The 72,089-nt window shown below is 40.2% G+C and overlaps 1 protein-coding gene across 1 annotated transcript; it reads right to left on the reverse strand.

Annotated features, from left to right (window-relative positions):
* Positions 1 to 10,997: 10,997 nt before the first annotated feature.
* On the reverse strand, positions 10,998 to 38,471 carry LOC133562281 (basic helix-loop-helix transcription factor scleraxis-like). Its single transcript, XM_061916306.1, has 3 exons — positions 37,719 to 38,471; positions 37,417 to 37,633; positions 10,998 to 11,601 (listed from the first exon to the last, which is right to left on the reverse strand). Exons 1-3 carry the CDS (start codon positions 38,087 to 38,089, stop codon positions 11,563 to 11,565), a joined length of 627 nt encoding a protein of 208 aa, XP_061772290.1. The 5' UTR covers positions 38,090 to 38,471; the 3' UTR covers positions 10,998 to 11,562.
* Positions 38,472 to 72,089: the final 33,618 nt, after the last annotated feature.

Raw genomic sequence — 72,089 nt, forward strand, 5'->3', positions numbered from 1 at the left:
TATTTATGTATTTATTTTTAATACATTTTGGCCAAAGGGGGCGCATTTCAATTTCTCACACACTTGTTTTTACACATGTTGGCCAGAGGGGGAGCACTCCTAATTTTTACACACACTTGTCATTTCATATGTTTTAAAACCGACACACAGTCAATTTGAACAATCCCTCCTTTTTGGGACCACCCTAATGTTAGTAGATTTCACCACCAGGGGAGTAAATGGGACAATGTCTAGTAGATGCAATGGTGTCTCAGGAAGGGTAGAAATACAAAAACACACACACACACACTTGCTCTTATTACAAAATCATTGTTTTGGCCATAATTGTTTACAAAGTATATCTTGGATAAAGGAAAGCTTTGAGGGCAAAACCCAAATAATTTACAGTAAAAGGCTAAAATGCTAATAGGAGTTATTGCTTTTGTTTCGTTATTGTGCTATAGCCACTTTATTTTGTTAAAAAAAAATTGTATGCAGCATTTAACACCACACATTTATTACATGATCTGATTTACAACAATGCTAGCAAATACTTAAATCTAACAAGGTATTTGTCAGGAACACATCTGCAGGTAAAACATTATTATATTTTCTAAAGCAGTAGCAAAGCAGGCGCGAAATAAAACACTTGTGCACATTCAAAAACAGAAACCCACTAAGTTGTGCACACAACAATGCACCAGCCCAGCTGGCGTATAACGCACTCCTGATGGTGATTGTCAACATGTGTGTCCGAATCACCAAACGAAGGCAGGTGTGACAATCAACGCTCTACACCAGGGTTGCCCACACTTCTTCTGCAGGCGAGCTACTTTTCAATTGACCAAGTCGAGGGGATCTACCTCATTCATATATATCATTTATTTGTTTTTATTTATAAAATATACGTTTTTGTTAACAGATTAAAGGTGTTTATTGATAATGCAATTATGTTTAACACATACAGATACCTGTCTTTCATAAAGACAAGAATATATGTAAGTTCGAGTATTACCTGATTCGGAGGACTTGCATTGATTGGAATCAGACAGATGTGCGGATAACGTCAGCATTTTCAAATGGAGGAGAACAAAAGCCCTCCTTTCTGTCCAATACCACATGAAAGTGGTTGGTTTTTGGCATCTTATTTGTCCAGCTTCCATACTCGTTTTCATACACTTTACAAGAAATCCATTAGCTCCGTAGCTTGTTAGCTTGTGCACGCCAGCTTTCTGAGACTCTTATTTTGTTAGCGCAGGCAATAGGAAGCAACGCTTTTATTGTGAAGATAGGAACTTTGCAATCGGTTTTGACAGCAGGTACGGCGCGAATTTGTTGAAATAAAAAGTGTTTCTTGCCTTCCTGTCTATTGCTTTTTCTTAATAATGAGCTCGCAGCAGCCAAGGTCATCTCACAAGACCCTCAGGTGTCGTGAATGTCAATCAAGTGACGAAAGTGACGTCTTGGTGAAGACTGATGATCGCTAATTTTTAGGTCTTTTTTTTTTAAATGCTTGGCTGGCGATTGACTAACACACCCTCCGCGATCGACGGGTAGCTCGCGATCGACGTAATGGGCACCCCTGCTCTACACTGTCAGTGACCAGGCAGGTGAAGTGCGCAGGAATTAAAAAAAACAAATTTGGCTCCAAGCAAGACATTATTTAAAAAATATATTTAAAAGATGAAATCATGGCACAGCGGTTGGAAATCACTGCATTAAACATAAATGCATATTTTGGTACACTACATCGTGACTTAGCCTTTTGTTTCTTCCGCTCTCTGGCAACCGAGGTTACAGTAACAGGGAATTTCAAGCATAATATGCTTTAACTCCTTTTTTTTTGTTGACTTTCCCAAGAGGATTCTACAACTGTCTGTAGTTTCTTTTCGCGCCACAACTCTCCCACTTTTACTGGACTTCTAAACTACTTTTTAACATAGTGTTATACTTTTATCTAAAATGGAACATGTCCATGTTTCTCCTTTAGTCACCGTTTAGTTGTGATGTTGTGTGCGTGTGCATGTGTGTGTGTGTGTGTACCTAAGTATGTGCTGATGTGTGTGTCTTTCCCGTTGCGTTCAGATTTTCTTTGGTGGTTAACCCATTTCTACACAAGCAATTTATGTTTTGATGCATTGCTTGACGGCAAACATTGGAATTCATTTCAATGTTCTGTTCCGCACTACAGATTGTCCTAATGAGCTTTTCCTTTGTTGAAAGTAATGATGATTTTGCCCTAAAATGTGCAAAGACTTAAAGTTGCTTTGTTGTGGGGACTATGTAACTCCACAATCATCACATGGTTGCCATTTGGATCATATACTTTGATGTTGTTTGGTTTACAACAGCAATACTTAGGTGACCCTGAATAATAACGATATGATACGTGCTGCTCTAGATGAGCTCAGGGTTGAATTGGAACAAATCTAAGCAAAATAATGAGCCTTGCGCCTTACAATCCGACTTCTATAATCATATATTGAGACACGCAGTATAACTTCAATCACAGTCTTTATTAGCTATTCAGTATACAGTAATCCCTCGTTTATCGTTGTTAATTGGTTCCGGACTTGACCTTGGGAAATTATTTTCCACAAAGTAGAATATTTTACTAGCTTGAGCATAAAAAAACCTGTTTACGTCCTTCTAAATAATTTTTTTTAGACATAATGAGAGCCATCTAAACATTAAATAGCACATTTTAGTCCCATTTACACTTGTTTACTCTAATACAGTAATGCTGCCTGAGGCCCCTTCTACACTAAACCGGCTAAGGTTATCCAGGGTAAATCCTTGTTCCTGTTTGCGGATGACTCGGCCCTGCTGGTATCCGGCAAGGACAAGTCACAGGTGGAACAAATCCTCAGTGCTGAACTCCTTAATATTTGCACCTGGCTCGCTGACAACAAGCTATCCATACACTTAGGTAAAACGGAATCCATCCTATTTGGGTCCCATATCAAACTTAAGAAGGTCAGTGACTTCACTATAAAAGTGGGTGACATTGTTATCACCAGGAAGGATGAGATCACCTACCTAGGTTCCATTCTAGAGGCTAATCTTTCCTGTGATAAAATGGCAACCAAGGTGATCAAAAAGGTCAACCAAAGAACGAGATTCCTCTACAGAATCTTCTCTCTGGTCAATAAAAGCACCTTGAGGATTCTAGCGGGAACTCTCATTCAACCCTTCTTCGATTACGCTTGCACCTCCTGGTACCCCAGCACCTCCAAAACCCTCAAATCTAGACTCCAAACATCCCAGAATAATCTAGTCCGGTTACTTTTAGACCTCCACCCCAGATCACACCTCAATCCAACCCACTTCTCCAAAGTGGGCTGGCTCAGGGTGGAGGACAGAGTAAAACAACTTGCACTGAGCCTAGTCTATAAAATCCGCTACACCTCCTTGATACCGAAGTACTTGTCAAACTACTTCCTTAACGTAAATGACCGCCATAACCACAACACCAGGGGGAGCTCCTCAATCCACGTTAAACCCAGATTCCGATCTAACAAAGGTCTTAACTCATTCTCTTTCTATGCCACATTATTGTGGAATGCACTCCCAACAGGTATAAAAGTAAGTGCATCTCTATCCTCCTTCAAAACCGCTCTAAAACAACACCTCCAGGCAACTTCAACACTTTACTAATACCCTCCTCCATTCACATCCCATCTCCCCGGATTATAAACAACTCAAATGTACTTCTAATGTATACACTTGTTCTTATGCTATCTGAACTCACTATGTCCTCTGCTGGCTGTACATATCCTACTAAATAAGACCTACACTGTTTCAATGTCCACATTTCTCTGTTGATGCAATTGTTGATGACTGAAGTACTGATATCAACCAAAGCTCCTCATCCCACCCCCCGGATTGTAAATAATGTAAATAATTCAATGTAAATGTACATACCATGATGAGTAACTTGTGTGATGACTGTATTATGTTGATAGTATATATTTGTACCATGAATTGATTAACGTGGACCCCGACTTAAACAAGTTGAAAAACTTATTCGGGTGTTACCATTTAGTGGTGAATTGTACGGAATATGTACTGAACTGTGCAATCTACTAATAAAAGTATCAATCAATTAATCAATCAATCCCACCTAACCTTATCCTTGTCCACACACACACACACAGTGGTCATTTCAGACCCCCCCCCCCCTTTAGTCACTTCCAGTGTTGCCTCGAGTGCAAGTTCTTAAAATTGATTGATTTATTTATTTTTTATTTTTCTTAAATTTAAATGTATCTTGTCTGAACAATATCCAATGTTGTGGTATTTCAATTAACTGGACTAGAGTGTGTTGTGGGGCCCTATTAGAGTGAATTATACCTGAGTCATCATAAATTAATCAAATCTTTATTGGACGTTTGGAAGTAAACAATGTGATAAAGAACATTTGACAACAATCAATCTAGGGATCTAGATATCTGGTCAGGACACTCCTCACTCTTTTGCCTTCACCTTTATTGTCCATTCGTTTTATGTGACTTGATATACTCTGGACCTAGACGTTGATGCAGTCTGCTTTGCCAGTCCAAATGCATTCAATGTTTTCCGGAGTCTTCCCTTGACGGCCAGGTAATACAAAGCACACTTTACCTTTTTTATCACATCCGTGGGAGCCTGCATCCTCCTTGTCTCTCCTTCAACAAATGGACAAAGTTTTTCGCTAAGTAAAATCACAGCTGACCTGAACATTCGAAAGTTCTCTTGCCGTCTGAGATGTGTTGTATCCAAAATAGCTGCAATCGCACGTTTCCTCAGCATAAGGTATTCATGTATGATTTCCACAAGCGTCTGAACATGTAGAAGAATGAGAAACACAGGCATGTCTGGATGACTCGCCTCCATCTTTCCAATCGTTAGCTCCGGTTGTTATGAAGCTGGCTGTGGCGTGTTCTTTCTGACGCCACTTCCAATGTGGGGCGCAGTCTTTCTGACTTCACTTCCTCTCCGAACTCAGTTTGTAAACGATCAATGAGTCCATATAAAGCTAAAAGCCAGAGATTAAAGTAATGCACGGCGTACTTACCCATGTAAAAAATATCCAAGGAGGGTTACCTTAAACAATGGTTTAGTGGGGCTGCCATGATGCTTAGGCTAAATAATTATTCATTTAAGGGGTTATCTGGCTTAGTGTAGACATAACCTGAAGCTGAGTCAATCAGTGGCCGCGAAACTGAAGCCTGTGATCTGGTTGGTTCGGTCTCATTTAGTGGCCAATTCATATTGACTTGATATTGTTTATTTAGACGTTTTAAATGCTCAACTCATGCCAAAATACATAGAGGATGCTTAAAATAAAACAGGACAATCCGCAATAAAGTAAAGTCAAAAACTAGGAAGTGTAATGCAGAGAGAAACGACTGTAATATTTCTTCCTTGGCCGTGCGCAACCTGAGGGTCCCTGGTTCATTCCCCACCTGGTACCAACCTCGTCACGTCCGTTGTGTCCTGAGCAAGACACTTCACCCTTGCTCCTGATGGGTGCTGGTTAGTGCCTTGCATGGCAGCTCCCTCCATCAGTGTATGAATGTGTGTGTGAATGGGTAAATGTGGAAGTAGTGTTAAAGCGCTTTGAGTACCTCGAAGGTAGAAAAGCGCTCTACAAGTACAACCCATTTATAATTTATTTATTTATAACATCACTCAAACATATTGTTGTGACATATTTACAGCATTTATTTATTCAACGTAATTATTTGGAAATAGAAATTAAAGGTTTTGTTGTTATTGTTGTTGCTTGTGTTGTTGACAGAAGGATATGGATTTTGTTGTTGATTAATTGTTTTGATTAATTGTGTTATTGGGCCCAATTTACAGTAGTACACAACTTGGCTGTAACCAGCTGATTTTGACTTAGTTTTTCTCAGTTGCTCACATCATATGAGTGATAACATTTGAGCAACACTTAGTGCATTTTTGCAAAACAATTTGTACAAATTCCAAAATCTTGTAGATAACCTGCGAAAACATGTCACCTGCTAAAAATGGATAGATCCTCCCTAAAAAAAGCCAATGTCATCAAGATGAAAAGTAATCACATTATGGTTTATGAACAAGATAGTCCAATGTTTTTGTCAAGTTTTCTTTTTCATCAATAACACATTTTAGGAGACATTTTCAGGATAAAAGATATTTTCCTGGTACCAAAACTGGTTCAACATGTTTGTATGTAATAAATAAATGATAAATGGGTTGTACTTGTATAGCGCTTTTCTACCTTCAAGGTACTCAAAGCGCTTTGACACTACTTCCACATTTACCCATTCACACACACATTCACACACTGATGGAGGGAGCTGCCATGCAAGGCGCTAACCAGCACCCATCAGGAGCAAGGGTGAAGTGTCTTCTTCAGGACACAACGGACGTGACGAGGTTGGTTCTAGGTGGGGATTGAACCAGGGACCCTCGGGTTGCGCACGGCCACTCTCCCACTGCCCCATAGCGCAAGTATTAGTTTTATAAGGACTGACTATTCAGCATTCATAAATATACTGCAGTTGATTTCGACTGACGTGACATAATCAAACTTTAATGTTGAAACAGTAAAGAATTGTATGCAGATAATTGATGCATTTCCTACATTTTTTTTTTGAAAGAAATGAGAAGCTGTTTCCATGATATGCACATTTGAGTGAATGTTATGGAGATTGACAATTTTAATTCTGATCAGAGAAATGCACCAACAACACTGAGAATAACTACAACTACGTCGCAGTTTAAACGCAAAGTTAGCTAAAGCTCAAGAGACACACAGACAGAGAAACAGAAATTAATAATCCAATTCAAATTGAACAAATTTAAATTCCATATTTTTGGTTTCTTCCAGAATCATACTTTATAGTACCTTCCATACATTACTGTTCTACACATTTAAGAGAAATTACTATAAACCTCATGTACGTGTTCTATGTTGAGTTTCATTTCCTTTGACAAGCTTTACATATGTTTGATGGGGTGTTTTACCTCATGTACACATTATATTGTATTTACAACACATGTTTTTTTTTTATATCAACTATTACGAATTAAAACATCTTTTATAAAAATTTAATTCAATGTATGCTATAATGATGACTTTTAAATTTTGGAAAATGGTAAAAAAAATATACATATATATCTATTTCCAAAATGCTTTATAATATCAAAGTATTTTAAAAGGATGGAATTTGCGTTTAATCTTCCATCCATCCATCCATTTTTTGCGGCTTATTCCCTTTGGGGTTGCGGGGGGCGCTAGTGCCTATCTAAGCTAAAATCGGGCGGAAGGCGGTGTACACCCTGAACAAGTCGCCATCTCATTGCAGGGCCAACACAGATAGACAGACAACATTCACACTCACATTCACACACTAGGGCCAATTTAGTGTTGCCAATCAACCTATCCCCAGGTGCATGTCTTTGGAGGGGGGAGGAAGCCGAAGTACATGCAAATTCCACACAGAAAGATCCCGAGCCCGGGATTGAACCCAGCACTACACAGGACCTTCGTATTGTGAGGCAGACGCACTAACCAGTCTTCCACCGTGAAGCCCGTGTTTAATCTTAGATTGAGAATAATTGTTTAGTAGGGGTGCTAAAAATCAAATCACATCTGAATTGTGATTGTTATTCATCACTATTCTTAGCAATTTATTAAAATTTATTAAAAAACAAAACAAGCGTCTTTTCGTGTTGTCCTCGCCAGTTTCTGGTCTTGATGGCTGTCAAAGTGTACCAACTTGTCGGAATACCTACTCAGATGTCTTCTGTCCAGGTGAAATGCATGATTTATGATCTAGAATACTCTTACTGGGAGCAGCTTGATGATGGAAACACAGCGACACACGGAAGTGACCACGGCGCCGCTATCAAAAGTTTGTCTGAGTTAGCGCTTATAACAACAATATCACTAATACTTGGTTAATATTCAAGTCACAAAATATAAATGGTGTATTTTTGGTGCTTTTAAATGGTTCTATATTGGATTTGATGTGCGAAATATAGGAGCTCCCATTGGCAAGTTAGAATGGATTAAAAAAAAAAGTCATTGTGTCTTTCATAATGATCGTGAAAGATAGGTAAAAAAAAAAAAAAAAGTGCAGTTCCCCTTTAAGACGTCTCAGTGTGTCGTACGTTAGCAGCCAAAGGGAGATTTTGTGTTTTGTAAAGATTTCATTGTTATTTTTATAACAAACAATACCAGCAAAAATCGGTTTGAATGGAAAACTGTGTTGAATCTATTCTGAATCGAATCGTCACCCTAATAATCGAAATCAAATTGTGAGTTGTTAAATGAACATTTTTACTTGGCTTGAAAGAATTTTTTTGAATTTCAATGAATTTAATTTCACGTTATATGACAAAGATAGATAGATGGATAGATAGATAAAGAAGGTAACAAGTACTGCGAGGCTACACACACCCTGGAAAGTCATCACCAACCCTAGGCTTGTGGCACTCCAGGGAAAAGAGAGGAAGAGCCAAAGAGGAGAGAGAAAGAGAGAAAGAGCATGTGTGGAGGTAAAGAAGAGGACACTGAGGGGACACAAGCAGATGTCCAAGTAGCTATACCTGCAATTTCAATTCCACCTCATCCATCCCAACTTTTTTTTTCTTCTGTACACATTCCTCTTATCCGTCCCATCCTGTATCCTTCTGTCTCCCTCAGCTCTGATCTTGCTGCCCCCAAAGAGGAGAAAAAAAAGAGAAAGGGGGAGGCAGGAAGAGTAAAACAAGAGAGAAAGCAGGTGTGGGACCAAAAGAGGCATCCAAAAGTGTTACCTAGTGCTACCTCGCTCGCGTTACCATATTGGAGTTACTGTGTAGAAATATGGGGAAACTACTACAAATATGCGCTTTTTCCACTAACTGTGTTCCAAAGAAGATCAATTAGAGTAACACATAATGTTGGATATAGAGAACATACAAACCCTTTATTTATCAAAGGCCTACTGAAACCCACTACTACCGACCAAGCAGTCTGATAGTTTATATATCAATGATGAAATATTAACATTGCAACACATGCCAATACAGCCGGTTTAGTTTACTAAATTAAAGTTTTAAATTTCCCGCGGAGATTCCTGTTGAAAACGTTGCGGAATGATGACGCGTGTTTGTGACATTATTGGTTGGAGGGGACATATTAGCCAGCACCACTTGCGGCTAAAAGTCGTCTATATTCATCGCGCAATTACACAGTATTTTGGACATCTGTGTTGCTGAATCTTTTGCAATTTGTTTAATTAATAATGGAGAAGTCAAAGTAGAAAGATGGAGGTGGGAAGCTTTAGCCTTTAGCCACACAAACACACAGTGTTTCCTTGTTTAAAATTCCCGGAGGTGAAGCTTTACTATGGATCAGAGCGGTCAAGCGAACATGGTTCCTGACCACTTGTCAACCGGCAGGTTTCGGTGAGAAAATTGTGGTGAAAAGTCGCCTTTTACTGGAGATCAGCAGAGCTGGCGCCGTCCATGCAGCTGCCGTGAATTCCCTCAGAGACTGGCGTCAACACACCCGTGGACACACCCCTCCGACTATCAGGAACTATTTAACTCACTAAAACACTAGCAACACAATTGAAAGATAAGGGATTTCCCAGAATTGTCCTAGTAAATGTGTCTAAAAACATCTGAATCGCTCCCAATGCAATCGCCTTATTATAACTTAATTTTTTTTCTAGTCCTTCACTATCATTATCCTCATTCACAAATCTTTCATCCTCGCTCAAATTAATGGGGAAATTGTCGCTTTCTCGGTCCGAATAGCTCTTGATGCTGGAGGCTCACATTATAAATAATGTGAGGACATGAGGAGCCCTCACACCGGTGACGTCATCGTCTGCTACTTCTGGTACAGGCAAGGCTTTTTTATTAACAACCAAAAGTTGCGAACTTTATCTTTGATGTTCTCTACTAAATCCGCTCAGCAAAAATATGGCAGTATGGCGAAATGATCAAGTATGACACATAGAATGGACCTGCTATCCCCGTTTAAATAAGAAAATTTCATTTCAGTAGGCCTTTAAATCATAATTATTGAAATTCAACAATTTGGTGCATTTCGCAAAGAGCTAAATTTATGTACAAAGCAAACTGTAACCTGCTACCCAAGAATGTGCAACAATTCTTCTCAACAAGAAGAGAAATTTGTATGCTCTTACAACACTTAAAACGTTTAGCATATCTGTATGTGGAATTGAATTATGGAATGGATTAACCCAAAAAAATCAAACAAAGCACCAATATGCTTTAGTTTAAGAGAATGCTCAAACTACAAGTGTTCACAAAGTACACAGAACAAGAATTGAGATGAACATCTTGAACCTCCCCTCCCCCTTTTTTTTAATTGAGACCAACATTACTTACGTATTCAATATTTGTTTGCTTAATTTGGTAAATTATTCATTTATTATTTATGTGTTCACTGTGATAGGCGCCAGCGCCCCCCGCGACCCCGAAAGGGAATAAGCGGTAGGAAATGGATGGATGGATGTTCTCTCCCCAGGTTGATTAGCAACACTAAATTGGCCCTAGTGTGTGAAAGTGAGTGTGAATGTTGTCTGTCTATCTGTGTTGGCCCTGTGATGAGGGGCGACTTGTCCAGGGTGTACCCCGCCTTCCGCCCGATTGTAGCTGAGATAGGCGCCAGCGCCCCCCGCGACCCCAAAAGGGAATAAGCGGTAGAAAATGGATGGATGGATGGATGTTCTGTTACAGAGAACAAGGAAATTGGATAAACTTGTTATGGTATGAAAAGAAGTAAGATTAAATAAACTCTGCTTCTTCCTACTCCTTTTCGGACGTGCTGTAATGAAACAACTGGAAACGTGTGATTCATTACATTGTATGCCATGCATGTTCGAAATAAACTGAAACTGAACTAAAAGTAAAAGTAGAAATGAGGTACTGAGTTGCAACTGTGATTAGTTTCTTCTGTCACATTAATGGCAACACGCTGCCTTGCACAAACTATTTACAGTGAAACTGCAAACATGACATGTAGGTGTGAGTACAAAACAATTTATTGACCATCTTTCATTATTTTCCAACACAACACAAAATATATTCTCATATAAAAAAAAAAAACGTCCCGCATGTAACTGCCAGATAATGCCATAAACTTGTGAGTAGTGGCAACACTTTGCACGCAGGCCACTCTTCATTATTATTTTCCAAGACTGTGATATGCCTGTTAAATAACATAGTTTCATTATATAATGTTATGTCACATAAATATCAATCTATATTACAGTTTACACAATAATAACACAGCTTTTGATGAAAACACATTTGTCTTGTTCCTGTGACCATGTGCCAAAAGCTCTTTACACCGCAGTCCTGAAGTCCCACAATTAAACGGTTTTATATGCGTGTCAAAGACAAGCTCTCTTTTCCAAGGTGAACAACTCAAAGGGTACCTTAAGGGCGCTGTAGAAAGAGGTATACAAAGAAAGTTTCTGTACAAAGTCCGGGAAGTGCTGTAGTACTTGCTGAAAAGTCTCAGAAATGCACCATTGCACGTCTGACGAGTCCTAAAAAAAAAAAAAATGCCCAGGTGCTGCATGGTTGTTAACTTCTGATGGCTGTCTTCCTGTCTCTGTCTTTGTTCTGGAAGAGAGAAAACAACTTCACTTAAATACGGAGGGAGTTAAACGTCAATTGTTCCACAATTTTATACATGTCACCTTCATTTAAAACTTTCTGTTGCTAAGTGGAGTTCTTTTTTTAATAAACATATTGAAAACAGCTTTCAGGTATTTTTAATGTTGGTGTTACTATTTGCACGCGCAAAAAAAAGTTTATGAATGTATCCCCTTTCATATACCGGCTTATTAATTGAAGGGAGCTGAACATGTTGAAAAAAGAAAACAAAAATCAAATATGAATAATATGATGAAAATACAACACACTACATAGCAGTAATATGTAAAGTGTTAATATTGATCCATAGAGGCACATGGAGAGAAAGTAGATGATCAATTTCACATTTCTGATAGTCAGTGTTTATATCTGGCAGCAGTTTTTAATTTAGATTAACTAATAATCATAAATGTTTGTATTAAAATGTGTTTAATTTTCCTTTAGTTACCTGTCCCCTCTCATAGGTAGCTGGTTACAGTATTGTGTATTAGTTTATTACGAACATGCATACAATTACAATATTGTACATCACAAATTTCTAGTTTCTCATTGCAACATGTCCGAAAGGGAGTAGGAAAAAGCAGAGTTTATTTAATCCGACCCCTCCTCCGTTTCAAAACACATTTGTTATGTTCACTTCCTGTGCTCAATCTGTAACACAAACAAACAATTTAAAAATAGTTCAATAAATCACAAATTAAAAATATTTTTTTTAAATACGGTATGGCCGTGATTGGAAACATTCCTAACTTGTCCAAATCGTCTTGGTTTAATTTGTGTCAAATTGTTCGCTTTGTTATTTTATTATTTGACAATTTTTTTGTCAGGGGAAAAATGTTGTTGATGATAACTACAGTAGGGTTTGGGATTTGTATGGCCCCATTCCTGGGTGGATAGTGCGTGAGAGGAATGTAGGGGGTTAATCATTTTTACAAGGCCTGCATTTTCTGCTGAAAATGATGGAAAGTGCCACTCTACATAGCAACTGATGCTGTGGTCAAAGTTGAGATCACGACACAACCCATTTTAAGATATTAAATGCTTTACTGCCATCTGGTGGCTAAAGTGGATAGTGACCCCCCCCCCACCCAAATGCCCAATTCGTCATGTTTTATGTATCAGGTGAACCGCGACGAAAGGGGCCATATGAATCCCCGTCCTACTGTATATGACGCATATCAGTCGTGAATTAAATTAATCAACACTGCTACTACATTGGTGAGATACATTTGCTAGGTTACATTTATTTTTTGTATTTCATAGCTCATTTTCATAGGTCAGTAGTCTAGAATGAGGTGAAACATATTTTTAAAACATCAGTGTCACTACTATATTATTAGTTTTGACTGACCCCGAGAGGGACAAGCAACAGAAAATAGATTACCCCCTTCTCTACCCTTTTAAGACTCATATAGGTAATTGCAGTAGCAAGATAGGCTTTCAAAGTTGGGTATTCTTTTGTCCTTTTTGACTGTTTCCTGGCCTGACCTGTAGTGTAACAATACGCCATAATCATTGTCACGGTTTTGTTCATTTTAATTACAGTAAGGGAAGAAAAAACAAAAAATAAAACCGCTTAGCTCAACTATTTTAAAAAGAAACAGAGAAAATCACAAACTTTCCAACAAATACAAATCTCAAAATAAAAGATGTCAATATATATATATAGAATACAGAACATATTGTGCCTCAGAACCAAAACAAAGGTTTCGTACGGGTACACCCCAAATGCTAGTTTAAAGGAAGTAAACGCAAGACTTCTTACTTCTGCATTCCTGAATAAGCGTAAGAACTAAAGTGGCCCTCAAAGGGATCCTCTAATGCTGAAAACATTGGCACATATTTCATAGTTCTGGATCTAAAATTGGTGTGTACAGGTACAACATGTAAAATTCTCCCCCAAATAGTCACAGTAGTGATTTCAGGCTTGTTTTCTAACAAGTTTCAGCACTTTTCGGAATGCCCAAAATATGGACGGGCTTGCTGACGCCACTTACCAAAGATTGGAGGCAGTTTAATATTGCTAAATGTGTGTTTCGGTAGCGTCTTTATCCTGTAGAACGTTATTTTCATGCGGTATTTGATGGAATGATCAAATATGTCTGCCAGAAGCATTTTTGGAGGTTGTAGCAATACAACTGAAGAAGGGGTCAGCCTGCATACATTTCCAAATGATGGGAATATGAGAAGAGTATGGACCTCTCCAGTCAAATTGACTTGCATAAAATGGGACGAACGAAGCGAGAGGAGAGTAATATGTGATGATTTCGACTTTGAAGACGAATGGTTTTGGTCAGTTTGGATGTAAAACAATGTAAAAGACTCAAGCCAAATGCGATTCTGAAAATCAGTAGCACCCTCGGGGCAGAAAGATTGAGTTAGAACCTGCAGAAAAACAAAATAGAAATGCAAGCAAACCAGTTGCTCAAAAACAAGAGAAGAAATACGTAAACTGTTACTTTTTTTATGGATGTATGGATGAATCTTAACATTTTGTTTTCAGGACAAACCCGCTCAAGATTAGAAAAACAAATATTGTGCAGGGTTACAGAAAAGACACGCTGATTGGTCGTCACTACGGTGCCCCGTAAAAGATGGGAAAAATGTAAAAAGGTAGGCGCTGGGGGAGGATGATTTAAAAAAAAAAGGCAAACTCAGACTGGGCTCCTGAGGGTCCCCAGTCTGGAGTGAGACAAAAAAAATACAAATTGATGTTTTCTACAAGATGCTTGAGGAAATGCTGAAATATCATGAGTCTATGGAAGAGTTAAGTTAAAGTACCAATGATTGTCACACACACACTAGGTGTGGTGAAATTTGACCTCTGCATTTGACCCATCCCCTTGATCACCCCCTGGGAAGTGAGGGGAGCAGTGGGCAGCAGCGGTGCCGCGCCTGGGAATCATTTATAGTGATTTAACCCCCAATTCCAATCCTTGATGCTGAGTGCCAAGCAGGGAGGCAATGAGTCCCTTTTTTTTATAGTCTTTGGTATGACTCGGCCGGGGTTTGAACTCCCAACCTACCAATCTCAGGGCGGACACTCTAACCACTAGGCCACTGAGTAGGTTAGGAGCAGGATGGAAGAGCAGGGAACTACAAAAATGTTTTGCTAATAATCTTAACCATATTTGTTTTTAAGTAATCATGGACCAGTGTAACAGGGTCAATTATGTCTTGTAAATAATGTATTTTTTAATGTTTTATTATTGAAATAATTTCACAAAATATGTGAGTTACACGTAAATACCTGAATATTGTTTGATGTTTTGTCAATGTGTAACCATTGTCTCGTTGTCCCTCCCATTGCAATAATAACTGTGACACTTGTCTTTTTATATGCGTTGGACACGCCTTCCAACTTCCCTTTTTGTCTACGATAACGGGAGAGATAGGCGTCCATGCGACGACAGAAAATGTTTTGTCTTGTTAAGAACTTCAATTCATTTCTTGTTCATTATTATATTTGTGTAGGGGCTCGAGGATGGCAGAAAGTTTTAGATGACAATTGTGTTCTGTATTATCAGTAAAGTGCAGCTGAGAAACCCATGGTGTCAGTCGTCTTCCATAAAAGCCACACAACGCAGAGGAGAAGACCACCGGTTACACCAAGGCCACAAAAACATGCAATTAGGTGATCGAAATAATTGTTTTACATGCCTTCATCAACACTGTGTATGCAGAGAAATGAGCTCCAATTCTGTAGATTGCGTCACACTAAGAGGGAGCAGCATATTGAAGAATAATTGTTCCAACTACAGTTAGATACTGTATCTACAGATTACTCTAAAACTAATTAAAAATAGTTTTAGAGATTTTTTTTTCATGAGCAAAATATACATGAAGAAAACTTGTTTATGAATTTGCTGTCATCTGGACACGATAGGGCCTTTAATATATGAAAAAAACACTGGTGGTCCAAGGGAATACTACAGGTTCACATGTTTTCTGCTGACAACGCTCACCACTTTATTGGATAATTGTAGTCAAATAGTAAAAAGTTAGACAGGAATCACAAAACCATCATTGCTTGTTAAATTTTGATGTCAGTCTTCCGAATGGCATCGTTATAGCCTCAGCGTAACGGTTCACAGATGTGGATCTTTTCAGCATCAAAGTGAAAGTTATGGATGACAATATGTGATGTAAAAAAAAAAAAAAAAGCACGCACTCATTGCGGCATGAACTCTTAGAAAAGGTAGCAGGGGATGTTTCATCTTAATTTCATGTGATTGGTGTCTGACATCATGAGCTGGCATTTGACACGCGAGTATTTATCTGTGGTATCAGAGCAGTGCACTCTTGATTTCCTGGCTGCCGGATGGTTTCTCTATCTGGCCAGGAAAATAACCTCACTTTTTCCCTCCTGCTTCCACCCCCAACTTTGCTTGGCTACCATTAAACTTTCAAGTAGCGCTCGAGGGATTTCATCCAACGGACTACTGAGTGATATGCAACACATCATCCCCGCCTGGTTTATTGTTTTTTCAAGGCCAATGTTTCATAGATCAACTCACAGCTGACAAAAGATATGCAGCCTTTCACAAACAAGAGAACTAATACCCTATAGTTTTGCCAAAGAAAACACGGATCTCATTTAATGTGTCTGCAAATGTATTAGTAAGTAGAAAGGTTAAAATGATTGCCTGAGGTGAGGTCATCAATGAATCAGAGCTCTTTCTCCACGCCCCCCCGTCTGTCCTCTCGTGAATTTCGTGCCGTCTTGCTTCCCTCTCATCAGACCAACACCTGTTCCACATTTCCTCCCAGACCGTGCACAAGGTGTAGGTGTTTGACAGACATCAACAAAAGGTGGGTAGGTGTTTGGAAGGATATCAGGCCGGAATGAGGGGGTGAGATCATTGGACTCTGGGCAGGAACTACAGTAGTCCTCCCACAGACTGAGGTGAGAGGAAGGAGACAATCTTTTATCCAGGCTACTATTAGACTGATATTATCTGGCTGCTGCTTTGTTTACATGTGGATAACACACACTGCAGAATAAAGGAGTTTCTGGACTACATGGATCAGCAGCAAAGACTGTACTGTTCTAAATGGAGTTCTGCCACTAAAGACTGTGGCTTTGTTACGCAATCAAGCATCAGCCAAGTGAACCATAAGAGAATTTCGTAATATTACTGTGATTAATGTGTTAAAGACCTTTTAAACTATGTGATGTTGTTTAAAACCTCAGTGAGTAATAGTAGTAGTGGTACCACGCAGACAAAAATCCACCATCCACTTTGCTGAGTGTTTTTATGTCAATTTTGGTAAACACAAATGAAGTTATTGTTGGATCAACTAAATATTTTAATGTTAAACATCATTTCACATGGTGGAATCCTCCAAGTATATTTGAAAATGTCATTTATAAGACTTACTAAGAGTTTTTGTTGCTCTGGTATTTTTTACTGTTTATGGAGAAGATTAATTTACAGAGCACACACTCGCATTGAGCATTGAACGATTCCTTGTTTTGATTACGGTCCATAACGATCCTTGATTTGGATTCTTTCATAAGCAAGGTCATCAAAAAGATTTGGTTTAAAAGAAGGCGCTAACCACAATTATTTTATTGATAAAATGTTCCCTTTTATAACTAAACAAAAATAACCCCTTCAAAAATAAATGGTGGTGGAAGGCTATTTTTTCTTCGTTATTCGGCGCATGTACGGTGTTATTTCTTTTGGTCGGGCATCAAAATTAGAAATCAAATTTTTTTCATTTTGAACGATTCCGGGAGACTTGAAATGTTAGCCCCGATTCCCATCGATGTTCGATGGCAAGGCCTAGCGCACACATACCCACACTCTAACACAGTGGTTCTCAAATTGGGGTACACGTACCCCTGGGGGTACTTTAAGGTATGCCAAGGGGTACGTGAGATTTTTTTTTAAGTATTCTAAAAATAGCAACAATTCAAAAATTCTTTATAAATATATTTATTGAATAATACTTAAACAAAATATGAATGTAAGTTCATAAACTGTGAAAAAAAAAATACAACAAAGCAATATTCTGTGTTGACAGTCAGAATTTTTGTGGATATGTTCCATCGATATTGATGTTAAAGATTAATTTTTTTTAGAAGAAATGTTGAGAATTAAGTTCATGCATCCAGATGGATCTCTATTACAATTCCCAAAGAGGGCACTTTAAGTTGATGATTACTTCTATGTGTTTTTAGTTATTTTTATATATATTTTTCCAAATAGTTCAAGAAAGACCAATACAAATGAGCAATATTTTGCACTGTTACACAATTGAATAAATCAGAAACTGATGACACAGTGCTGTATATTACTTTTTTTTTTTTTTTTTTTCAACCAAAAATGCTTTGCTCTGATTACGGGGTACTTGAATTGAAAAAATGTTCACTGAAAAAAGGTTCAGAACCACTGCACGCGCACAGTTACAATTTTTTATATGTTATAAATATTTCAACGTGCTGCAACTATTATATACAGACCTCTCTCTCATATCCCCACGTAATACGCAGATGCATGCAGGTATTGAAAAAATACCTGGAAATTAATTTTTTTCAAAAACACCCAAAAAATCCACAATAGTTTTTGTGCCTCTTTTTTGCATTATGATATGTTTTTTAAAGTCAATCTTCAGATTTTTTTTACACAGCATTTTTTTTTAATGTGACAGGTTTTTAACTTTCGTTTTTTTAGATGAACTTCTCTGGCAGGATGGTGGCACAGGGGTTATTGCACATGCCTCACAATACGAAGGTTCTCGCAACCAATCGACATTAGGGGTTCAAATAGTGATTCTTCTCTTGAAGGAATCAATAAAGTACTATCTATCTATCCATCTATCTATCTATCTATCTAATTATATCTTCAAAAATCAATAAACATTATTTTTTAATAAATCTGAAAAATGGAAAATTGAAAATAAAAACCTGTGAGCCTTAAAAACAACAATAATTGTGTAAAATAAGTAAAGGCATTTAAAAACATAACATAAAAAAAATACACAAAAATATTGTTTTTTACATGGTCTTATTGTTTATATGTTTTAATTTTGAATCAAAACATTTTACAATACTATACTGTAGGATTTAATTGTTTTAGTGTCAATACGACTTTTTCTACAATGCCAAGTTTTGTTTTAATATCGAAACTTATGGGCAGTCTTCTGGTTGCATACATAAGTTGCTTCTTTGAACATATATTATTCAATTTAATTTGTAATTGAGAAATATATATACATATATCTTTTACTCTGTTCTTTCAAACCACACATGGTAACATGAACATAAAATAGAGACATAGGCTACCCCGATTCTATCTCATTCATGAATCATAGTATTATTCTTAAAAGTTTGGATTTGAGAATAGGGCAGTTATTAAAATAATTGCCACCCGAGACTGTTACTGGTGTGTGTTTAAATTTTCCATGCACTATATTTAATTACAAACTGCTTCATAGCGAGGTGTGCGGTAACATTTGTAACACCAGATGAGTGATTGTGCCTGATAAAGAATAATTACTTCACCTAATACCATAATGACAATACACCCGCAGCAGACTGTGGGAACGTTGGCACCCAAATTACAGTATATGGCCCGACAATTTGTTCATTTATTCATTTACCGCCGTCACTTGGACACATGCTGCCTCTGCGTGCACCCTGAGTGACGGCGGTACATATGTGAGTGGGGGAGGAGGGCGGTTGGGCTTTGGAGGGGTTGGGGGGGGTGTTAAAGGCCAACTGGGTAGTCAAAACAATTCCTTGAAGACTAACATTGCAGGGTCGCGCCCTCTCTCTCTCTCCAAACACACACAAGCACACACACAAACACGCACACACCTATGCACATACACACGATTTCCCCATGGAGTGATTTGCCCGAGACTAATATGGTTACCTGATGACGTTTTCTTCAGATAGGATGTGATGATATTACCACATTTTATCAGGATAAAAGAAAGTTGTTCAACATTAATGCGCAGACAATAAAAATGTCTTCTTATCGACGGCACAATTTAACTTGGTTATCACGAGAAACTCAATCTGTGTCCTGTGGATTTTCCATGCTCTTGCTCTATTTCCCTGCGTTAATCCATCCTGTCAAACGCAAACATCTAATTTAGCTCCTGGCGGCACGACGACAGGAAAGACTCGGTTGGAAAATATCTTTTCATTTTGGGCACGGCTCTGTAAATCATATAAGGAGATTGGTATTTAAGCGTGAAATGAAAACGGCTCTTTTTTTTTTTTTTGGTTGGAGAGTGAGAATATTTTGGAATAAATGTAAGTCAGCACCTGAAGTGTGTCATACAGAATGGGATTCTGTCCACTAGGCAGCAAATGGTGCAATAAATTACACATCACAAGTTAAGTAATACGCTAACTACGCCACTGTGTGCCATTATGTGGCTTGGACACATCAGGCGTGCAATGTGGTTTGAAAAACACAGGGTTTGTGTTAGCTGGCCTAATCCACCATGGTTTATTACAGTCCCGTAGCATAAACACTATGTTTGTTGTTTAGGGCCACAACCACGAGGAGGGCCACATTGGGCTTTGATGATGTTTTTGCTTTAATTTATTTGAATCAATGCGATATAACATACGACATCATAAAAGTTCAGGTAAGACCATTTTATTGTCAAGGTTAAATAATAAGGTTGTTTAAAGGGGAACATTATCACTAGACATATGTAAGTGTCCATAGTTACCTTGATGTTGCAGAAAAAAGCCATATATTTTTTTAACCGATTTCCAAACTCTAAATGGGTGAATTTTGGCGAATTAAACGCCTTTCTATTATTTGCTCTCGGAGCGATGACGTCACAACGTCACCTAGGTAGTCAACCGCCATTTTCTCAAACACATTATAAACATCGAGTCAAATCAGCTGTTATTTTCCGTTTTTTCTACTGTTTTCCGTACCTTGGAGACATCATGCCTCGTCGGTGTGTTGTCGGAGGGTGTAACAACACGATCAAGGACGGATTCAAGTTGATGTACATAGAATGTGCATCGATCAGCATGGCATGCTAATCGATGCTAACATGCTATTTAGGCTAGCTGTATGTACACTTGTAGCTATATTTGCATCCTGCCTTTCCTTCCACCCACATTTAATGCTAAACAAACACTTACCAATCGACAGATTTAAGTTGCTCCAGTGTCACAAGATGCGAAAGTCCCAATCGTTTGGTCTGCACATTTTACCGGCGATGCTAAGGCAGACATGGCACACGGATGTATGGATATCCTGCAGATGCATTTCCAACGATAAAGTCAACGAAATCACAAAAGTGAGTTTTGTTGATGTTAGTGACTTAAGTGCTAATCAGACATATTTGGTCGCGGCATGACTGCCAGCTAATCGATGCTAACATGCTATTTAGGCTAGCTGTATGTACATTTGTAGCTATATTTGCATCCAGCGTTTCCCTCCACCCACATTTAATGCCAAACAAACACTTACCAATCGACGGATTTAAGTTGCTCCAGTGTCACAAGATGCGAAAGTCCCAATCGTTTGGTCTGCACATTTTACCGGCGATGCTAAGGCAAACATGGCCGAATAGCGTCAATAGCCATTCGCTCAATAGCTTCAGTTTCTTCTTCAATTTTGTTTTCGCTATCTGCCTCCATACTCCAACCATCCGTTTCAATACATGCGTAATCTGTTGAATCGCTTAAGCCGCTGAAATCCGAGTCTGAATCCGAGCTAATGTCGCTATATCTTGCTGTGCTATCCGCCTGGATAGCATGTATATCACTGGATGACGTCACAGGAAAATGGACGGTGGCTTCACAGATAGCGAAAATCAGGCACTCTTAAGCCTTTTTTCGGGATATTCCACGATGGGTAAAATTTTGAAAAAAAATTAGAAAAATAAAATAGGCCACTGAAAAAAGGTTGAGAACCACTGCTCTAACCACTAGGCCACTGAGTAGGCCTAGTGGCCTAACATTGACACTAATAAGCTCACATGCAGGCTGGTATTTAATTTTAAACAATATTCATATGTATTGATTTTAAAAGTGAAAAATATTAAAATGGCCCCTACGTTCTTTTTTTACTTTTTAGTGGAACAAGTTTGGCATCCCCTGTCATAGCACATAACTGTGGTGCGTTCAAGGAACCTTGATTAAAATTTAAAATAGAGAATTGCTTGTTTTTAAAGACAAGGGAGGCTTAACTCCCAGTAGATGCATTAATAATTATAATTATAATGTATCATTATGATAATTATCTTTTGATAAAATCCTACATGAATCATATCTTTAAAAAAAAAATTCCCTACAAAACTTGGAGACATTACAAGCTGTATGCCGCATGCAAAAACCCTATGGTTTTTTTTTTTTTAAAAAGCTATGTTTCAACCTTATTAAGTAAATTGTGCGCATGTAAACATACTAAGTGTGTGTATGTGGCCGCTGACATTAGGTCAAAGGCCTACTGAAACCCACTACTACCGACCACGCAGTCTGATAGTTTATATATCAATATGAAATATTAACATTGCAACACATGTCAATACGGACGGTTTAGTTTACTAAATTACAATTTTAAATTTCCCGCAGAGTTTCTTGTTGAAAACGTTGCGGAATGATGACGCGTGCACGTGACGTCTCGAGTTGGAGGGGACATTATAGCGCAGCAAAACTAGCGGCTAAAAGTCGTCTCTTTTCATCGCATAATTACACAGTAATTTGGACATCTGTGTTGCTGAATCTTTTGCAATTTGTTCAATTAATAATGGAGAAGTCAAAGTAGAAAGATGGAGGTGGGAAGCTTAAGCCTTTAGCCACACAAACACACGGTGTTTCCTTGTTTAAAATTCCCGGAGGTGAAGCTTTACCATGGATCAGAGCGGTCAAGCGAACATGGATCCCGACCACTTGTCAACCGACAGGTTTCAGTGAGAAAATTGTGGTAAAAAGTCGCCTCTTACCGGAGATCAGCGGAACTTCTCTCGTGGTGCTGCTGCCGTGACTAATTCCCTCAGAGACTGGCGTCAAGACACCCGAGGACACACTCCTCCGACTATCAGGTACTTTATACTTATAGGGATGGCGTGGCGCAGTGGGAGAGTGGCCGTGCGCAACCTGAGGGTCACTGGTTCAAATCCCACCTACAACCAACCTCGTCACGTCCGTTGTGTCCTGAGCAAGACACTTCACTCTTGCTCCTGATGGGTGCTGGTTGGCGCCTTGCATGGCAGCTCCCTCCATCAGTGTGTGAATGTGTGTGTGAATGGGTAAATGTGGAAGTCGTGTCAAAGCGCTTTGAGTACCTTGAAGGTAGAAAAGCGCTATACAAGTACAACCCATTTATCATCATTTATTTATAATCTCACTACTAAAACACTAGCAACACAATAGAAAGATATGGGATTTCCCAGAATTATCCTAGTGAATGTGTCTAAAAACATCTGAATCGCTCACAATGCAATCTCCTTTTTTTTTTTTTTACTTTTTTTTTTTTTTTTTTTTTCTAGTCCTTCGCTATCAATATCCTCAGCCACAAATCTTTCATCCTCGCTCAAGTTAATGAGCGAGGATGCGAATAGCTCTTTTTGTTGGAGGCTCCATTTAGAAACAATGTGAGGACGTGAGGAGCCCTCACACGGGTGACGTCATCGTCTGTGACTTCCGGTAAAGGCAAAGCTTTTTTATTAGCGACCAAAAGTTGCGAACTTTATCATGGATGTTTTCTACTAAATCCTTTCAGCAAAAATATGGCAATATCGTGAAATGATCGAGTATGACACATAGAATGGACCTGCTATCCCCGTTTAAATAAGGAAATGTCATTTCAGTAGGCCTTTAAGGTGATTGTTTTATGATAATAATAAATAAGTTCTATTGAATTCTTGTTTAAGGCAACATAAACACTGAACACTGTAATTATTCCACAATTAAGATGTGCACTGTGTGAGGCCATTACTGTATCCACTAACTTTAGTAGGTTTTTTAAAACGCACAATTTCGAAAGCAGTTTAGTTCAAAGCAATAGTGTGAACAAGCCTTTCCCCCTTGAGAGCAAACGACAACAAAATGATATCTTTACTAATAGATTTTGTAAGTTATCTGACCCGACTTCATCTGTTGGTGGTAAATTGGGCTTTAACTGCTTCCATCTGTGCTGAGAACATGCAGACAGGTCCGCGTGTGACGACACAAAGTCACACTCATGCACGATCAAGGCAAACACACACACACACACAAACACCAGACATGGGTGTGAATAAATGTGAAAATGTCCCCTCCTGTAGCCACCTTCAATGCACCTCATTAGCATCGCTTGAAATTAGACGCAAAGTGGCAACAGCGGCAGTATCAGAAAATGAGGGCAATTTACTTTTCATCTATGGCCTCGAAACGTCTACTTTCATGCGCTCAAGTGATGTCATGCTTCTTTCCACCCAAAAACAGACTATTAACCAAATGACTGTAAAAACCACACTCATTAGTGCCCTCCTAAAAGTGCTATCCGTGCAGTTAGGCTCACATGGACCCATGCTCCATTAGATGTCTGTAAAGAAGCAAAAAAGTGGAGTTTCAGGCCCACAACAAAAACTGTCCAACCTGGAGGACAAATGGCAGGCTGATTATCCCACAGAGTCTGCGGCTTTTTCTCTGCCTTGTTTCTCTCCCTCGCCATGCCTGTTTGCACAACTTCCTGCACGCCATAAGTTAGGACGTGTTGAAAGCGCTGTCGTGATCCAGACCTCCTTTACTCAGTAATCATACTGGAGGTTTTTTGGGGGGGATGTCTCGAAAGCAGCATTGTGCACAGCCGTCTGGCTCTCGGAAGAAAAACGAGGAGACTTGGAGCGACATGGTTTTGATCAAGTCTGTGCGCTGCTTGGTGTGTCCAAAGGCTGCCCGGTTAGGAGCGTAGGAGTGTGTGTGTACATGTGAGAGGGTGTGAGGGCATTTTATTAAAGCACTTTCCAGGCTTTTTTTAAACATACCATCAAAGCTTAACGTCAATGTGTTTCTAATAGTGGCGGCTGAATTAAGCACTGGCTGCACAGGCCTCAGCGCAGGATAAATCATTTTCAGAACAATTAGCTCATTTGTTGCTGTGCTCTGCACCGCCAATGACTTCCAGACACAGAGCAAGTGTGTGTGTGTGTGTGTGTGTGTGTGTGTGTGTGTGTGTGCGTGTGTGTGCGCGCGCATACTAAACTTCAATGACGGTGTCACCAAATACACTCTCGAGCACATTTGCTGTCATTCACAATAGTCACTCTGATTCATCCGAACCGTCAGCATTCAAATGTATTCACATTGTCGCGTCACATGCCCGAACCCACAAAAAGAGATAAGTCACTTTCCAGCTGGGCTGACTTTCCAAAGAGACGCCCAAAAAGAGTCATCACATGAAGACTTTTATTGCAAATTAAAAGCGTTTAACTAATTAGGAACATGACTCGCCTTGTTATGAAATGTCAGACCTTAATAGGTTTGGGATTTAAATTGAAAACATCACAAAGAACTACTAGGATGGCTTTTTTTGGGGGCTTTTGGATTTCCAAACATAGATTCTTACTTGAACTTTATGAAAGAAACAGAAATTTGGCGGGGAAATAATTTAGATTTTTATATTTGGATTAGTGCTGTCAAATTATTATTTTTTAATCACATTAATCACATGTTTGAGTCTGGATTAATCATGGTTAATCACAGGTTATTACTTGCTTGCATAATTCAAATTAACTTAAAAATAAATAATAAATATATAAAGTTTTTCTAAGTCTAAAAAAAAAAAAAAAAAAAAATTTACAGAGCCCTACGGAGTCCCTAAAAGGACATGGGGGGATTTTTTAATTTTTTTTTTAAAGATATGTATCTCGTGCGTACGAGAAACTAACTCGTGCTCACGCAAAAGTTTCTTGTGCGCTCATGTTTTCCCGTGAGCACAAGAAACATTTCTAAAAAAATATTTTCCCCATGTCTGGATGTGTTTCTTGTGCTCACGAGAAAATATCTTGTGTGCACGAGGAATTTTTGCATGAGCACGAGATAAATATTTAAAAAAATGTTCGGGTCTCCGCATAATTGAATGCACCACCGGTACAGTTTCGTCTAAAGTTTGGAGTGAAATTTGCCACCAGTCCGTGTCTCCACACTCATAACAACCTTTCAGGTGACCATCCGCGGTTAAGGTAGAAAAGCATGTATGGTTAAAATAAATTGCTTGATTAATCTGTGTATATACAGTCCATGATTAATGCAATAATTTTGGTGATTAATTACAACTCACACACAGCCCTAAATGGAATGTTTTACCAACTGTGATAAATACCTGAGAAACTCTCCTTAGCAAGACTGCACGGCCATCACATTAATATAAATCTGACTAATATTTCATGTAAAAAAAATGTTGTCGACCACAATCCATTCCAAAAAAAACAATGGAAATAGAAATCTTACAAGTTTTGTTATTTTGAGGGAAAAATAGTTAATGACGACTAACAGTAGGATTGTCACGCTACATTAGGCCTGGCCTGATTATCAGTAAGTCATAAACAAATTGCCAAGTTTGTGCATGTTTTGTTTTCTCTGTGTCTTGCTTTCTAACAGGGTGCAGAAGGTTTTCCTCTGTGCAGCGCGCTCAGCACCTGAGCGAGTTTATTGAATAGGAGAATTAAAGGCCTACTGAAACCCACTACTACCGACCACGCAGTCTGATAGTTTATATATCAATGATGAAATATTAACATTGCAACACATGCAAATACGGCCTTTTTAGTTTACTAAATCGCAATTTTAAATTTCCTGCGAGTTTCTTGTTGCAAACGTCGCGGAATGATGGCGTGCGCGTGACGTCACGGATTGTCAGGAAATATTAGCGCTGCACCACTAGCGGCTAGAAATCGTTTGCTTTAATCGCATAATCACACAGTAATTTGGACATCTGTGTTGCTGAATCTTTTGCAATTTGTTCATTTAATAATGGAGACTATAAAAAAGCAATGCTGTTGGTGGAAAGCGGTGGATTGCAGCTGTCTTTAGCACCGAGACACAGCCGGTGTTTCTTTGTTTGTTGTGAAGCAGAGCGGTCAAGCGAACATGTTTTCTCTACGTCAACCAGCATGTTTTTGGATGGGAAAATTGTGATATTTATCTTACCGGAGACATCATTGGATTATTTGTCATCCTGCAGCAGCTGTCAAAAAGGCAGCTGTGAGCTTGGCTCCTCGGCTTCTCTCTGAGACACTTCGTGTTCACCGCAGCCATCCGACCTAGAGGTATGTCTTTACAATCTCACTAAAACACTATTAAAACAATAAGCAGATAAGGGATCTTCCAGAATTATCCTAGTAAATGTGTCTAATTACATCTGAAACGCTCACACTGCCGCCACCCGGAGCTCTCGCTTTTTTTTTTTTTCACTATCAATATCCTAATTCACGAATCTTTCATCCTCGCTCAAATTAATAGGGAAATTGTCGCTTTCTCGGTCCGAATAGCTCTTACTGCTGGTGGCTCCCATTGTAAACAATGTGAATATGTGTGGAGCCCTGCAACTCGTGACGTCACGAGCACATACTTCCGGTAAAGGCAGGGCTTTTTTATCAGCGACCAAAAGTTGCGAACTTTATCGTCTATGTTCTCTACTAAATCCTTTCAGCAAAAATATGGCAATATCGCGAAATAATCAAGTATGACACATAGAATGGACCTGCTATTCCTGTTTAAATAATAAAATCTCATTTCAGTAGGCCTTTTAATGAAGGGACTGAACCCACTTGTTTGTTATCCACAATCTTTGTCTCTGTGGGAGGAGGCGGGACCGCTAGCTTCCAAACAGCATTCGCTGCTGAGAAGCACTGCAAGGTAACACAAACTAAGAGAAAAAAGATGATTCCAGAGCCAAATGTATCGTTGTTGTAATAGTTGGGCTTTAAAACCGATTAGCAAGATTAGCCTATCGACAAGAACGAAGTAGCCCAATTTACCGTGGCCAAGAACAACAAAAAACCTCCTACAACACCCGATGCTGGAGAAAAAAACTGCACTTTAAGATGTTTGATATGCATTGCAGTGCATTTTTAACAGTTATAGAGTAAATTTTATTTTTTATAATTTGTTTGGAAAAAATTCCAATGTTAAATAAGGTCTATTGCGTTTGAAAAGGTTACCTCCATTATTATTATTATTATTATTATTATTATTATATATTTTGATTACTTTAGTGCATAAATTGGTCGTAAAATAATGCGGACAATAATATCCATTTTCATCAAAAAAATTGTTGGACAGTATATCGTGGTGTAAAATGTGTTATCGGCACAAAGCTATTCTACATTATTATGTATAATCCTTCAGTTTTTTATAAAAAAGTATTGATTTATCACACAAAGGACAGGAAGTGCGCCTCATGTCAGGCAGTAGCCTTTGACTAGCAAATAATGCCAAGGAGAAACCAGAGCTTGAAAATCCTCCTTTGTCGTTAAAGCCTCCTGTTGAGGACATTTTGACTTCCCGGGAAAACATGTAAAGGGACTCAGACCAGGTAAACAATGTGTGCTTGCAGCAACCGTGCCTTTTAAGTTTGTTTATCGAGAATCAACCAAAGCAGAACAAATTGAGAAAGTGGTAGGTGCCAAGTGGTGTGACAGCTGCGATGAACCTCAACGACCATACAAATGAACAAAGAGTGCTCTAAGGACACCAGGTCTCCTTTTACCTTCTCAATCGTTTCCGCTCTGTAATCACCCGCTCCGACTCAGCCCTCGAGTCCACTTAAATACACCGTAGAGCCACTTTTCCGGGGAAATGAAAAGGTCTCGGATCCAACCAATCAAATTTAACCCTTCAAATGCCAGACAGGTTAGAGCTTCCATTTTTTTGTTCCGCTCCTTGAAAAAACTGCATGAGCGCTAACTCCATCCTGGCAGCTACGCTTTCAATATTTTCATTGCGGGGACGCGGCTTTACTGTGGAAGCGCGGCTCAGATGCAATTATAAGGTTTTTTCAGCGGTAAATCTACCTCACTGTATTATTATAGAAGGCGCTGAAGCAGAAAACGTAGCCGAGTAGCTTATTTTTCTCAGCTAAAGAGGTTTACTATACTGTTAAAAACTATTAGAGGTATTATAGAGTGCACCAAGTTATATCTGGATCAACCTGACAATTTACAAAACAACACTGGTCAGTTATACTAAAGTTTAAAAACACCTCATTTACAGCAATGAGTAAGTATGTCGAACATTTTATAGGTACTTCAAATAATAACCACAATTTTAATACTTAACATCCATCCATTTTCTACAGCTTGTCCCTTTTGGGGTTGCGGGGGTCGCTGGAGCCTATCTCAGCTGTATTTGGGCGGAAGGTGGTGTACACCCTGGACAAGTCGCCGCCTCATCGCAGTACTTAACATCCATCCATCCATTTTTTACCGCTTATTACCTTTTGGGGTCGCAGGGGGGCGCTGGTGCCTATCTCAGCTACAATCGGGCGGAAGGCGGGCTACACCCTGGACAAGACGCCACCTCATCGCAGGGCGTACTTATCATCCCTTGATGTTAATTACTTTAAGGTCCACAATAATTTGGAGACTGATCGTTGTTTTAATGCTTTTGCCTTTACAGTACAGTTGTGCCTGTCATCAGTCTATTTAAAAAATATATATATTTATCAAAAAATATATTACAGTTCCTTGCTGTTTCGCCTTTCCTTAAGGCAGGGGTGTCAAACTCATTTTAGACCGGGAGCCACATGGAGAAAAATCGACTCCCAAGTGGGCCGGACTGATAGAATTACGGCACAATAACTTAAAAATAAAGACAACTTCAGATTGTTTTCTTTGTTTAAAAATAGAACAAGCGCATTCTGAAAATGTACAAATCATAATGTTGTTGTTTCTTTTTTTTACACTTACATGTTGCAGTTAATAATTTGTTTGCCGTTATTTATATTTTCTGAATAAATTATGCGATAATGTTCATCACTCATTGGTGTTCATTTTCAATCTATCAAGATAGAAAAATAATATCAAAATCACATTGCAGGATGTTATTGTTTGATCATGTTCCTCGACTCTTGTACTAATATCATGTGTTTTATTTTGTACATATGTAGCATCATCTTCAAAGATACAAAGAATTTCTATTGCGACATTTAGTGGACACATTTAGAACAGCCATTACTTTCATCCAAAAATTTCAGGTGAGATTTTTATACTTAGCCAACTCATCCCAATAAAACCTGTTCGTGGGCCTGATCCGGCCCTCGGGCCGTACATTTGACACCACTGCCTGAAGTTAAAGTACCAATGATTGTCACACACACACTAGGTGTGGCAAAATATTCTCTGCATTTGACCAATCACCCTTGATCACCCCCTGGGAGGTGAGGGGAGCAGGGGGCCGCAGCGGTGGCCGCGCCCGGGAATGATTTTTGGTGATTTAACTCCCAATTCCAACCCTTGATGCTGAGTGCCAAGCAGGGAGGTAATGGGTCCCATTTTTATAGTCTTTGGTATGACTCGGCCGGGGTTTGAACTCACAACCTACTAATCTCAGGGCGGACATTCAAACCTGAGTAGGGCTGATCATTATTCAAAAATATAGGCTCCAACACCCGTGGCCCTGAGAGAGAAGTAGTAGAAAATGGATGGATGGATGGATCTATATTTTACCCACAGGGGAATACTTGATCTATTAGAGCAGTGGTTCTCAACCTTTTTTTCAGTGATGTACCCCCTGTGTTTTTAATTCAAGTACCCCCTAATCAGAGTAAAGCATTTGAAAAAGAGAGATAAAGAAGTAAAATACAGCACTATGTCATCAGTTTCCGATTTATTAAATTGTATAACAGTGCAAAATATTGCTCCTTTGTAGTGGTTTTTCTTGAACTATTTGAAAAAAATATATATAAAAATAGCTAAAACCTTGTTGAAAAATAAAAAAGTGATTCAATTATAAATAAAGATTTATACACATAGAAGTAATCATCAACTTAAAGTGCCCTGTTTGGGGAATGTAATAGAAATCCATCTGTATTCAGGGACTGTATTCTAAACATTTCTTCACAAAAAAAGAAATCTTTAACATCAATATTTATGGGACATGTCCACAAAAAATCTAGCTGTCAACACTGAGTATTGCATTGTTGCATTTCCTTTCACAGTTTATGAACTTAGATTCATATTTTGTTGAAGTATTATTCAACATATATATTTATAGAAGGATTTTTGAATCTCACGTATCCCTTGGCATACCTTCAAGTACCCCCAGGGGTACGCGTACCCCCATTTGAGAACCACTGTATTAGAGTAGCGAAAGGACAAAAAAGTTGTCAGGGAATGTATAAAACATGTTTGGTTTCAAAATGTGTTCTACGTACTTGTTTTGCTCAAATCTGTTGATCAACATCATGTCAAGTTTTTAATTAAATTTCAACCCTTTGGATGCAATGTGATCTAATTATGTCAGTGTTTTTATTCTTGAAAGCTTTGCATAAAATGAGATGCTCTGCAAAGGTTGCTGATCCATTCCTCCCCAAAACGAGGCATAAGAAACACAATCATTTGCTTTGGTTTTTGTTGCATTTTCAACGTGTCATCGCTTTCATCGACTGTTACGTCATCACGTACAACCCCCTTCCCCTGCAAGCCACCACTGTATCAAATCCCTGTGAGAAACACTTGACCCCAAATGTCCCATCTAATGCCAGCAAGCAAATATGACCATGTGTACTCGTTTTCTCCAAAATGAAAGCATGAAAATAGAAAATTGTGGTTATATTGTGTAATGGTTTTACAATTAAAATTTGTAGTTATAATGGTAGTCAATGGGGACTTTTTGTCCCCACGATATTACACTGCTTTAACGTTTGGAAACTGACCCCTACAACGAATATGACAATGCATAAAATGTATTTTGTTACTAATCATATGTATATTTAGGCTTGATGTTTACATCAGTACCTCAGTCCTCTAACATGTACTATATGGATGACAACTCATGTTGTGAACATTTCTCTAAATACAAATTAATAATTGGATCAAAAGGGCATTTAAAGTGTTAATATATATATATATATATATATATATATATATATATATATATATAAAAATCAAATTAAGGCATGTGTGCTATTTGTATTTAGGATTGAAGTTGATTCAGAAAGTTGAGCATAAAAATATACTATATTCTGAACTCCCTAAGATCTGTTTCATCCTTTAGCTACTCTATTGGGCTTAAATTATTTCCCAGTGTATTGTTTCTATAAGTAAGTATTCAAAATGAAAATATTGAAATCAAACATGAAAAAAACTCTTTTAGAAGGGGCCAAAAATAGAGCAAAAGTTTACCTCAAAGGGCAAAAAAACTCATAAAAATGCACAAAATTAGCTTCATTGATTTGAATGAATAAACTGAAGGTACTGTACTGTGTTGTAAGCAGATCATCATCATGGTCGAACCAGTTCCAGTATTTTCACAGTTTAGTGGTTGTGTTTAAGAAATGTGTGTGACTCAATAATACTGTATTGTACATTATCATAACATTTTGTGTGTATCTTATTTATGTATTATATATGTATTACAGTCCAGTATATATTCATATTTTTTATTTTTATGTCTACTATTTTGGGTCAAATGAGTGGAACGGTGAATGTTTGGGTGTTACGTTATGTCTGGAGGCCTTTCATAATGTTAAACATTTAGATATTATGAAACAGTTTGTTATACTGCAACTATTAAAAATTTGGATTTATAAACAAGAATCCCAAAACTTTTCAAATTCCATTCACTCATTGCGGTCAAGTCTGGAACCAATTAATAGTGATAAACGAGGGATGACTCTCCACACTGATCGCAATGGATAAAAAATTATTCAAGAAAAGAAATAACAGCATGTGATTAAAGTGTACATTTTCAACTTTAAATAAATAGCTGTGACGAAATAATGTAATTTAGTATTCATAAATTAAAGCTTCAGTTACAGGATAGAATCGAGCGTGCACAAACATACTAACACACATTTGCAGTAAATGAAACCATGGACATAATTAAATTATGAGTATTAAACAAGATTCATAGATTTACAAATATGTCAGTGTAATTACATGGATGTCATCTTCATAATGTATGTGTAGTCGTAATTCCTAAATAGTACTGTAATTGGTAAATTATGTCAAACCACTTAATTAATGCTGACATTCAACACTTCAATCACATGCTGATTTTTTATTCATTGATTTGTTTCAAATCCATTGTGGTTGTGTAGCAATGTATACTGTAAAGGCAAAATTATACAAACATGCCACTATCCAAGTACTTCTGGACCCTACTGTTGCTAGATTTAGAAACACAAAAAATGGTAGCAACGAATGTAAAGTTGTGGTTGTATTTATAGTACTACTTAAATGTTTGGACAGACTACTATAAATAAAGCGTTCAACATGAAATCATAGTCTTGTGGGCTGTTTTAACCCTAAAAGGCATTTGAATTACATTTCACACCATCTAAGAAGATTAAAATAACATTTTACATCATGAACATCCACACAGTGCTATTGTCAGAATCCATGCACGCTATTGGATAGACCTTTCAAACAATCTTAAAGACAGCCAACTGACACATTTTTGAGAATTACTAATGTATCCGAACATGTTAGGCGGCGCTGTGCAATGCTTTGCATGTCCTTTAGGTGGCAGTAATGCACATACAGCCAGAAAAAGTGAAAATTATTCAATCTGGATCTGCAAAAAAAACACTAACTCTTTTTTGGGCGACAGTCTACTTCACTGCAGAGAACTGGTCCTGGTTACATTCTATTTTGAGGCCCCCTCCCTTACATTGCAAAAAAATATTATATATTTTTTATTTATAATGCATGCTTGTACTAAAACAAATAATGTGAAATGAAAACTGTTCAATAGTTTATGTTTGTAGAGCTAAACAACAACTATAACACAATGAAAACAAAGATTCAGTATTTTATTTATTTTACATTTTTATTTTTGCACAACCCTGACTAGCATTTGATCCATCTACTCGAAAATTATTACTAACACTAATAACTCTTATCAATGACAGAGCAGAAAGGGGCTAGGAATATATTTGCGATATAATTTCATATTAAGCGCCCCGTCATTCATTAATTGACATTTGCATGTGCTTATTCATGCAATGCTTTGCCCATAGGGAGGGGCGACGCTGTCGCTATAATGCACCTCTCGTAATGTCAAATTTGTATTCTCCTGACATTTATACACTATTGGTCCAGGCTGTCATGCAAACAAACAACAAAGTTACTTTCCAAAGTAACTTTAAATACATACAGTAAATACATATAAAATACACACACACATATATATATACATATATATAAATACATATAAAATACACAAACATGTATATATATATATATATATATATATATATATATATATATATATATACATATATATACATATATATATATATATATATATATATATATGTGTGTATTTTATATGCATATACTGTATGTATTTAAAGTTACTTTGGAAAAACACATTGTTTATACATATAAAATACACAAACATTTATATGTACATATATATATATACACACACACACACACACATGTATGTGTATATACTGTATGTATTTAAAGTTACTTTGGAAAAAAAGACATTGTTTGCATGAGGTGGCGACTTGTCCAGGGTGTACCCCGCCTTCCGCCCGATTGTAGCTGAGATAGGCGCCAGCGCCCCCCGCGACCCCGAAAGGGAATAAGCGGTAGAAAATGGATGGATGGATGGATATATATATATATATATATGTGTGTATATACTGTATATATATATATATATATATATATATATATATATATATATACACACACACATGTATGTGTATTTTATATGTATATACTGTATGTATTTAAAGTTGCTTTGGAAAAAATACGTTGTTTGCATGGCAGTCTGGACCAATAGTGTATACATATATCTCTATCTCTCTCGGGCTTCACGGTGGGAGAGGGGTTGGTGCGTCTGCCTCACAATACGAAGGTCCTGCAGTCCTGGGTTCAAATCCAGGCTAGGGATCTTTCTGTGTGGAGTTTGCATGTTCTCCCCATGAATGCGTGGGTTCACTCCGGGCACTCCGGCTTCCTCCCACTTCCAAAGACATGCACCTGGGGATAGGTTGATTGGCAACACTAAATTGGCCCTAGTGTGTGAATGTGAGTGTGAATGTTGTCTGTCTATCTGTGTTGGCCCTGCGATGAGGTGGCGACTTGTCTAGGGTGTACCCCGCCTTCCGCCCGACTGTAGCTGAGATAGGCGCCAAAAGGGAATAAGCGGTAGAAAATGGATGGATCTCTCTCTCTCTCTTTCTCTCTCTCGCTCTCTCTCTCTCTCTCTCTATATATATATGTATACATATGCGGTCCTATCCAAGGTTTCTCATAGTCACTGTCACCGACGTCTCATTGGGTGTGAGTTTTCCTTGCCCTTATGTGGGCTCTACCGAGGATGTCGTTGAGGTTTGTGCAGCCCTTTGAGATACTAATGATTTAGGGCTATATAAATAAACATTGGTTGATTGATTGATATATATATACATATACACATACACACATATATATATTTATATATATATATATATATATATATATATATATATATATATATATATATATATATATATATCTACCAATACTGGAGTAGAGCGGAATATTCCTTAGGTCAGGAAAAAACGGAAGCCCGAGAAACAGACCTGTAGGGTTGACATAGCTTCCGTGTGTTTTTTCCTGACCTAAGGAATATATATACATATATACACAGAAAGGATAGATTTAATGATCGTTGTAAGCACCTCGTAGCAAACTTATTTCCGTGCATTTTAAACTTAAAAGACATTTCAGCGGCGCCTCAGCAAGAACACACTGAATGCATGTCCAGCCTACAAAAGGCTAATGGGAAACAGAATAACGTGACACCGACGTTTCAAAACCGTTTTCTACGCAGCATGCATTTTTCCAGGTCCAGCGTGCATTGGCAGCAGTGAGTTGACAGCAGCAGATAGTGTTACACAGATCCTACTGACAGCCCTGACCTCCACCAGGCTAATCGATATAGGGGCGGTGGAAGAAGCGAGGCTTAGGGAAAGGCTTGTGTGGAAAGATATGAAATAGAGACGTATTTGTGAGCCGTGGGCACGTGTGCATGAACGGAGACAGTGGAAGGTTGAGGTCAAGGGTCTTTTTTTAACTCAAACCTGAATTAGACTGATGTTACATTTGTGCTTGTTGATTGCGCCTAGTTACTGTGTCCAGAGTGGCAACAAGTATGTATATATTTAAATACACAAACAAATGGCATACAGTAAATTGCATAATATGTATTTATTTGTACATTTCATGACAGTTTTCTGCTATTGTCAGGGTTTTATTTTCGACACTAAGCATATCATGGTTTTAACTCATCCAAGAGGAGGAGGAGGTCTGCTGAGATTCAGGTTATCCCTCAGCTGAAGGGTCTCTGGGTTTAGACACTGAGGAGAGTATTAGCTTTCACACACTGCTGGGGCAAAAGGGGGAGTCTGCCAGATGTCAGCTCCTTACCCATAAATCCTGCTAAATGGGCAACGTCCAGGTTAGAGAGGCAAAGTTCATACGTCACCTTTCTATCACTTGCCGGGCATAATGGAAGTAAACTTGACTGGGATACGAATAGTTGCTAACAATCTTCTCCAATATTTCTATTTCCGGTGCTGAATGAACTAAATGTAGTTTAAACCGCAACTCGACAGAGTTCTTACTAATGTGGTCAGCGGTGCGGCAGACTCGGTAGAATCAAACCCTCCAAATGATTGTTATACAAATGTTGTTTTTCCTTTACTACTTTAAGTCAAATCCTGAAATATTCAAACTGTAAGAGGGTACATGTGTAAAATGTAGTAAATATAACATTTTCAATACACCGTACTTGCCAGTGGCGTTAAATTAAAAACGTCTAAATTGGATCTGTTGACTCGTCTAATATAAGAAATAATCCAAAACATGCTACTTTTAAATTTCAGCTGTTTAACAGCAACAACAACCAATTTCAACCCTTTACTTTTCACCCATCCTAGACCTCTTTAGGCTCAAACAATACCTTCTATCCCAAATTCTACATACACACCACCGTGATCCTTCAAGCCACCTGCCTGACGAGATCAAACTCCCAGCAGGGCAATTATACAGAGTTTTTCCTCCCCAAAAGCAAACTTTAAAGAGGTTCTGCTTTTAATACCCCCGGAGGGCCAATCAGGTTTATAGGCTCGGTCCCTGATCTCACATCAGCTTTAAATGCCCAAATGACCCTAAACCGTGACACACTTGTGGCCATTCTAAGCCACATCTTTGCATCAAAAGGCTATTTGGTTATTATTTTAAGAATATTTTTGAGTGTGTTTATATTGTGAAACATAAGTTAAAGTTAAAGTACTAATGATTGTCACAAATACACTAGGTGTGCTGAAATGTGTCCTCTGCATTTGACCCATCCCCTTGTTCACCCCCTGGGAGGTGAGGGGAGCAGTGAGCAGAAGAGGTGGCAGCGCTCGGGAATAATTTTTGGGGATTTAACCCCCAATTGCAACCCTTGATGCTGAGTGCCAAGCAGGGAGGTAATGGGTCCCATTTTTATAGTCTTTGGTATGACTCGGCCGGGGTTTGAACTCACGACCTACCGATCTCAGGGCGGACACTCTAAGCACAAGGCCACTGAGCAGGTCATGATAAAACATCATAACAATGACACAGTTTCAATATTTCCTTATATTTTCTTGATATGCTTACCATTTTCCTCTGGTTGCTAAGGCAGAATGTGCAGATGTGCTTGGGCTGGCCTGATGGATCGGAGCCTCTGTTCGGGGAGGAGCTGACGTGGAAGAACGGTGGCGATGGGGCGTGGCAGGGCTGTCCGTCATGAAGCCCCTCGCCCAGGAGCAAAACGTTCCCCAGATGACTGATGTAGCTGCTGGCCAAGCGCAGTGTCTCGATCTTTGACAGCTTCCTAATTATGTCATTCAAAGGGAGAATTGCCATTATAATTAAGAAATATGTGAGCAGAAGTGCTGGATGTAATCAAGAAGCCATACCTGTCTGCAGGCTCAGTAGGAATGAGCGTGCGCAGGGCGGTAAACGCTGTGTTGACGGAATTGGTCCGATCCCTCTCGCGAGCATTGGCCGCTGTCCTCTGGCGGATTTCAGTAGGGGGGGATGAGCCTGGGACCCCGAGCCTCTCGAGCACAGCCTCCACCCCTGCACTTCCCACGCAGAGCTTCCTCTTCCTGTTCACCTTGATGTGAAAGGCAGACGGGGATGAAGACGACAGGCGGAAGGCGGCCGAGCGCTCCTCCGAACCCGATCCCTCGCTACCGTTCTCGTCATCATCCTCGGAGAGGAGAGCGATGTCACCATACAAGAAGCGGCCTGCTGGAGGCGCAGTGCGCAGCATCGCAAAGGTCATCTTTACCGAAGTTGGTCAGCCGGGGGTCAAGACTGGCGGATATCTATGACAGGTTTGTTACTATTCAATAAACTACAAACAGTCTGCGTCAAAATATGTCTATATGTGCAGTGCAACAGGTGGCTGCAGCTTCCAAGATCCTCTTTTTTCTCTTCACATCCCAAGAATCAGTTTGTCTAGGTAAATCCTTCGGAAGAGCTAGAATGGCACGCAGAAGCCTCACCAGCGGATGTGCTGTTGATTTACGTCAAACAGCCTTCAAGTCAATTTTGGCCGCTTCGGTCCCGACTGCAGAAATGACTCACCGCCTGTGGCAGCAGTTTGACTTTCTCTCTCTTTGCCGCTATGCTCCACGTGTGCCTGCTGTCTGAGTGTTTCCGTCTGCCTCAGGGTTTATAGCCGGTGGGAGGGCCCGAAAACTCCCCTGCTCCTCCTTCGGAGACGCGAGGGTCCCTCGGCTGCAGTCTAGAAGTAGGCCAGAGAGACCGGAGGCATGAGGCAAACCGTCAGCGGGAGTTTGTTTTGGCAGCACACCAGTAGGTTTCAGAGGGAATCCACCCTTTAACACCAGCTGCATTGCTCTCGCTTACGGACACTCGTTTCCGTCAATGAGCGGCGACAGAAATTGTTCAAGTTTGCCAAACTCACGTTAAAAATCATCTTCAAGCCAGGGTGACTTCTTTGGAAAAACATTGTATAAACAAACACATTTTTGTTGAGAGTTGATTGCCTGGCGAAGAGACTTCAAAATGAGAAGGCTTGAGTTAAGCTACGTTCATACAAAGCATGTAGAGCAAGGGTGTCAAATGGAGAAAAAAATCTACTCCCAAGTGTAGATGGTAAAATCACGGCACGATAACTTAAAAATGAAGACAATTTCAAATTGTTTTCTTTGTTTAAAAAATAAAACGAGCTCATTCTGAAAGTGTACAAATGATAATGCTGTTGTTGTTTTTCTTACACTTACATGTTGCGGTTAACAGTATTCTATCTTTATTTGCTGTTATTTATACTTTCTGAATAAATTATGTCACAATGTTCATCTGTCAACTCATTGGTGTTAATTTTCAATCCATCAAGATAAAAACATAATATATGTAGGATAATTTTTCATTTTGTTATGGTAGTCAGACACTATTGTTGCATTAGCATTGCAGCCAGAAGAGTGTGATTGGTAAGAGAAGAGGTGTCTTAACATGTTTTGACTGCGTTAAACTCTCTGATAAAAGAATTCAGAAACAAAATTTAACGGAAATTATATATCAGCTCAGAATCGGTGACAAAGGGCAGCCTTGGCGCAGTCCAACCCTCACTGGAAACGGATCCGACTTACTGCCGGCAATGCGAACCAAGCTCTGACACTGATTATACATGGAGCCCTAGGTCACCGATTCTGTTCAAAACCTTTATGGACAGAAATTTTATAGGCGCAGTCAGGGCGTTGAGGCTATCTGGTTTGGTGGATGCAGGATTAGATCTCTGCTATTTGTAGATGAGGTGGTCCTGATGGCTTCATCTGGCCAAGATCTTCAGGTCTCACTGGATCGGTTCGTAGCCGAGTGTGAAGCGACTGGGATGAGAATCAGCACCTCCAAGTCCGAGTCCATGGTTCTCGCGCGGAAAAGGGTGGAGTCCTATCTCCTGGTTGGGGAGGAGATCTTGCCCCAAGTGGAGGAGTTCAAGTACCTCAGAGTCTTGTTCACGAGTGAGGGAAGAGTGGATCGTGATATTGACAGGCGGATTGGTGCGGCGTCTTCAGTAATGCGGATGCTGTATCGATCCGTTGTGGGGAAGAAGGAGCTGAGTTGGAAGGCAAAGATGTCAATTTACCGGTCGATCTATGTTCCCATCCTCACCTATGGTCATGAGCTTTGGGTCATGACCGAAAGGACAAGATCACGGGTACAAGCGGCCAAAATGAGTTTCCTCCGCCGGGTGGCGGGGCTCTCCATTAGAGATAGGGTGAGAAGCTCTGTCATCCGGGAGGAACTCAAAGTAAAACCGCTGCTCCTCCACATCGAGAGGAGCCAGATGAGGTGGTTCGAGCATCTGGTTAGGATGCCACCCGAACGCCTCCTTAGGGAGGTGTTTCTGGTACGTCCGACCGGTAGAAGGCCACGGGGAAGACCCAGGATACGTTGGGAAGACTATCTCTCCCGGTTGGCTTGGGAATGCCTCGGAGTCCCCCTAAGGAGCTGGACGAAGTGGCTGGGGAGAGGGAATTCTTGGCTTCCTTGCTTAGGTTGCTGCACCCGCGACCAGACCTCGGATAAGCGGAAGAAGATGAATGGATGGATGGATGGATTTCGGCTCAATGATAATAATAATCAGATCGTCCCTGAATTATATCGGCAACCGCAAATATTGAATCGAATCAAATTGTTGTTAAAACAAATCACTACACCCCTAGTAGTAAATTATATACTTTTTCAGTATTTAGTACATTTTGGCATGTGGCTAATAATGAGATTACAAAACATTTTATTTGAGACATAATATGCTGTGTTCTGGTGTGTCTGTGATCAGTACTGAATAGAATATTGTCAATACTTTGGTATCCTGATGCCAAAAACTTGCATTGTGAATTAAACTGAAGTCAAAGACATGCACCTGGGGATAGGTTGATTGACAACACTAAATTGGCCCTAGTGTGTGAATGTTGTCTGTCTACTTTATCTGTGTTGGCCCTGTGATGAGGTGGCGACTTGTCCAGGGTGTACCCCGCTTTCCGCCTGAATGCAGCTGGGATAGGCTCCAGCATCCCCACGACCCCGAGAGGGACAAGCGGTAGAAGACGGCTGGATGGATGGAGGATGGACCTGTGTCAATGCTACTCTGGCGCTCGTTGTTCAGTTATTTCATTCCGCAATAAAGAATTTCTAAAAGCTCTTTTTAGTCATCCACATAGTTTGACTTGTGAAGCAATATTTTGTATTTCTTCATAAAATCTTTTCCTGCCTCGCACTCACCCCCTCTGTGTTGTTTATGTCTCTGGACAGCAGGCTTGGCGGCCAGCAGCCGCAGCGCTGACTGCTGGCGGTTCTGTCGGAGCTTGTGGCTGAAGCTTGGAACTAGATTATTATACAGCCATGGCTAGTAAAAGTTATGATACTGGAAGCCTCTATATCTTTACATGTATTTAATGTATATATGTCTGGCTGTTTGAAAGGATTGTTACGACTCAACGCATGCATGCAATTTTGCAAGACAAAAACATTTGTGTTGCTTTTAGGCTTTTAACAGATCAGAGCTATGTCATAATTGTTTTTGGTTTATAAGGAAAGAACAGTAAATGAGGGAATGTCCTATAAGTGGATGGGCAGTATTATGGTAACAAAGTTTCGTTGTACTTGTTGCAATGACAATAAAGACCTACCTACCTAAACACACAGCTGATTTACATGTAGCGTGGGATTTGTTCCTGCTCAATGAATTCCTAAAGTAGGGATGTCCAAAGTGCAGCCCGGTTGCCTTTGTTGTTGTTGGCCCGCAACCATTCTAGAAACAAAATGAACACGTTCCAGATGACAACATTATATTACACTTAAATTTTAAAAACAAATATGACAGACAACCTGTGAATCTTACTGTTCATGGTTCCTGATGATTTTTGTGCGTCATGTACAAATGTCTTGCAAGATATGATACATTTTCGATTTTGCTAAAGCCCTCATAAAGGTTTTAGTTGGTGGAATAATACAAGGAAAGAATAAGGAGAACAACAAATTAAATATTTCAAAAGGATAATAGATTAGATCGGTGGTTCTCAACCTTTTTTTCAGTGATGTACCCCCTGTGAACATTATTTTTAATTCAAGTACCTTCTAATCAGAGCAGAGCATTTTTGGTTGAAAAAAAGAGATAAAGAAGTAAAGTACAGGACTACATCATCAGTTTGTGATTTATTAAATTGTATAACAGTGCAAAATATTGCTCATTTGTTGTGGTCTTTTTTGAACTATATGGAAAAAAGATACAAAAATAACTAAAAACTTGTTGAAAAATAAACAAATGATTCAATTATGAAATAACGATTTCTACACATAGAAGTAATCATCAACTTAAAGTGCCCTCTTTGGGGAATGTAATAGAGATCCATCTGGATTCATGAACTTAATTCTAAACATTTCTTCACAAAAAAAAAGAAATCTTTAACATCAACATTTATGGAACATGTCCACAAAAAATCTATCTGTCCTCACTGAATATTGCATTGTTGCATTTCTTTTCACAGTTTACGAACCTACATTCATATTTTGTTGAAGTTTTATTCAATAAATATATTGAAAAAAGGAATTTACAATTGTTGCTATTTTTACAATATTTTTGAAAAATCTCCCGTACCCCTTGGCATACCTTCAAGTACCCCCAGGGGAACGCGCACCCCCATTTGAGAACCACTGTTCTATCGGGTTCAGGTCAGAACTCTGTGCAGGGCAGTCAAGTTAATCCACACCAGACTCTGTCATCCATGTCTTTATGGACCTTGCTTTGTGCACTGGTGCACAGTCATGTTGGAAGAGGAAGGGGCCCGCTCCAAACAAACTGTTCCCACAAGGTTAGGAGCATGGAATTGTCCAAAATGGTTTGTTATACTGGAGTATTCAAAGTTCCTTTCACTGGAACTAAGGGGCAAAGCCCAACTCCTGAAAAACAACCCCACACCATAATTCCTCCTCCTCCAAATTTCACACTCGGCACAATGCAGTCCGAAATGTACCGTTCTTAATAATAAGAACAGTACTGATACGTAATTAATTAAGGATTCAGCTCTTTGTAGTTTTACTTAAATCAGTTGGTGTTTTCTGCTGAGGTATTAACTGATGTTTTCAACAATTTCTCAAACCAATTAGTCTGAAAGTTTGTGGGTTCTTCCGAGGATGTTGTAGTCGTAATGATTTGTGCAGTCCTTTGAGACATTTGTGATTTGGGGCTATATAAATAAACATTGATTGATTGATTGATTGAATGATCAAACAAGTCATGAAATTTCAAAGTCTAAGGCTTTTGATTTTATTAGAAACCTTCCGGCAACATTAGCGATGGACTGTCCGGCCGCTGGGCAGTCCAATCGTACTGTGCCTTTCGGCAACATTAGCGACCCCAAAAGGGACAAGCGGTAGAAAATGGATGGATGGATGGTGTTGGTTTTAGTATTTTTGATGTAAATATTTGTCATGTTTTGTGTATACAGCCCTCATTGGAAAACGTTTTGACAACCCTGGTCTATGTCAATATGAATGGTTGTTTATCCATTTTTGCCATGTGATGTATTGATGACCAGTCCAGGGTGTACCCTGCCTTTCAGCTGGGCTAGGAACCTAAAAGGAGAACCTCGGAAAAAAATACTAGTTATGAAAAAATGTTTCCTTGGTCACTTTGATTCAACTATAATCGGCGTGTAGTTTTGGGGATTTTATTAAATATGATTATGCAACTTGTGTTTTGTTTCTAGGGAACTGACTGACTTTTTTTCATGGTGCAAATATTAGTTGGTGGTTAAAGTTTGACATTGAGTTCTTGCAGTGTGTAATCCTCAATAGTCTAGTGCTGAAAACTCCAAACCCAACTGCCATTGCTGGTATTCCTTCTTTTGTGTAAATTGGCAACAGCAAGTTTCTGTTGAAAACGAATAGCACAATGAATAATCTGTCAGAGTTACACAATGTTACAGTCAGCATTCATCATTCCCTGCCTCTCCACTTCCACACGTTTGTTTTAGATCCCCTGCAGCGTCAGGCCTCGTGTTTATGTTACACTATTGACATACTGTATATCAATTTGAGCACACACTGTGCAGGGATCATCGCGATACTGGTGGAGATTGTACTGCATGAGCAAATGAATAATGTCATACGCAAGTAGGTTTTATTTTATGCTTACAACTTCAAATATGCAGTTATTGTGTCAGTGCCTATACTAAACATAATATGGAATTGTTGATGGGATGATCATTATAGCCAAGATATGACTAATACCATCAGCGGTATAAAATCGAGCGTATGTTCATCATGTAATTGATCACAGATGGATTTGCCTTTTCTTCTACATATATATACATATATATATATATATATATATATATATATACACACACATTTATATACATACATACATATACATATATGCTATACACATATACACACACACACACACACACACACACATATATATACATATATATGTGGGGGCGGCGTGGCGAAGTTGGTAGAGTGGCCGTGCCAGCAATCTGAGGGTTACTGGTTCAATCCCCACCTTCTACCATCCTAGTCACTTGACTTTCAGTGAATTCTAGCTATATATACATACATATATATATATATATATATATATATATATATATGTATATATATATATGTATATATATATATATATATATATATATATATATATATATATATATATATATATATATATATATATATATATATATATATATAAATAAATAAATAAAATAAATACTTGAATTTCAGTGTTCATTCAGGGGACAGCTTGGCGAAGTTGGAGAGTGGCTGTGCCAGCAATCTGAGGGTTACTGGTTCAATCTACCATCCTAGTCACGTCCGTTGTGTCCTTGGGCAAGACACTTCACCCTTGCTCCTGATGGGTCCTGGTGAGTGCCTTACATGACAGCTCCCACAGTCAGTGTGTAAAAGTGTGTGTGAATGGGGGAATGTGGAAATACTTTCAAAACGCATTGGGCTCCTTAAAAATGGGTAGAAAAGCGCTATTCAAGTACAACCCATTTACCAATTACCATTTATTTACGCATATATACACACACATTACACTCATCTACTCATTGTTGAGTTAAGAGTTGAATTGTCCATCCTTGTTGTTGTGTGTTGTTACCGCGCTGGGAAGGCGTTAATGAAACTGCCTAACAATAAACCCACATAAGAAACCAAGAACTCTCCCTCCATCATTCTACACTTATAACGTCATTGGGCAGACACGCTGTTTATATTGTGGGAAAGCGGAAGTGAAAACAGGCTGTCCTCACTCAGGTACGCATGTGGCCTCCAGCTCGGCCTGAATTTCGGGAGATTTTCGGGAGAAAATTTGTCCAAGGAGGTTGTCGGGAATCTCCCGGAAGATCCGGGAGGGTTGGCAAGTATGGGTGTAGGGGTAACTTAAATTTAATAGTCTCAGAATTAAACGATTGTCTTGCTGCTGTCTCTCCCCATTCAACATGTACAGAAGTAGCATCATATACTGTTGAGTTTGTAGCTTTAGAATGAGACTACCACATACAAAAAGTATGTTCTAGAGCAGGGGTGTCAAACATACGGCCCAAGGGCCGGATCAGACTTGCGAACAGGTTTCATTCGGCCGACGGGATGAATTTGCTAAGTATAAAAATTTACCTGAAATTTTTGAATGAAAGACATTGCTGTTCTAAATGTGTTCACTGGATGTCACAATAGCAATTACCGTATTTCCTTGAATTGCCGCCGGGGCTCTAATTAATTTAAAACCTCTTCTCACTCCTGTGCTTACCAAAGGCATGCGGTAAAAGTAGGCAAGCGCTAATTATTTTAAAACCTCTTCCCACTCCGGCACTTACCAAAGGTATGCAGAAACAATTTCAGTGTGATGTAAGCTTGGACCTTAAATCCTACTGAATAGCTCTTAATCTTCTTCCCTTTATTCGATTTCAAATGACCAGTATTGAAATCAACCTCCCCCATTTTGAAAATGATGACAGGGGAAGTGTCACTCGTGACGTCACGAGTTTGACAAAGCGGTAATACTAAGCTTGCGCTAATTATTTTGGAAAGCGAGTTTGACCCGGCAGTAATTCAAGGCAATTTTTTTTTTTTTAGTATGAATATCACGCCATAGAACATCCACAGCTCAGTAGTCCGTACTGTTGAAGGGACTTTTATAACCTAAATTCTGTATTCCATGTGGAGTGGGCGAGGGCAATAAAACACGGTGATATTTGCCAAGTCTGCTCCACTCGCTGTGGTCCATCATTACTTCCTCTGATTTGCATCTCCCATGTGCGGGTCTGATCTCACGCGGTATCCGTTTCTCCCTGAATTGATGCCTGCAGGCTAGAAAACATCATGCAGACATAAGATCTTTTCATAACCACACGTGGCAGCATTTTACAGAAGAATGTACGAACACGAAATCATTTGATTTACAAATCCGTAATTAGGACATTTGCATAAAATGACAAGTTGACCGAAGTTCACATTGAATATACCTCGAGGGTGTCTCTACATTTTACATTCTTGGGTATGGTAATTATTAGTAATAATACTGATTGAAAGTATAGTATAAACATTATTGCATTACGTTATGTTGCCTATACAAACAAACAAATATCTTAGTTGTGAGGATCTTGTACCTTTACTATCATGTGGTAATGCTCAAGATTTTGATTAATTTTGATTTACTGTGTGCATATCCATTTCAAAACCCACAAAAGTATTTTTGTACCGCATTCCCTGCTCTCAGTCCGAAGAACGCTGAAGGTTATTCTAGTTTATGAAAGACAGTCTACACCAGTGGTTCTCAAATGGGGGTACGCGTACCCCTGGGGGTACTTGAAGGTATGCCAAGGGGTACGTGAGATTTTTCAAAAATATTCTAAAAATAGCAACAATTCAAACATCCTTTCTAAATATATTTATTGAATAATACGTCAACAAAATATGAATGTAAGTTCATAAACTGTAAAAAAAAATGCAACAATGAAATATTCAGTGATGACAGCTAGATTTTTTTGTGGACAAGTTCCATAAATATTGAGGTTAAAGATTTTTTTTTTTGTGAAGAAATGTTTAGAATTAAGTTCATGAATCCAGATGGATCTCTATTACAATCCCCAAAGAGTGCACTTTAAGTTGATGATTACTTCTATGTGTAGAAATCTTTATTAATAATTAAATCACTTGTTTATTTTTCAACAAGTTTTTAGTCATTTTATATCTTTTTTTTCCAAATAGTTCAAGAAAGACCACTACAAATGAGCAATATTTTGCACTGTTATACAATTTAATAAATCAGAAACTGATGACATAGTGCTGTATTTTACTTCTTTATCTCTTTTTCAACCAAAAATGCTTTGCTCTTATTAGGGGGAACTTGAATTAATAGCAATGTTCATATGTGGTACATCACTGAAAAAAGTTTGAGAACCACTGCTCTACACCCTAGACTAGGCGCTGGTGAGCCATAAGAATGGAGTAACTGAGCGAGAATCGATCCCACACTATCTGAATTAGCCTTAGTATTCAGCCTCTTTCCCACCAAAGTTATAGAAACTTTTAGTCTTTGAACCATTGTGTTTTGCAGTTGCATAGCAGCGAGGTTTGAGGTACATTTTTATAAATCCAGCTGCAAGCTTGATTGGGCTGTACTAACTTACCATTAATACACCATTTAATGTATTCATGGTTTGCTGTGAGTTAGTGACATTGCACAACTAATAGATTACAAAAATTCTAAAACGTAGAAATACTCCCATTTCCAGTGCTGAGGACACCACTCAAAGGTTCCGAGAACTTAAAAAGACCTACATGACGACATGAAACTGAGGCAATGCAGTCGAATGATGGTAATAAATAAGCCTTCTTCTATTTTTTATTTATTGCTGGCATAGGAGTGTTACGGCACATTGCTACCTCTCACAGGTCAGTCCGGGGACTACAACTCATTTGTACGACCTTTGCTTTTAGGGGCTGAGATTCATCCATCCATCCATCCATCCAGCCATCTCTTACCGCTTGTCTATTTTGAGGTCGCGGGCGGTGCTGGACAAGTCGTCTCCTCATCACAGGGCCAACACAGATAGACAGACAACATTCACACTCACATTTACACACTAGGGCCACTTTTAGTGTTACCAATCAACCCATCCCCAGGTGCATGTTTTTGGCAGTGGGAGGAAGCCAGAATACCCTCAGGGAACCCAAGCAGTCAAGGGGAGAACATGCAAATTCCACAATAAAAGATTCCGATTTTTAGATATGCCGCACTTCAGACATCCATCCATCCATCCATTTTCTACCGCTTATTCCCTTTCGGGGTCGCGGGGGGCGCTGGCGCCTATCTCAGCTACAATCGGGCGGAAGGCAGGGTACACCCTGGACAAGTCGCCACCTCATCGCAGGGCCAACACAGATAGACAGACAACATTCACACTCACATTCACACACTAGGGCCGATTTAGTGTTGCCAATCAACCTATCCCCAGGTGCATGTCTTTGGAAGTGGGAGGAAGCCGGAGTACCCGGAGGGAACCCACGCATTCACGGGGAGAACATGCAAACTCCACACAGAAAGATCCCGAGCCTGGATTTGAACCCAGGACTGCAGGAACTTCGTATTGTGAGGCAGACGCACTAACCCCTCTGCCACCGTGAAGCCCCACTTCAGACATGTACGATTAAAAAAAATAAAAATGTAAACACAAATAATTGATTTATCTATTGTAAATAAAGTAATGCAGGCTGTTCTAAAATTTGTCTGACTGCAGCTGGCCACCTCACCAAGATTACTGACCAGCTACTTTATTTAAAGAAGACTTATGTTCCAGTTTTGCACACATTTCCATTAATTTAGTAAATGTGAGAATTCATTTAACTGTTTCTTATTACAAATGCACTGTTGTTTTTTTTTAGTTGCAAGTGATAAACACTTATTTCCATCCATCCATTTTTCTACCGCTTATTCCCTTTTGGTGTCGCGGGGGGCGCTGGCGCCTATCTCAGCTACAACCGGGCGGAAGGCGGGGTACACCCTGGGCTGAGATTTTTGTATTGTTAAATGTGTGTGTTGTGTTGGTTATCTCCAAGCAGTGTTGCTAAATGGGAAATGACAACTTATCGTACCAGAAGATTAATATTTTGGTATTTCGAGGAAAACTATCATATATAATTGCTTTGAGGCTGTTCAGGACAAAATAACGTTACCCCCCAGACCAAGTGTCGGGTATAGCTTACAGTGCATCATTACCTTTAACTAACAGCAAACGTATTTGTTAAGTTTGTAAACAATAACCAAATCAACAAAAGATTTTGTTATAGCAAAAATATTGATTTAATCGTTGAGCATTACAGCTCAATTACAGCTCATGTTATTCTATTCTGTGTTCTATGTCTTTTATGTTGCACGATTGCACCAGGTAAAATTCCTAGTTTGTTAACCCGTTCTCAAACAATGGTAATAAAAACTTTTTTTCTTCTTCTTCTTCTTCTTCTTCTTCTTCTTCTTCTTCTTCTTCTTCTTCTTCTTTTTCTTCTTCTAGTATCAGAGGTGAGGGAAATAATACATTTTTACATGTGCCGCACTTTAAACATGTACGATTATAAAAATTAATTGTAATCGATTAATAATTTTTAATTAATAATGAACAATAATTGATTCATTTATTGTAAATAAAGTAATGCAGACAGTTCTAAAAATGTGTCTGACTACAGCCGGCCACCTCACCAAGATAACCAACCAGCTCCTTTTATATAGAACACTTATGTTCTAGTTTTGCACACATTTCCATTAATTTAGTGAATGCGAGGATTAATTTAACTGTGTCTTATTACAAATGCACTTTTTTTTTTTTTGTTGCAAGTGATAAACACTTATTTAATGAAACAAAAAGAAATGTAAAACTGCATTAAAAACATAAATTATAGATGTATCAATAATCGATTTTTAATCAAATTGTATCTCCTGAATTGTAATCAGAATCGAATCCTGAGGTGGCCAAAGATTCCCGACTCTAGAATCAACCATATAGGGCTATCAAACTTGGTTTAACTACTGTCGATATTCATATTGTTCCGACCACCTTTGTTGACATTCAAGAGCTGTACCTTAGCGTTAGCGGTTAGCATAGTTTATTGCATCTTACAGTGTGTCGTGAAGCATGTTCAGATATTCCTCGCCCTCCAGTGACACTTGTAAGAAAAATTGTTTATTTGTCGCCATGAAGACGAGGATTGCTGTCTTAGAAGTGACTTCGCACTATGGAGGGGAAGTTCGCCGCATTTAGACGCTGCATTAAAATATTCTTGTGTGCAAACAAATCATTTTAAGGAGTAAGAGATTAATCTTACCTGCAAACAGTTTCGGCAGTCACTTCAGCCTTTGTCATAGCGGTTACTGTTTCCTGGTTGGATGTGTCTAAAAACAATTATTTTGGCCTTCCACAGCTCTTACCGTCTAAAAACGATTTGTCTGCACACAAGAATATTTTGCTATTCCACATCTCTTAATTTATAATAACTATTTGTGCACACACAAAAATATTTTGGTATCAATGTTAGGAGGAAATGCTAAGATCTACATGGAGGACACAGGGCTGTCAGATGCCGAGCTTGCATGTGCCAGCCCAAATCTGCGGTCTGTACCGGTGGGGCTCGCTGTAAATTGTGCACGCAGTGCATTGCCTCGGAGGGGTAGTTCTTCTCTGGCAAAGGTAATGATCCTTCCACAGGTTTACAAACGGACACTTTGTCACGTCTATTTAGTCAAATTTAATGTCTTCTCGACGCTGCGTCAGACCCCTAGGACACAGCCGTCAAACTGAAGGCCTGTGGGCCAGTTTTGGCCCGCCACATAAATTTTTGTGGCCCACAAAAGCCTGGAAAAAGTGGGTTTATATATATATATATTAGGGGTGGGCAAATTAATGCGTTAATTACGAGTTAACTCATCAATCTATTAACGCCGACAATTATTTTATCGCACATTTGCGTATGTTGTTTACATGCTTTTATTTTGTTAACGCCTTTTCTTAAAAAGATGGCGTCGCCCGGATGGGCTTCGTTGTCGAGGGGCTCTTGGTAAAGATGGACCATTTGGCAAAAATACCGGACAATTCTGCAAATTTCATGGCTGGCTTACAGCGTGGTCACTCCGGGATCACTTACGACCGCCAGAAAATTCTGAATGTGGATAGATTGGGCCGTTTTGGACTGAATGACGCGTGCTTGCTAGACCGGCTAGCTAGCATGAGAATACTTTGCCGGCTACATCCAGCGGCTTGTGAAGCAGCGGAGTATATGTGTTGTCTGTCTATTTATGAATAATGCAGACGAGGAGTGTTGGCTGAGTTCTTAACGTTTGCTTTCAGAGCGTGCATATCACAACATACAAGATGCCGTCATGGCGACACAACCTATACCGGGCTACCGCGCATGCTCGTCACTCCTGTTGCATGCTGGGTAGGGTAGTTCTTTTTTTCCCTGGCTCATAACATCACAAATAGTACCATGTATATGATGCGTTCAGTTTATCAAAGCACCAAGCAAACAATCGGAAAATTCCCATCATATCAATTCCTAGATATGGTCATAATTATTTTAAGTGCACTATGCAGAATAAACACAACATTATTAATATTGCTACTACGGATAATTTGATCAAAAATTCCCTAAAACAGCCCACTACCTATAATATAGATTTTTTAAACATGAGATCACTGATAAAAAAATTTTTTCTGCTGTTGCCTCAGAAATTGCCTGTTCGGATGTTATGATTGTGGCTCAGAGATTTGTATGTAGATTATATTTATTTTCCATAACAAACAGGATAACTTAAATACCCCGGCAGTGGCAGTAATAAGCTTAAATGTTTGTATTTACATTTTTTGACTTGATTTTCATAAAATATGCTATTTAACTGCCACTGTTTAACAAGGACTGATTTAAATTGTGTTTGCACAACAAATGTTTTGGCACTTTTGTTCATGTGGGAGAATATTCCAATAAAGGTGCATTACACACTACTTTTGAATTCATTATTGGGCTTTGCGTATACAATGCAGTTAATCGTGATTAATCGGAGAAATAGTGCGATTAAATTCGATTAGAATTTTTAATCGTTGCCCAGCCCTAATATATATATATATATATGTATATATATATATATATATATATATATATATATATATATATATATATATATATATATATATATATATATATATATGTATATATATATATATATATATATTTTTTTTTTTTTACTAAATGCATCCGCTCTCTCAATTTTGAAAGAAAAAATGAATATTTTTTACTTTAATATTATGTGATCATGCCAATTATATCATTACATACTGTATTGCAAAACTATTTTTGTTAGATAAAAACAAATACTTAAATCTCTGCTTGTCACCTTTATTTATTATTTTAAAGCAAGTTATACATAAAAAAATCAAATAATCAACTGCATGTGCATTTCGATTAATCATGATTACTCACAGGTTACTACCCGCATAGATAATGTAAATACATTTTAAAGAAGCGGCCCTCTGAAAGCATCTATTACCGCGATGTGGCCCTCAATAAAAATGAGTTTGACACCCCTGCCCATACTTGCCAACCTTGAGACCTCCGATTTCGGGAGGTAGGGGGTGGGGGGTGCAGGTTAGGTGGGGGGCGTGGTTGGGGAGGGTGGCGTGGTTAAGAGGGGAGGAGTATATTTACAATTCACCAACCCGAGTATTTCCTATGCCGGTATATATATATATATATATATATATATATATATATATATATGTATATATATATATATATATATATATATATGTATATATATATATATATATATATATATACATATATATATATATATATGTATATATATATATATATGTATGTGTATATATATATATATATATATATATATATATATATATATATATATATATATATATATATATATATACATATATATATATATATATACACCGGTATAGGAAATACTCGAGTATATATATATGTATCTATATATTAGGGCTGGGCAGCGATTAAAAATTGTAATCGAAGTTAATCGCACTATTTCTCTGATTAATCATGATTAACTGCATTGTATACGCAAAGCCCAATAATGAATTCAAAAGTAGTGTGTAGTGCACCTTTATAATACACGGTGGCTCCAATGACGTTAGGATGAGACAATCAGAGATTACAAAGAGAAACATAGCCAGGGCTTGTAATCTCGCCAGAAAGATGTCCAGGCATCGAGTAATTGTCTCTAGCCCCCTGCCTGGGAGAGGCAATGATGAGAGATATAGCAGATTAGTCTCTCTTAACAAGTGGCTGGATACCTTCTGCAGACAACAGGGATTTACGTTTATTGATAATTGGCCCTCTTTCTGGGGCAAACCTGGCTTGCTGAGGAGAGACGGCCTTCACCCTAACCAGGAAGGCGCTATCCTCTTGTCTCGGAACATAGACTTCGCATTGAGCCACATTTGACTAACTGCACTAGAGCAAGCCTGGTCACAGGCAATTACAGAGCCTGCTAGCCTGGGTATGGAGTCAGTTAAGCTAGAACTAGCCAGCGCCAGGCTGGATGATCCCTGTACACATAGCAATTTTTGTAGAATAATACACAACTCACAAAATGTTTTTTCTACTGTGTCTATGACTACGTCAGAGTTAGACATGCGTTCTACTGAGGTGGCAAATTATGATGCGTTCAGTTTATCGCAGCGCCAAGTAGACAATCTGAAAATTCCCGTCATATCAATTCCTAGATATGGTCGTAATTATTTTAAGTACACTGCGTATAATAAACGCGACATTATTAATATTGCTACTACGGATAATTTTATCAACAACTCCTTAAAACAGCCCACTACCTATAATATGGGCTTTCTAAACATCAGATCTTTGTCTCCCAAAACGTTATTAGTCAATGAGGTCATTAGAGACAACAACCTTAACGTCATCGGTCTTAGCGAAACCTGGCTTGAACCAGACGACTTTTTTGCGATAAATGAGGCATCCCCTCCTAACTATACGAATGCGCATATTGCCCGTCACCTCAAAGGGGAGGGGGTGTCGCACTAATATACAACGAAAACTTTAACTTTAGTCCTAACTTAAATAATAAATATAAATCGTTTGAGGTGCTTTCTATGAAGTCTGCCACACCTCTGCCTCTGTGCCTGGCCGTTATCTACCGCCCCCCAGGGCCCTATTCGGACTTTATTAGTGAATTCTCAGAGTTTTTTGCTGATCTAGTTGTTGCGATCTGTGACTCAGATCTTCACATGTTTATTTTTCCATCTTTGTTTCATTCTCTTCTGACCCACTTACTTCCTGTTTAGTCCGTTACCATGGTTATACATTGATTTCACCTGCTCCTCGTTTTCTACACACCTGGTTCTCCTTGATTTCTCCCTATATAAGCTTTCCTCTTTTCTTTGTTCAGTCTCGGATCCTAATTTGCCCACGCGCAACACTGACGACTCTCGACCTTCATCTTTGTATGTATATTCTCGCTAGCTTTTACGCTAAGCCATTTGTTTATTCCAGCTCACATGCTGAGGAACTGTTTTTCTGTTTTTGGTTTGCTTTCTCTTTACAGCAGTGTTTTGGTTCCTAGCCTTTTATTATTTAATAAATCCATTTATAACTTACCTTGTTGTGTTCATCGCTTCGACGCATCCCCGGAAGAACCAATCCGGCATTACAATGCCACACAAGCGTCACAGTAGGATCCGAGCATCAAAATGTTTTTCCGCGTCGAAACCACGGGAGGAACCCTTCGACTTGGGTTTGTGGTTGGAGCTCGTGGCTTGGGAGCAGGAAAGACTTGACTGTGGGCCTGAAGTCCCCTCCGAAGCCGTTCGCGCTGCCCCGAAGAGGCGGGGGGTCCAGTGGAGAGGCCCCCCGCACGGCAGTAATGTTCCAGCACCACTTATTCCTCCCCATGGACACAGCAAGTTTCACCCCGTCCAGGATTCACCCGTCATTACCGGTAATCCTGCTTGTTTTTTTTCAAATCATTCCTTAAGCTGCCATGACACTTTTTCTGACACAAGCGATGACGTCAATTGGGGAACGCCCACCGGTGACGCAACACCGGCCTCTGTTGATGACATTTTTTCAGAAGATTTTTATATTGTGGACAGTAATTCTCATTCCCAACCTTTTTCGAATATCAATAACATTCATGACAAGATACAGAATTATCAGGATATTTTTTCTTATTATTCTAGTCAACCTCAGTCACCTAGTTTTTCTCCTACACCTCCTTTAAAACCTCATTCTCCGGCCAAGTCCAAGGTGTTTCCTCCCTTTTCTAAAGGAAATTCTGGACAAATTAAAGGGGAGGAGTCGGCCCGCCTCCAAGCCTCCCACCACCCTCCCTTAAGGTCAGTCCCTGACCATAGGGAACGGGTCTGGGATCCCCGTCTGGAGGAAGGGGCTATGACCTATAGCTGTGCTACGGAGGTAGCACAGATACTACCCTCTAAACCACAGCCACCATGTAGACCTCCTCCACCTGTTTTTCCCCTGGCCAAGTCTCAACGGCCTTGTAGACCTCCTCCACCTGTTTTTCCCCCGGCCAAGTCTCAACGGCCTTGTAGACCTCCTCCACCTGTTTTTTCCCCGGCCAAGTCTCAACGGCCTTGTAGACCTCCTCCACCTGTGTTCCGTCCGAACCCTAGTCCTTACCCAAGTTCTTGTCCGAGCCCCAGTGTTACTGTAAGTCCTAGTCTTTGTCCTAGTCCTTGCCCGAGCACCAGTTTGATTGTTAGTCCCAGTCCTTGCCCAAGCCCTAGTTTGACCGTTCGTCCTAGTTCTTGCCCAAGCCCTGGTATGACTGTAAGTCCTGGTCGTTGCCCAAGCCCTTCTCAAAGCACTAGTGTGATTGTAAGTCCTGGTCCTCTCTCAAGTCCTTGCCCGAGTCCTAGTGTTTGTCTTATCACTCATCATAGTCCTAGTCCTGCTCACAGCCAGTCCCCTAGTTCTCCTCGGCAGACCCCTGTGCCTGCTCCTCGGCTGAAGCCAACACCTGCTCCTCGGCTGAAGCCGACACCTGCTCCTCGGCTGAAGCCGACACCTGCTCCTCGGCTGAAGCCGACACCTGTTCCCAGTCTGGTTCTCACACCAGCACATGACACTAACCTGGTTTTCACGCCAGAATTCGACTCTCGCCTGGTTCACACACCAGCAGCTTTTTCGGGCCTGGTTCTCACACCAGTTTTGAACTCTAGTCTGGTTCTCACACCAGTTTTGAACTCTAGCCTGGTTCTCAAACCAGCACTAGACTCCCACCTGGTTCTCACACCAGCCTCCGACCCAGAACTGGTTCTCATACCAGTTACAGACTTTAGCCTGGAGCCCACTCCAGTACCAGCTCCAGAGCTGGAGCCTACTCCAGTACCAGCTCCACGCCGCCAAGCGCCGGTACCAGCTCCACGCCGCCAAGCGCCGGTACCAGCTCCGCGCCGCCAAGCACCGCCGACGACGGGGCTGGAGCCCACACCAGCGTCGACGACGGGGCTGGAGCCCACACCAGCGTCGACGACGGGGCTGGAACCTTCACCTGTGTCGACAGGGCTGGAGCCCACTCCAGTGCCAGCTCCTCGACAAGCGCCGGTACCAGCTCCACGCCGCCAAGCACTGCCGACGAAGAAGCTGGAGCCCACACCGGCGCCGACGATGAGGCTGGAGCTCACTCCAGTCACGACTCCTGCGGCTCCCAGGCCGCCTCCGACGACTCCTGCGGCTCCCAGGCCGCCTCCGACGACTCCTGCGGCTCCCAGGCCGCCTCCGACGACTCCTGCGGCTCCCAGGCCGCCTCCGACGACTCCTGCGGCTCCCAGGCCGCCTCCGACGACTCCTGCGGCTCCCAGGCCGCCTCCGACGACTCCTGCGGCTCCCAGGCCGCCTCCGACGACTCCTGCGGCTCCCAGGCCGCCTCCGACGACTCCTGCGGCTCCCAGGCCGCCTCCGACGACTCCTGCGGCTCCCAGGCCGCCTCCGACGACTCCTGCGGCTGCAGCACCCGCATCATCCTCGCCAGCTGCACTCGGGCCTGCTTTGGCTGCAGTCCCCGCACCCTCGTCTGCTGCTTCCAAGCCTGCTGGGATTTCGGTGCTGAGGCGTCGTCCACCACGTCGATCACGGGCGTGGCCTCTGCGAGGTCATCCTCCTCGCCAGACACTCCCTCCTCCATGTCGGCCACGGATGTGGCCGTGCCCGGGTCGTCCGCCTCGCCGGGCACCTCATCCTGCGATGCGGCCACTAATGTGGCCTTTTCGAGGTCGCCCGCCAAAACTTTTTCGGCAGCGGCGTTCCATCCGCCGCCGCCACTTGACTTGTCCTCGGTGGATTCGGGGACACACGACTTGGCGACCCTCCACCGTGGCCTCCCTCCGCCCTCCCTTCGTTTGTGGACTCTGTTTTTGGGGAGGGGGTTCAAGTTGTTTCTTATTTGTTTTTGTTTTCTTTGAGACATCTGGAATCTGTCTTTTTGGGGGGGGGAATACTGTTGCGATCTGTGACTCAGATCTTCACATGTTTATTTTTCCATCTTTGTTTCATTCTCTTCTGACCCACTTACTTCCTGTTTAGTCCGTTACCATGGTTATACATTGATTTCACCTGCTCCTCGTTTTCTACACACCTGGTTCTCCTTGATTTCTCCCTATATAAGCTTTCCTCTTTTCTTTGTTCAGTCTCGGATCCTAATTTGCCCACGCGCAACACTGACGACTCTCGACCTTCATCTTTGTATGTATATTCTCGCTAGCTTTTACGCTAAGCCATTTGTTTATTCCAGCTCACATGCTGAGGAACTGTTTTTCTGTTTTTGGTTTGCTTTCTCTTTACAGCAGTGTTTTGGTTCCTAGCCTTTTATTATTTAATAAATCCATTTATAACTTACCTTGTTGTGTTCATCGCTTCGACGCATCCCCGGAAGAACCAATCCGGCATTACAATGCCACACAAGCGTCACACTAGTGACGCACGCCGATAATATAATTATAATGGAGGACTTTAATATCCATATGAATACCCCATTGGACCCACCGTGCGTGGCGCTCCAGACTATAATTGATAGCTGTGGTCTTACACAAATAATAAATGAACCGACGCATCGCAGCGGTAATACGATAGACCTAGTGCTTGTCAGAGGTATCACCGTTTCCAAAGTTATGATACTCACGTATACTAAAGTAATGTCCGATCATTACCTTATAAAATTCGAAGTTCAGACTCATGTTCGGCAAGCTAATAATAATAATATCTGCTATAGCAGCCGCAACATTAATGCTGCCACAACGACGACTCTTGCGGACCTACTGCCCTCGGTAATGGCACCGTTCCCAAAGTATGTGGGCTCTATTGATAACCTCACTAACAACTTTAACAACGCCCTGCGCGAAACCATTGATAGTATAGCACCGCTGAAGTTAAAAAAGGCTCCAAAAAGGCGTACGCCATGGTTTACTGAAGAAACTAGAGCTCAGAAATTATTATGTAGAAAGCTGGAACGCAAATGGCGCACGACTAAACTTGAAGTGCACCATCAAGCATGGAGTGATAGTTTAATAACTTATAAACGCATGCTTACCTTAGCTAAAACTAATTATTACTCAAATCTCATCCGCATTAATAAAAACGATCCAAAATTTTTGTTTAGTACAGTAGCATCGCTAACCTAACAAGGGACTCCTTCCAGTAGCTCCACCCATTCGGCAGATGACTTTATGAAGTTCTTTAATAAGAAAATTTAACTTATTAGAAAGGAGATTAAAGACAATGCGTCCCAGCTACAACGGGGTTATAGTAACACAGATACGACTGTATATACGGCGGATACTGCAAATATCCAAAATAGTTTCTCTCGTTTTGATGAAATAACATTAGAAGGATTGTTACAACGTGTAAATGGAATAAAACAAACAACATGTTTACTTGACCCACTTCCTGGGAAACTTATCAAGGAGCTTTTTGTATTATTAGGTCCATCAGTGCTAAATATTATAAACTTATCAGTTTCCTCGGGCACTGTTCCCGTTGCATTCAAAAAAGCGGTTATTCATCCTCTCCTTAAAAGACCTAACCTCGATCCTGACCTCATGGTAAACTACCGACCGGTGTCTCACCTTCCCTTTATTTCGAAAATCCTCGAAAAAATTGTTGCAGAGCAGCTAAATGAACACTTAGCGTTTAACAATCTATGTGAAACCTTTCAATCCGGTTTCAGGGCAAATCACTCGACTGAGACAGCCCTCGCAAAATTGACTAATGATCTATTGCTAACGATGGACTCTGATGCGTCATCTATGTTGCTGCTCCTCGATCTTAGCGCTGCTTTCGATACCGTCGATCATAATATTTTATTAGAGCGTATCAAAATACGAATTGGTATGTCAGACTCAGCCCTGTCATGGTTTAACTCTTATCTTACTGATAGGATGCAGTATGTCTCCCATAACAGTGTGACCTCGGACTATGTTAAGGTAACGTGTGGAGTTCCCCAAGGTTCGGTCCTTGGCCCTGTACTCTTCAGCATCTACATGCTGCCGCTGGGTGACGTCATACGCAAATACGGTATTAGCTTTCACTGTTATGCTGATGACACCCAACTCTACATGCCCCTAAAGCTGACCAACACGCCGGACTGTAGTCAGGTGGAAGCGTGTCTTAATGAAATTAAACAATGGATGTCCGCTAACTTTTTGCAACTTAATGCCAAAAAAACGGAAATGCTGATTATCGGTCCTGCTAGACACCGACCTCTATTTAATAATACAACTTTAACATTTGACAACCAAATAATAAAACAAGGTGACTCTGTAAAAAATCTGGGTATTATCTTCGACCCAACTCTCTCCTTTGAGTCACACATTAAAAGCGTTACTAAAACGGCCTCCTTTCATCTCCGTAATATCGCTAAAATTCGCTCCATTTTGTCCACTAAAGACGCCGAGATCATTATCCATGCGTTTGTTACGTCTCGTCTCGATTACTGTAACGTATTATTTTCGGGTCTCCCCATGTCTAGCATTAAAAGATTACAGTTGGTACAAAATGCGGCTGCTAGACTTTTGACAAGAACAAGAAAGTTTGATCATATTACGCCTGTACTGGCTCACCTGCACTGGCTTCCTGTGCACTTAAGATGTGACTTTAAGGTTTTACTACTTACGTATAAAATACTACACGGTCTAGCTCCAGCCTATCTTGCCGATTGTATTGTACCGTATGTCCCGGCAAGAAATCTGCGTTCAAAAGACTCCGGCTTATTAGTGATTCCTAGAGCCCAAAAAAAGTCGGCGGGCTATAGAGCGTTTTCCGTTCGGGCTCCAGTACTCTGGAATGCCCTCCCGGTAACAGTTCGGGATGCTACCTCAGTAGAAGCATTTAAGTCTCACCTTAAAACTCATCTGTATACTCTAGCCTTTAAATAGACCTCCTTTTTAGACCAGTTGATCTGCCGCTTCTTTTCTTTCTCCTATGTCCCCCCCTCCCTTGTGGAGGGGGCCCGGTCCGATGACCATGGATGAAGTACTGGCTGTCCAGAGTCGAGACCCAGGATGGACCGCTCGTCGGGACCCAGGATGGACCGCTCGCCTGTATCGGTTGGGGACATCTCTACGCTGCTGATCCGCTTGAGATGGTTTCCTGTGGACGGGACTCTCGCTGCTGTCTTGGATCCGCTTGAACTGAACTCTCGCGGCTGTGTTGGAGCCACTATGGATTGAACTTTCACAGTATCATGTTAGACCCGCTCGACATCCATTGCTTTCGGTCCCCTAGAGGGGGGGGGTTGCCCACATCTGAGGTCCTCTCCAAGGTTTCTCATAGTCAGCATTGTCACTGGCGTCCCACTGGATGTGAATTCTCCCTGCCCACTGGGTGTGAGTTTTCCTTGCCCTTTTGTGGGTTCTTCCGAGGATGTTGTAGTCGTAATGATTTGTGCAGTCCTTTGAGACATTTGTGATTTGGGGCTATATAAATAAACATTGATTGATTGATTGATTGATTATTGGAATATTCCCCCACATGAACAAAAGCGCCAAAACATTTGTTGTGCAAACACAATTTAAATCAGTCCTTGTAAACAGTAGCAGTTAAATAGCATATTTTATGAAAATCAACTCAAAAAATGTAAATACAAACATTTAAGCTTATTGCCACTGCCAGGGTATTTAAGTTATCCTGTTTGTTATGGAAAATAAATATAATCTACATACAAATCTCTGAGCCACATTCATAAGATCTGAACAGGCAATTTCTGAGGTAAGAGCAGAAACATTTTTTTTTATCAGGGATCTTATGTTTAAAAAAACTATATTATAGGTAGTGGGCTGTTTTAGGGAATTTTTGATCAAATTATCCGTAGTAGCAATATTAATAATGTTGTTTTTATTCTGCGTAGTGCACTTAAAATAATAATGACCATATCTAGGAATTGATATGATGGGAATTTTCCGATTATTTGCTTGGTGCTTTGATAAACTGAACGCATCATATACATGGTACTATATTGTGATGTTATGAGCCAGGGAATAAAATAACTACCTTACCCAGCATGCAACAGGAGTGACGAGCATGCGTGGTAGCCCGGTATAGGTTGTGTCGCCATGACGGCATCTTGTATGTTGTGATATGCACGCTCTGAAAGCAAACGTTAAGAACTCAGGGTTAGGGTTAGGGTTAGGCTAAGCCTAACCCTAACCCTAACCCTAACCCTAACCCTGGTCTAAGACATATATACATATTTTCTACATACAATAAAAGCGCTGTAAATGTTTGACTATTACACAATGACAACATTTTACAAAAAAAAAAAAAAAATACTAAAAAGCAAAGAAAACATTGTCACTGATATCTTGGGCTCATTTTATCCTATAATATAGAGTGAGCGCTGCATATTATAAACATTTTTTTTCCCAACCGAACCCTTTCTGTCCATATGATTATATCCTTACAATAATAACCATAGTTTATTTATCTAGTAGTGTGTTCCCCCTTTTAAGGCATATGAGGTAGATACGGCAGCAGCACAGTAGTGGGAGACCATCTGATAGTCATTAGCCTTCTCTTTCTCCTCCTTGCGCTTGATACTCTTCTCACAGCTCAGGCATATTAGTCATTAGTCTGATGAAAAACACCCACCAACTTCACTCGCACACACACACACACCACTATCACCCCCGCAGTCCCAGGCCTGCTGATCAGTTCTGGCGTGGGACCTGTCGGAACTCGGAAGCAGGTCTGGACCCGACACAGTACCACGGAGCAGGCGTCTGGAGGGTGAAATAGTCTCCAAGGAAGCCAGCAATATATTGTAGTCCTTGGATGATCGTTTTTAGCCTCAAAGTGACAGCGGGAGAAGGGAGGGAGAGAGAGAGAGGGAGGAAGAAAGAAGATTCTGGACTAGTTATGGTGCCACTGAGCAGACGTCTGGAGAGGGTCATTACCCCGAAAGTCCAAAAGCATCTGTCTACTTTCCATGGCGGGCACACAGAGAGAGCGCAGGAAAAATAATATGAGAAGGAAGAGGGAAAACAGGGCCAAGATGGGAGATATGTTGGGAAGACAGGAAGAAAAGTGGGATGGAAAGGAAGCAAATGAAGGAAGAGGGTAAAGAAAAGGGGAGAGAGTTGGCTGCCAAATCTGCAGATTGGATGGGTTTTGCATGAGGAAAAATGGTCGGAAGTTCCCCCCCACCCTCCATTAACCTGCACACCCCCCCCCACCCCCCAACCCCCACCACAAGCACAAGCACCATTTTTTTTTTGCCCCAGCTCCAGCCACACTCTACTGCTTTCCCCTAGAGAGGCCGACTCTACAGCTGGCCATATAAAAGCGAGAGAGTCAGAGACACACACACACAAAAAAAAAAAAAGGCCGAAGGAAAGAGAGGTCGCACAACTGGAAGACATCAGTTGAAACCGTGCTCGCGTTTTTAGCTTTTTCCGTTCGTATCCCGTTTTTATGACGGAGTGATAGGATTTCTCACAAACACGCTTGCGGTGCATTGGGTTCAAATGCGTCATAAAAAGCTATTATTTGATTGTTATTGTCACCACAATGTAACACAATAACACGTAAAATGACTCTTGCCTGGTTGGCTTGAAGGCTGTCATTTTATATCTAAATGAGGTCTTGTTTGGTTTACTTCAATCCACAATCAGGACAGCAAAAGAAACGGAGGGAAGGAAGTCTGTTTGTAATCTATTTTAGGTTCTGTTGGTGCCGCTTGTTTAAATGTGGTTGAACGTGCCGTCTTGCCTGGAAGTGTTTGCCATCACACAAACGATGACACACATTCACACCTTTGCGGAAACGTTGACCGGCTACTGATCTGCTCCACTAAGGACAAGAATGAGACGAAACACCAGTAGGCAGAGTAGCCAGAAAATTTACTCAAGTAAGAGTACTGTTACTTTAGAGATGTATTACTCAAGTAAAAGTAAGGAGTAGTGACCCAAATATTTACTTGAATAAAAGTAAAAAAGTATGTTGGGGAAAAAACTACTCAAGTACTGAGTAACTGATGAGTAACTTGTTCGTTTAAGGATGACGGCAACAAGTAATGCACAAAAACATAAAAATAGCAATGAACAAATTCAGAGCCAGGAATATCTCTTAAGCAACTAAAACAATAATATATATTGAATAATATATATTTGGTTTTACACTGTATTGAAAAAAAAATTGAAAATGAATTTTACCTTTGCAACCTCATTATACTATTGGCTAAGTTTTATATTTATAAATGTAAGTTTCTCAATATCCGACCTGTTTTTTGTGCCTTTAAAAAAGATTTAGAACTTTACATTAAAACACTACCTCTAACAACCAAAAAGCTGGGAAAACGATGATGCTTTGTTCCAAATGTAAGTTATTTACTGAGATTGAGTGAGCCTATGGCTTTCACTTTGTTTATTTTATATATAGAATTTTGGGAATTTACAACACCCTGGCGCTGTTTTTTTACGGTTTTTATACTGTTTTGTACTGTTTTTGTACTAACTTTATTATTTTCAACTGTTTGCAAATGTTGAAAATGATAAACAAAGGTTTATAAAAAAATATACAAAAAAAAGTGTGCAGTTAATCATGTGACCGCCTGGCTCTGTTTGATTGGTGAAACGGAGTCAAACGTCACCAGTGACTGCATTTGATTGGTGAAACGAAGTCAAACGTCACCAGTGACTGCATTTGATTGGTGAAACTCAGGCATGTGATAGATCCTACTTTGAAGGTATGTCTGAAAAAAACAAAACAAACAAAGCGTGCATTAACAGATCGATAAAAATCGAGTAGCGAGCTAAATGTAGATAAATGGAGCGGAGTAAAATTAGCGTTTCTTCTCTATAAATATACTCAAGTAAAAGTAAAAGTATGTTGCATTAAAACTACTCTTAGAAGTAAAATTTATCCCAAAAGTTACTCAAGTAGATGTAACGGAGTAAATGTAATGTGTTACTACCCACCTCTGCGAAGCACATGCGGAAACTCAAGAACTAAAAACGATTTTGGGCTTGATTTACTATAGCGTTATATTTGTGTCTCAGGCCATGTCTACACTAAGTCGTTTAACCCCGTAAATGAAAAATTATTTAGCATAAGCCGAGTTCCAGCCACTCTAAACCAGCATTCAAGGTCCCCCTCCTCGGACAAGTTTTTACACGGGTAAGTCAGCCGTGTATTTCTAGAATCTCGGGCACTTACCTTTGTATGGATTCATTGATCATTTAAAAACTGAGTTTGGAGAGGAAGTGACGCTATAAAGACCGCGCACACACAGGAAGTGACGCCAGGAAGACCGCGTCTACACAGGAAGAGACATCAGAAAGAACGCGCCACAGGGAGGTTAAAAAAAAGATGGCGGCGGATCATCCACACATGCCCGTGTTTCACCTTCTTGTACATGTACAGGCGCTTCTGGAAATCACAAATCAATACCTTAAAGGTCTACTGAAATTAGATTTTCTTATTTAAACGGGGATAGCAGGTCCATTCTATGTGTCATACTTGATCATTTCACGATATTGCCATATTTTTGCTGAAAGAATTTAATAGAGAACATCGACAATAAAGTTTGCAACTTTTGGTGGTGATAAAAAAGCCTCGCCTTTACCGGAAGTCGCAGCTGATGACGTCATAAGGGTGAGGGCTCCTCACGTCCTCACATTGTTTTTAATGGGGGCCTCCAGCAGCAAGAGGTATTCGGACCGAGAAAACGACAATTTCCCCATTAATTTGAGCGAGGATGAAAGATTCGTGGATGATGATATTGATAGCGAAGGACTAGAAAAAAAAAAGCAACGGCTCCGGGCGGCGGCAGTGTGAGCGTTTCAGATGTAATTAGACACATTTACTAGGATAATCCCGGACGATTCCTTATCTGCTTATTGTTTTAATAGTGTTTTAGTGAGATTGTAAAGACATACCTCGAGGTCGGATGGCTGCGGTGAACACGCAGCCGAGGAGCCAAGCTCACAGCTGCCTTTTAAACAGCTACTGCAGGAGGACAAATAATCCAATGATGTCTCCGATAAGAAATACATCACAATTGTCTTATCCAAAAACATGCTGGTTGACGTAGAGAAACATGTTCGCTTGACTGGTCTGTGTTAAAAACAAAGAAACATGGGCTGTGTCTCGGTGCTAAAGACAGCTGCAATCCACCGCTTTCCACCAACAGCATTGTTCTTTATAGTCACCATTATTAATTGAACAAATTGCAAAAGATTCAGCAACACAGATGTCCAAAATACTGTGTAATTATGCGATGAAAAGAGCCGACTTTTAGCCGTAACTGGTGCTGAGCTAATATTTCCTGACAGTCCGTGACGTCACGCGCACGCGTCGTCATTCCGCGACGTTTTCAACAAGAAACTCCGCGGTAGATTTAAAATTGCATTTTAGTCAACTAAAAAGGCCTTATTGGCATGTGTTGCAATGTTAATATTTCATCAATGATATATAAACTATCAGACTGCGTGGTCGGTAGTAGTGGGTTTCAGTAGGCCTTAAAGAGAGGGCAACGGGCGGTTGCAGCTATTTTGGATGCAGCACATTTCAGACGGCGACATAGCAATTTTGAGCGACGGTATTGGATAAGGCCTGGAAGAACGGGTGCCTGGTGGGATATGTTTGTCACCGAGTCTGTTGTGCCAGAGAAATGGCAAGAGAACTTTCAACAGTCCAGATCAGCTATGATTCTACTTAGCGAAAAACTTTGTCCATTTGTCGAAAGAGAGACAACGAGAATGCGAGCTCCCGTGGATGTGATTTTAGAAAAAAAAAAAAAGGTAGCGTGTGCCAATGTGAGTGTGAATGTTGTCCTTCTATCTGTGTTGGCCCTGCGATGAGGTGGCGACTTGTCCAGGGTGTACCCCGCCTTCCGCCCGATTGTAGCTGAGATAGGCGCCAGCGCCCCCCGCGAGCCCAAAAGGGAATAAGCGGTAGAAAATGGATGGATGGATGGTAGCGTGTGCCTTGCATTACCTGGCTGTTGAGGGAAGACTAAGGAAAACATCGAATGCATTTGGACTGGCAAAACAGATTGTATCAGTTATTGTGCGACATGTAAGTCTTGGACTCAACGTCTAGGTCCAGAGTATATAAAGTCACCAAAAAGGAATGGACAATGAAGGTAAAGGCAAAACAGTGAAGAGTGTCCTGACCAGATATCTAGATCCCTAGTTTGATATTTATAAAATGCATTCTAATTACTAAATAAACGTAAATAAATGTCCGCTTACAGCGGAGCCAAAGGGAGGTCTTCTACTCCGCCCATAAAATCAAATAAATAATCATTCCGCTTTAAGGAGCTGATTAAAACAAATTAATTTGATGAGTTTTGGTGTTCGCTGGCGTTGTTTTTTAAGGTTGTTTGATTTTTTTTTATTGAGGAAATAAACATTACTATGATATATCTGTCACCTGAAAAGATGTCTTTCATTATGCATTTTCTTACATTTGAATTATTCCAGATGCACGAATACGCTGGTGATGGGATCCACAGCGTCGCGCACAGAATTAAGTGTCAGTCTGCATATGTTTCTGTCGTCTAGATTGCGATTCAGAAAAGGTGTTGGGGAATATAGATGTAGGCTGCTGGTTCATCGCACAAAGGTCGGAGCATGATTACATGAATCTGCAGAAAATGATAGTGTCTCCAAGGTAAAAGCTCCGTTTGCACGTCCATCCATCCATCCATTTCTACCGCTTATTCCCTTTTTTGGGGTTGCGGGGGGCGCTGGCGCCTATCTCAGCTACAATCGCCCGGAAGGCGGTGTACACCCTGGACAAGTCGCCACCTCATCGCAGGGCCAACACAGATAGACAGACAACATTCACACTCACATTCACACAATAGGGCCAATTTAGTGTTGTCAATCAACCTATCCCCAGGTGCATGTCTTTGGAAGTGGGAGGAAGCCGGAGTACCCGGAGGGAACTCACGCATTCACAGGGAGAACATGCAAACTCCACAAAGAAAGATCCCGAGCCTGGGATTGAACCCACGACTGCAGGACCTTCGTATTGTGAGGCAGACGCACAAAGCCCCCGTTTGCACGTAAAACCCTCATTTATTGGAATTGGGGAATTGGTTGGAAGATGATTGCAGGGCGCGGCCACCGCTGCTGCTCAGTGCTCCCCTCACCTCCTAGAGGGTGAACAAGGAGATGGATCAATTGCAGAGGTTCATTTCACCACGCAGTGTGTGTGACAATCATTGGTACTTTAAAACTTTAAATAAGGTGGTCTGCACCACTTTTAAATCTCACATGCAGTGTTATTAAATCACCCACTTATAGCACACACTATTTTATTTTTTGCACACGCTGTTTAGTGTGTGGTATTCGGATCTTAGTAAATCAGGCTTGTTGCCGTCTAGTTTTTGTTGTCGGAGTCAAATCTCCAGGACTTTTGATTAATATCGACGCAAATGCTTAACCAGCAGTTTTTGTCATTTACCCTGGCTCATTTAAATGATCAGAAAAAAAAGTTATACGAGCTCAGTCCCCATGTCACCTCATCACTTGTGCACACATGTATTGTTGAGCAATTTGGAAATAATTTGTTACATTATGGATTGCACTTTAACAGTATCATGTTAGACCCGCTCGACATCCATTGCTTACCTCCTCTCCAAGGTTCTCATAGTCATCATTGTCACCGACGTCCCACTGGGTCATTATTGTCACCGATGTCCCACTGGGTGTGAGTTTTCCTTGCCCTTATGTGGGCCTACCGAGGATGTCGTAGTGGTTTGTGCAGCCCTTTGAGACACTAGTGATTTAGGGCTATATAAGTAAACATTGATTGATGATTGATTGATTTATGCAAATTATATACAATTATCACGGTTTAAACAACACAACTTGACATGTTCCTCCAGTGTGTCAATAACGCCAATGATGTATTGCTAACAGCAATCAGAAGTCATTATCATTCTTAAAGGCCTACTGAAATGAGATTTTCTCATTTAAACGGGGATAACAGGTCCATTCTATGTGTCATACTTGATCATTTCGCGATATTGGCATATTTTTGCTGAAAGGATTTAATAGAGAACATCGACAAAAAAGTTTGCAACTTTTGGTCGCTAATAAAAAAGCCCTGCCTGTACCGGAAGTAACAGACGATGTGCGCGTGACGTCACTGGTTGTGAAACTCCTCACATCTGAACATTGTTTACAATCATGGCCACCAGCAGCGAGAGCAATTCGGACCGAGAAAGCGACGATTTCCCCATTAATTTGAGCGAGGATGAAAGATTTGTGGATGAGGATAGTGAGAGTGAAGGACTAGAAGAAAAAAAAAAGACAGGGCAGTGGGAGCGATTCAGATGTTATTAGACACATTTACTAAGATAATTCTGGAAAATCCCTTATCGGCTTATTGTGTTACTAGTGTTTTAGTGAGATTATATAGTCGTACCTGAAAGTCAGAAGGGTTGTGGCAACAGGTGTGGTGACCGCCAGTGTCTCTGAGGGAAGCCATGTTTCTCGACGGGGCGAAGCGAAGGCAGCCGGTCGGGCCGGGCTGAACTTTTTTTCCACCCTCCTCCACGGTGGAAGCATCCCACGTTGGGGGGCGGCCGGTCGGGGGAGGCAAGAGAGTCGCAGTTGCCTCTTTGACAGGAGCACAAGGAACGACGCATGCTTCGCTCATGTCTACGGTAAGAGCCGACTTATTACCACAATTTTCTCACCGAAACCTGCCGGTTGACATGTGGTAGGGAACCACGTTCGCTTGACCGCTCTGTTCCATAGAAAAGCTTCACCTTCGGGAATGTAAACAAGGAAACACCGGCTGTGTTTGTGTTGCTAAAGGCAGCCGCAATACACCGATTCCCACCTACATCTTTCTTCTTTGACGTCTCCATTATCAATTGAACAAATTGCAAAAGATTAAGCAACACAGATGTGCAGAATACTGTGTAATTATGCGATTAGAGCAGACGACTAATAGCTGGGATCGGGCTGGAACAAAATGTCCGCTACAATCAGTGACGTCACGTGCACGCCTCTTCATACCGCGACGTTTTCAACAGGATACTTCGCGCGAAATTTAAAATTGCAATTTAGTAAACTAAAAATGCCGTATTGGCATGTGTTAAAATGTTAATATTTCATCATTGATACATAAACTATCAGACTGCGTGGTCGGTAGTAGTGGGTTTCAGTAGGCCTTTAAGGGTTGTACAAACAATTACTTTACAGAAAAAAGCAAAGAATGTAAGGCTTGGTTTTCACTAGATTTATTTCATTTGGATCTTAGATCACGATCACTGTTTATTGAGTTTATATAAACTGATAACCAATCCGAGCACATGAAGGATTAACTGCGTGTGAATACTAGTTTTTGAACTGAAAATCAACAAAAGCTTTTGGAACCATTTTGGGGGATTTAGGCAAAAAAATGATCAGATCACAACAGAGAACACCTGCAGAGACTCTGGATTTGAGAGATTTAAGTTAGATGAATTGGGCGTGGCCTGTGAGATAAAAGTGAAACAAGTCCATTGAGGGGGGATTCTAGTAACAGTCTCCTGAGGAGGATGTAATGTGAAATGGGGTCAAAGGTCACACTCAGGTCAAGGAGGGTGAGGAGGCCAGAGGCAGCTGCAATGATAACGTCATTGGGCGGTCTCCAGGAGGACAGGTTTTTTGTTTTTACATTATTTCACTGTGGAAACTATCAAATAATCTCTAATTTATCATCTTTTTTTTTAAAGACATCACCTAACTGCCAAATCAATTTCCAACATTCAGGGAGGGCAAACTTAAATAAATAAATACATTTAAAGTCTACAGTTGATGGGATAATATGTGGCCTTAGAAACTCGAAAGCCCATGATGCATTTAGAATGGACACCATCTTTCTAAAAAAACAAAAACAGTCACTCATTATTCCAGTGTTATCAATACGTCATTGCATGAAGGTATTTTTCCCAAGTCAAAGTAAGATTGGAGTTCTTGCACCAATCTTAAAACATGGGCCTTCTACCAAATTTAGCAACAACAGGCCAATAAAAATATTGCTTGTAACTTAAAAGTAGCAGACCAATGGGTTGCAAACCAACGTATTGACCACCTAAACATTAGCCCACATGCTCTAAGCCAAAAGCAATTTGGTTTTCGAAAATACCATTCTACTGAGACAGCTTTATGTTATAAAACCCAAAACCAGTGAAGTTTGCACGTTGTGTAATTCGTAAAGAAAAAAAAAAAATCAGATTACAATGATTTGCTAATTCTTTTCAACTTATATCCAATAGAGTAGACTGCAAGGACATAATATTTAATGTTCAAACTGAGAAATAAAAGTTTTTTGTCAAATAATCATTAACTTGGAATTCAATGCCAGCAACACATTACAAAAAAGTTGGCACAGGGGCAATTTTTATCACTGTGTTACATGGACTTTCCTTTTAACAACACTCAATAAACTTTTGGGAAATGAGGAGACCGATTTTGAAGCTTTTCAGGTGGAATTATTTCCCATTCTTGCTCGATGTACAGCTTAAGTTGTTCAACAGTCAGGGTCTCCTTTGTCGTATTTTAGGCTTCATGTTGCGCCACATTTTTTCAATGGGAGACATGTCTCTACTACTGGCAGGCCAGTGTAGTACCCGCACTCTTTTAGTACAAAGCAACGCTGTTGTAACAAATGCAGAACGTGGCTTGGCATTGTCTTGTTGAAATAAGCAGGGGGGTCCATGAAAAAGACGTTGCTTGGATGGCAACATATGTTGCTCCAAAACCTGTATGTACCTTTCAGCATTAATGATGCCTTTACAGATGTGTAAGTTAGCCATGCCTTGGCCACTACTACACCGCCATACCATCACAGATGCTAGCTTTTGAACTTTGCGCCTATAACAGTCCGGATGGTTCCTTTTCTCGTTGGTCCGGAGGACACGACGTCCACACTTTCCAAAAACAATTTGAAATGTGGACTTGTCAGATCACAGAACACTTTTCCACTTTGCATCAGTCCATCTTAGATGAGCTTGGGCCCTGCAAAGTCGGCGCCGTTTCTGGATGTTGTTGATTAATGGCTTTCGCTTTGCATAGTAGAGCTTTAACTTGCACTTACAGACATAGCGACGAACTGTTGCTACTGAAAGTGGTTTCCTGAAGTGTTCCTGAACCCATGTGGTGATATCCTTTACACACTGATGTGGGGTTTTGATGCAGTACCGCCTGAGGGTTCGAACGTCACAGCCTTGCCACTTACGTGCAGGGATTTATCTAGATTCTCTGAACCTTTTGATGAAATTCCTTGCAATAACTCGTTGAGAAATGTTGTTCTTAAACTGTTCGACAGTTTGCTAACGCATTTTTTCACCAAGTGGTGACCCTCCCCCCATCTTTGTTTGTGAATGACCGGGCATTTCATGGAAGCTTTTTTTATACCCAATCATGGCACCCACCTGTACCCAATTAGCCTGTTCACCTGTTGGATGTTCCAAATAAGTTTTTGATGGGCGTTCTTCAATTTTCTCAGTCTTTTTGCCACTTGTGCCAGCTTTTTTGAAACATGTTTCAAATGTTTGAATCATGAAACATCAAATTCCAAAAGAGCTAATAATTGCAAAAAAATAAAGTTTTCAAGTATCTTGTCTTTGCAGTGTATTCGGTTGAATATAGGTTGAAAAGGATTTGCAAATCATTGTATTTTGTTTTTTTTACCATTTACACAGCGTGCCAACTTCACTGGTTTTGGGTTTTGTTCTTCTTCGAAAATGTAAA

The sequence above is a fragment of the Nerophis ophidion genome, linkage group LG11 (genome assembly GCF_033978795.1).
Source record: "Nerophis ophidion isolate RoL-2023_Sa linkage group LG11, RoL_Noph_v1.0, whole genome shotgun sequence".
NCBI classification, from domain to species: domain Eukaryota; kingdom Metazoa; phylum Chordata; class Actinopteri; order Syngnathiformes; family Syngnathidae; genus Nerophis; species Nerophis ophidion.

Bases quoted from the DNA above. Each gene is read 5' to 3' on its own strand.
- LOC133562281 (XM_061916306.1), bottom strand. From the start codon at position 38,089: ATGACCTTTGCGATGCTGCGCACTGCGCCTCCAGCAGGCCGCTTCTTG. The intron at 37,634-37,718 runs GTATGGCTTCTT...TGACATAATTAG, and splicing joins CCTACTGAGCCTGCAGACAG to GAAGCTGTCAAAGATCGAGA. The intron at 11,602-37,416 runs GTAAGCATATCA...TCTCTCTTCCAG, and splicing joins TTAGCAACCAGAGGAAAATG to AACAAAGACAGAGACAGGAA.